General features: G+C 38.6%; 2 protein-coding genes across 2 annotated transcripts; one reads left to right on the top strand and one right to left on the bottom strand.

Annotated features, from left to right (window-relative positions):
• Positions 1-38,801: 38,801 nt before the first annotated feature.
• On the bottom strand, positions 38,802-56,092 carry DYDC1 (DPY30 domain containing 1). The gene is made up of 6 exons (XM_063083265.1): positions 55,946-56,092; positions 55,260-55,361; positions 43,988-44,080; positions 41,073-41,129; positions 40,498-40,602; positions 38,802-38,831 (listed from the first exon to the last, which is right to left on the bottom strand). The coding sequence occupies exons 1-6, from the start codon at positions 56,090-56,092 to the stop codon at positions 38,802-38,804; spliced, it is 534 nt and encodes a 177-aa protein (XP_062939335.1).
• A 7,931-nt stretch (positions 56,093-64,023) lies between these two features.
• On the top strand, positions 64,024-67,919 carry DYDC2 (DPY30 domain containing 2). Its single transcript, XM_063087777.1, has 3 exons — positions 64,024-64,170; positions 64,516-64,638; positions 67,659-67,919. Exons 1-3 carry the CDS (start codon positions 64,024-64,026, stop codon positions 67,917-67,919), a joined length of 531 nt encoding a protein of 176 aa, XP_062943847.1.
• The last annotated feature ends 4,170 nt before the right edge of the window (positions 67,920-72,089 follow it).

Genomic DNA, 72,089 nt, shown 5'->3' with positions numbered 1-72,089 from the left:
CTCAACATGATACAAGGCATTTGTGGAAAACCCTACCACTTACATTATACTCAATAGTGAAAGACTGAAAGTCTTCCCCTTAAGATCAGGAACAAGACAAGAATGCCTATTTTCATCACTCCCATTCAATATTGTTCTGGAAGTTATACCAATTGGGGAAGAAAAAGAAATAAAAAAGCATCAGAAATAAAAGAAAAGAGAAAATTTTAAAAATAGAAGGAAAAGGAGAAGTTAACCTATCTCTATCTGCAGATGACAGGACCTTGTGTACAGAAAATTGTAAGAAATACACACTCATGCACTTATTAGAGCTAATTAAGTAATGGTTACCAAGTTAGTTGCAGGATACAAGATCAACACTCAAAAATAAGTTGTATTTCTGAAAAGGAAATTTAAAAAAAACAATTCAATTTATAATAGCATTCAAAAGAATAAAATACTTAGGAATAAATTTAACCAAGAAGGTCAAGACTTGCACACTGGAAACTACAAAATGTTGCTAAATGAAATCTAGGAAAACCTAAGTAAATGGAAGAACATTCTGTGTTCATGGATTGGAAGACTTAATATTGTTAAGATGTCAGTACTACTGAAAGCAATCTACAGATTCAATGCAATCTCTAGCAAAATCCATTGGTCTCTTTTTCAGAAATGGAAATTCTATTCCTAAAAGTCATATGGAATTAATGAGACCCAAAATAGCCAAAAAAAATTTTTTTGAAGAAGAAGAAAAACAGAATTGGATGACTCACACTTCCCAATTTAAAAACTTACTACAAAGTTGCAGTAATCAAAACAGTGTGGCACTGGCATCAGGAGATATAGAGAGAGATCAATGGAATAGAATTGACAGTCCAGAAATAAACTCATACATCTGTGGTCAATTCATTTTTGACAAAAGTGCCAAGACTATTCCAACGGGGAAAAAAATAGTCTCTTCAACAAATGGTGCTGAGACAACTGGATATCCAAATGATGTTGGAACACTACCTCATACCACATACAAATATTAACTCAAAATAAATCAAAGACCTACATGTTAAAGGCCTAGAATGAACACCACACAATCTAGCAATTTGACTACCAAGGAGCAGGATTTTCAGAGGAGCAAAAGGCAGCTCTTGAACCAAATAATGCAAATCCCTAGGACGATTCCCAGCCTTCTGATCCTAACAGAAATAATTATTCTGAATTTAGGGTTACATCAGAGGGCCAGGTTGGCTGTTGGCTCTCTGCAAGCCACCTTTGTGCTGGATAGACAGATGTGTAGAGGAAGCAGCATGTCCTACTATCTCAGCAGTGGCAGTGCAGGCAGAAAAGGTAGACAGGCAGCCATGACCAGGACGGACAGCACTCCAGCTGCACAGGGATCCATGCATCCGTCCATTCTCCCATTCTTATATTCCACTCATTCATTCTCTGAACATGAATTAAACACCTACTATATGCCAGACCTAGAGTAGGCCCTTCACAATAAAAAGACCTCATGGGCAGATACATGTATGCCAAGTGACGCTAGGAAACAATACTCCAAGCAACGGGAAGAACATGTACTAAGGCCCAGAAGGTAGAGAGTGCATGAGACTTCATGACATTTCAAGTGGTTCAGTGAGGCTGGAGCATGGAGTGTGGGCTGGTGAGAATACTGAAGATGGTGGCAGAGGCCAGATCATGAAGAGCTCTGTGGGTTCTACAAGGAGTTTAGACTTCATCCCGATGACAAAGAGAAACCAGTGAGTGAATGGTTTCAAAGCAGACGATTTGCATAGTTGGGGCATATAATCAGATATAGACTTTTACAGAAACAATTTAGCTAGCTGCTGCTATTGCATGGAAACTGGCCTACACAGTGCTGCTCTGGAGACAGGGAGATTACAAGGCATAGTCAGAAAGTGGAAGGAGTGGGATTGATACCTCACTGGATGTAGGAAGTGAAGGAGTGGGAGGATTCAGGGGTGACTTCTAAGTTCCTGGCCTCAGTAAACCCACAGGATGCCAGAGCAGAGTAATAATGACCATGAACGCAAACACTGTGTGTTCCCAGGTTGCGTCAGGCACTGCCGGGAGGCCAGTGCTAATGCCCTGGGGGAAGGAGGTGCTCTCAGTGACCTAGTCTGGATTCCTACCAAGCAAATACTGATGTTCCCTTTAATGCGCATTCCCCAGGCCTTCTACTACCTCAATATCTTTCTCAACAGGTAAGGATATATTTAATGAGCATCCCCAAAATTTAAAGTAAACATTGATAGATGTAAAATATAAAAATAATCCCAAATCCTGATAAATTAAGCTATTTCTACAAGGAATTTTAAGAATATATAATTCTATATTAAATAACCAATATCCTGAAGGTTGCTGGTATCACTAAGTAAACAGTATTCAGTTTACGTAAGCAAACACACTCACCGAGACAAATACCCAGCTGAAGTAAAAATAGAACCAGTATGGGTGTGTTTAGAATTAGCCAATAATTTCCAAGGAAAAAGTAGGAAGTTGGGTGGGATAGAAGAGCAGGATATAATTGGGTAACCTCGGCAGAGGGGAGGAATGAGGAGGATTAAACAAGGCCCGTTGTTGTTAGGTACAGTGACATAAATTATGAGCGCCCCATGAATTTTCTATCAAACTAATAGCTCTGCTGTGGAATGACTTTTAATATTTTTAAAGTAGAACAATATTCAGCCAAGTCTGTGAATCGATTCATGGCGTTCGATGTATTAAATATACTGTATTAGCACATGGTTTCAGAGAATTAGCTGTCACCCCTCGACTTTAAAACTCTTCACTTAGAACACTACTAAGCTGTGTTTAGATTCCTGTTAGACGCCTTTTAACATCCATAAAGATATACATATACACATAAAGCTTCCATTTTAAAATAAAATTATAATGGCCATAGCCAGTCAGTGTAAATCAGTGTTATTTTTAAAACTGGAGATTATCTCAATGACCTTATTAAATTTACAGAAATTTAAAATAATCATGTCCTTCCCTCTAACTCAACTTACCATAAACTCAACAACACAGATGGGAAATATACAGACTGACAGAACTATGTGACCTCAGTCCACACTTTACTTAATGGGGTCAAATCATTGGCCAAAGGCTATTGCAGAGACAGAAGCAAGTCATCTTTTTCCCAGAATACTATATCTTCACTAAACAAATCCCCATCACCAATAATAAGACAGGGAGTTAAAATATTTTCGAGGCAAAAATTATAAAGAAAATTACAGCCATGAAATAATCTGTCTTTAGTTTCTCTTGATATTTTGTCTTTCCCTTACTTACTCTAGAAAATATTTTTATATAAATGAATAATATTGTTGGAGTCTAAATATTTTAAGTGAAATAAGAAACTAAAATAATAATTCAAGTAATTTAGGCCAAAATAACCCTCCTGCCCAAGCTTTCATTCAAAAAATACACAAAATTTGATCAAGTGTTTTGTGTTTGGAAATGTCCACACAAGTGTACTTCAAAAAGTTCATGGAAAAATAGAATTAAAAGATAATATGAATCTTTCCATGAACTTTTTGAAGTGCCCTCATAAAACTGTTTCACTTGTGGTTTGAGAGATTTTCAAAACATGTATGTGGAAGGCAGCCTCGCACTCCTACTCCTTTCCTGATAACAATTCTCCATATTAGTAAATATAGATAGACAGTCTTTGAGTTTACAAAGCACTCTTACAAGTGTCAGCGTCTCAGCTCTTGCAAAGACTCTGATACAGGGAACACTGCTGCATTTAATGGAGGAGGAGGTTGATGCAGAGAGAGATTAGGTTACTTATTCTGGATTGCACAACTGGTAAGTGCATAACTCTCAAACTCAGCTCTTCTAACGCCAAGTATTCTCTCCTTTCGCTACACTGTTTTGCCTACTAAACCTGCTTTAACATTTTCCCAATTCGAGATAATAAAAGGTAATTACCTACAGTTTCTGGTTGCCTATTTATCTGCAGCCAGCTACTCTAATGCTTTCTGCTACCAGAGTTTAGACAAAAGCTTTTCACATTTTCATTTGCAGAAAGTTTGACATTTAATGTTCCAGAACTATACCCAAAGAATCCTTGGACAATGAAGCAAACACATCTCTGATTCTACTGCTCACTGTGATCTGTTTCCACTGGCTGTTGATCCACAAGAATCACTTGTACTAAAATACTGTGTCCAGTCAATCATCAGACATAGTAAAGGAGAAAGGGACACTGTGCTCAGAACTGGCAGCCTGAGCTGAAGGCATTGCCAGCACTGTGCCCACCACCCACCTCCCCATCTGAAGCAGCCGCCACTGCCTTCCTTAGCACTGCTGCCCTGTTGCTCTGCCCTCAAACTCCTCCAGCAACCCCAGTGTCTATCAAATAGTTTTCTTTTTCCTCCCCAGCACACCTGCAAGCTCGTTAAAACTGCAGAATTTGGGGCTCCACCCTAAGCTCAAGAATTAGAATCCACACCTTAACACTTTAACTTTGATTATTGACTATACTTGAAGACAATTAACTTGAAAAATCTAATTTAAAATATGTGAAGATAATTTTTAAAGATTATCCTTAAAATGACCTAAGTTTTTCAGAATTAATAATAGTTCATTAATTTATTAAACAGAAGACAAAAAAAATATCCAATAATTTATAAGAAATTGAAATTTGAGAAGAACTACCCTAAGAAACAGGACAAAGGCAAGTGAAATCCCTTCTCTCTGGTTGTCACACCATCCACACCGTGAGTACCAGTTCTTCAGACTCTCAGATGATATTACGGCCAAGTTCAAACCCTCTAGCTCCAGCCCACCTGTTCATCTATTCTCCTAGTAGTATATCCAATTCAGTTAGGTTTTATGGCTTAATAAAATAATTTGGTACACGGGTATTTATATCTAACTCTGTATCTCACAGATATGTACAATCAACTGTGTTACAACAATAAATACATACATAAAATAATTTGGGCTACTTTAAAGTATGAATAACTAATAGTGCTTACAAACACAATAGGCTCTGAAGGAATGTTACTGACAGAACACAGAGGTAGCAAGAAAGTTTTAAAGTTAGAAAAATTGGGGGTTGCATCTCCATTCTCAATGATCAGCTATGAGATTCTCAAAAACTTAAATGACTCTCTGAGCTTCCATGTCTGCCTCAATAAAAAGGGGATAATATCTACCCTACAAAAGGAGTAGGGTATAGTGAGACAATGCAAACTATCCTGTGTACCATGCGTGGCACACAGTAGGTGCTCTCTTCCTTTTAAATGAATAAACCATAATGTCAGAGATAAATGAATCTCAAGATAGTACTGATGCAAATAAATATCTAGTTGGCATCCCTCCAGTGTGGCCACATGGGAGACACTCTGGAGCATGTATGCATTTCTTGTGATGCAAAATTGTATCTGCCAACCGACATCAGCCTAGCTACACTGGAAGTGACTCACTGCAAACCTCCCACCTGGTAAGTTCTACTGCACTAACTTAAACTTTGGAGTCCTCTGATTCAAAAGCTGTTTCTCTTTCTCCTTGATTAAAGTGTTTAATCAGCAAATTACAGGGCCAAAAGTAATGGCAAGGGTAGAAGTAGGTTAGTGATAGGCTCATTTTTAGTACTTAAAATAATCATTTCAGCAATATTACTAATGTACAAGTAATGAACTTATTAAATCTTATTCAGTGTAAGTAGTAAAAGTGTACTTTACCTGATTTTTAAATTGTCAGTTTGATTATTAACAGCCTACCACCTGAGAGATTTCCCAACACACATAACCAGCAAAGTCAATAAGAAAAAGACAAACAAATCAATAATGAATGTAAGCAAATAATTTGAACATGCAATTCCCTGAAGAGCAAATCCACTGTCCAATAAACATGAAAAGATGTATAACCTCACTAATAATTGGGAGGAGTGCAAATTAAACAACAAAGAAGCCAGCACATTATATTCCTGTGGTGGTCTAAAAATGTTGAAGTGTAACATCATCAAGTATCAGAAAGGACACGTCATAACAGGAACTCCTAGACCCTGCTGGTAGGAATGTAAACCCATGTGACCACTTTGGAAGCCAATCTGGCATCGTCTAGTAGCTTCAAATGAACACAGCCTGTGCCCCAGGAATTGCACAAGTGTTCCTTATATACCCTAGAGCAGTGCTTTCCAAAGCGTGATTGCTGACCAGCAGTAGCAGCAACATCTGGGAGCTGGTTAGAAATGCAGATTCTCCAGCCCCCGCTCAAATTCATTGACTTAACTGGGAGTGTGTTTTAAGAAGCCCTTTAGCAGATTCTGATCCATGCTAGTTTCAGAACCAATGGAGAAATTTTCCACATGAGTTCTCATCTGTTCCAGCTTAAGATTGTCAGGATACTAGGGGCATGGTGCTTGTGAATACTAGAAAACCTTATTTCTATGTAAGAAGAAATCTTTCAAAATGATTACCTCAAGAGGCTTTTAAAAATGGAATCTTTGTGACATCTAGTGGTAACAGCAATAGTTACAATTTAATACACAATTAGAAACAAACTTGATCTAATGCGTTATTAATATCTGAGTACTTAGTTTAATTTGATTTTCACAAAAATTTAATTTTCAAAAGCTTGTGCGTTTGTATTTTATTTGCTGTTTCTGGTGGTCTAGATCTGAATATTTTTAATGGGGATGACACTTTGGAGTAAGGTTATTATCTTATACACATGAATTATGAGGCTCAGCCACTGGCCTCCTGAAAAATTTATGAGTTATGTCAGTTCTACTGTCCTCAGAACAGGTGGCCCCTAGCTGTCCTGTTCTCTGGGTCAGTGAGAGCAACAGGAAGAAGCTCTGAGCCTCCCGCTTACGTCCTGCCACACACCTAGCTGATCAGGTGTCCCTCCAAGCCCAGACCTGCACATCTGCCTGCTGCCTGACCTCTCTAAGCTCTCGGTGCCCACTGTTGTTCGAGAACCGAGGTGCTTCCTTGTCCTTCACCTCCATCCAATCAGCCACCAACTTCACCTATGAAATGTGTCACACCTGTCACTTGTTTTCTTTACATCCCCTACAAATTGTGAATGATTTGAGAGCAGGGACCATGTCTTGCACATATGTTCCCCAAGAGAACCTAGTACAATGCTTGGCATGTAGAAGGTACACAATAAATGTTCACTGAATCAATTTCCACCACCACAATCTAGGTTCAGACCTTCATTACCTTAAGCTTAGACTATGACAGCAGCATCCTGATCCTAAACCATCCTAAATCCCACGAATGAAACATCTTAAGACGTCTCTGTGTGACATAACACCACTTTCTCATCCCCCATCCCCAATAAATGTTTTCAATGTACAGTTTTCATCTCTATTCCCATTGTCGGCAGGTACCACCTACACAGCTTAGCTTGGAATTTAATATACTTTACAATCTGGTCCAGGTAGACTTTCCTGAACTATCTCACTACCTCCCTGCACAGATAAGCTATTCTTCAGGAATCCTACAGGCATTCCCAAATCTCATTTTTCTGCTCACATTTTTCCTCCTGGCCACCCACAATCAATTTTGTGCCTGTTTTTTGTTGTGCTTTTTTGTTTCGTTTTGTTCTGTTTTGTTTAGTCTTTCACTTCCAGAAGCTCTACATGACTTCTATTCATGTAAGGTTCACCACGCTAACTCCCAAGCTGGTCACCTGAGCCTTGCATCATTATTTACCTTCTTTCATGTATCCTATTCACCATCTGGACTTGTGCTTCTCGGTGGTACTGACCACCTCTCATACCAGTTTGTGCAGTCAGAATCTAGCTAAGTCCTCAGAGAGGAGCCAATTAAGAGAGATTTGTTGAGATGAGAAAGAGTGGGTAAAGAGTGGATGGTCATTGATTGCAACTGGTATAAGCCTTTAAAGCCTTCAATCTGGAAGGTAGCTGGGAAGGCACCACATGATTCTGAATAATGCGTTAAGCTGACCTTTCTTATTTTGACAAGGGCCTGGAGACAGTGACATAAGGAAAGTGACTACCTTTTAAGAGACCTACCACCTGTGGCTCCAGAACACAAGGGGAAGAGGAGGAAGTATTAGGCTCACTGTATTGATCTAGAAAAATGGCCACCACAGAAGAATTGAGGATGACTACCACCTTATAAACTGCGCCACCTGGCTAATAATGAAGCCACCCGTGATACCAAAGAAGTAATGAAGAGAAAAAACTTTAAGGAAAATAAAGTCAACTTTGTTTTAGATATAGCTACTGTTTAACGCTCCTGGAATATCCAAATACATTCAGTAGTTACGTCAAACATAACTGGGGTGGCAAGGCCATTCTAACACTTATTAGCAGTACAAATCTGAACATAACTGAGACTTCATTTCAAACACATGGTCAGACCAACACCTCCATAAATTCCCAGTCCCCAGCATCAGTAAGTGCTCAGTGTTAGTACCCCTTTCCTCTCCTTCACCAACTTCATGCCTGACTCCTTCCCACCTAGTCACAGTCCCCCTTCTGTCCTCATTGTACACATTTAAGCTGGGCAGGGGGCATCAGCCCTACTCCTAATTTATAGGCAAGCTCCCTGGTAGGGCCACAGCTCTTCCTCAACACTGACTGCTTGACTAGGCCAAATCCTTGCAAAACCCTCTTCCATGAGCTTTACCTTTAGATATCTCTTTTGCTACCTTGACCTCCCCCTACTCCTACCATTGCTTGGTCCCTGGCCAGGAATGTGCTTTGTACAAGGCCATCTGCCTCCTTCCCTTCAGCCACAGTACTGTCACCCACCTGACAGTGCCCAAGGAGCCACACACTCCAGAGCTGCTCCCACTTGACTCTACACCCCCATAGTCTTGTGACAGTCAGTGCTCAGTTCTAGGGCAGTCCTCAGTCCTAGGGCAACTCCATTACCTGCTGACACTGTTCCACCTCTGCATGGAGTTATTGGAGAATATGATTTAAGAATTCTGATGAGGTCTCTATTTACCTACACAGTACCTAGCATATAATAGCAGTAGTAACAACTTCACTACTTGTTGAGTGCTTGCCAGACACTGTGGTAAAAGCTTTATATGAATAACTCATTTAATCCTTGCCACAACCCTAAGAGGTAGGCACTGTTACTTATTATTCAGATGAGCAAATCAAGGCAGAGAAGGCATTCATAAAATGGTTTTTGAATGAATAAACTTCAGGTGGGCTGAAAGAGTTGTCCAACAATCACTTTATTCATCCATTTCCTCAGAAGACATTTTAAAATTCATCCTCACCCAAGTACCTGACCAAGCTCTACCCTTCTCTCCTTTACCAAGAGCATCAGAGGTATAGAATGCAAACTCTGCAGTGTACCACTATCCCCTCCCAAATGTTCATCCTCTTCACCTCCCTCCTGAAATGGAAAAAAAAAAAAGTTATTTCCAGAGTACTTTCCCCCCTCTGTGGTTTTGCCGTACCCCTAGCTCTTCTGGACCCCTGCAATAATTCCCCTGAGCCACACCTTGAGTCTCTAACTCTCAACTTGCCTGCTTTCCTATTGCCAAAGCACAAGCAAAACATTTTTCCTCTCCACAAAGAGAATCTCATCTCAACCCTGCTATATCCTCAAGTCACTCTCTCCTCATCACCAGACTTCTCCAAAGAATAGCTTTACAATATTTTTCTTCTTTACCAAAATTCATGCCCTTAATCACATGATCTGAATTTCAACTCCACGTCCTTAATGAAAACAGTGAAAAGTCCTCAAAGGCCATCACGGGTCCTTCCACACATCACTCCCACTTTTCTTCCCTCCACCACATCTGCCACTCTCCTGGAAACTCATCCTTGGTGGTGACAACGGGCTTTTCCTGTCCATCTGCTCGAGCCTTTTTTGGTTCCACAAACTCCTTCTTATCCTGTTTGCTGCCCCACCCCTACCCAAACTCAAATGGGAATAATCCCCTTCAGGGACCTCTGCCAGTAACTCCCAAACCTTTAAACTCATTCTCAACTTTCCTCCTGGGTTTCACTCTGCCTTTCCAGCAGCCTGTTAAATGGTTTCACACACTTGTCAGTCTACTTCATGAAATGTGGTAAGTCTACAAATGAAACTTTAGCCCTAACACATCATCATCTGATTTCCCAGTTTTTCCTGACATTCCTAATCTAAGGTGAGCCCTCTGAACTGGTCCCTATTTTAACACACTGCTTGGCTAACCTCACTAACCATAACAATTTACTTTGTTCACTTGCCTTTCTAGGACTATATGTTCCAGACGGTAAGAAGCTATGTCTGACTTGTTCACTGTGCCAAGCACAGTGCCTGGCATAATACGACCACTCCATACTTTTTTTTTGCTCACTATATCTTTGCTGAAAGAAAATATGATCCCGATTCAAGTCAGCAGAGTTACAAGCCTGAAAGTCAGCAATGATTGCTTTCCTTGGCCCCCTTGTTGACCCACCGTATCCTGATTATTCATTTATCCTTTATAAGACCACTGGCATCTGACCCTTTCTTTTCATTTCCACTGCCACATTGAAAGTTCCTTGTTGGACAAAAAAACAAGACTCTTTATCCTATCTCTAAGTCTCTAATCCATCTAATCCACTCCCTGAGAATTTGGTCTTCCTACAAAATCAGTTTGACACCATGCTCAAAAGCCTTCGGTGTCATGACAACATGCCTGAACTCAAGTCCAGACCTTTGAAGCTGCCGTCCATGTCCTCCACAGTATGGTTCTTAATAGTCTTACTAGCCCTCTCTTCTGCCAAACCTCTTCACATCCCCATAGTTTTCACATATAAAGAACGTGAAGCCTTGTGTAAAGAACTAAAGGAAAGTACACAAATGATTTCTTGCTAAAGAGAAAATATCAATAAAGAGATATAAATCATAAAAAGGAAACAAATAGAAATTCTGGAAATGAAGAGTACAAAAATTGGAATGCAAAACTTATAAAAGGGATTCAAAAGCAGATATGATTGGGCATAAGAATGAATCCGTGACTTTTAAGATAGGTCAAATGAGATTATCCCCTCTGAAAAACAGAAAAAAAGAATAAAGATAGAAAAACCGAACCTCGCAGACCAGTGAGCACCATCGTGTGTACTAACAAATGCAAATTGAGTTACAGAAGGAGAGAAAGAAAGGAACAAAAATAATACCTGAGGAAATAACTTGAGGAAAACACCCCAAGTTTGAGGAAAAACGTTAATCTACACATCCAAAAAGCTCAATTAACTTCAAGTAGGACAAACTCAAAGAGATGCAGAATGAGACAACTCATAATCTGTCTAATGACAAGAAAAAGAGAATCTTCAGAGTAGCAAGTGAGAAGTGATTCATTACATACAAAGGATCTTTGATAAAATGAACATCTAACTCATTCAAAACCTTGGAGGACAGAAGGCAGTGGGATGACACATTCAAGGTGATGAATGAAACACTGACAATCACTAATTCCATATCAAGCAAAACTATTCCTCAAAAATGAATGAGCAAAGTCTTTGGAACACCTTACCAGCTAGCCAAAAAGAAAGTAAAAACAGAATGAGAAATTAAACCATTCCCAGATAAACAAAACTGACAGAATTCATTGCTAGCAGGCTTGCCCTATAAGAAATGCTAAAGAGAATCCCTCAGACTAAAATGAAAAGACACGAAACATTAAGTTGAATTCCAATGAAAAAATAAAAGGTATCAGTAAATGCAATGTAACTATATAGTGAATAGAATATATATAGTTTCTAACTCTTTGTTTCTCCTACCTTATTTTAAAAGACAGCTGTATAAAGTAACAATCATAAATTTGTGTTGATGGGCATATAAAGTACAAAGACGTTACTTGTATGACAATAATAGCACAAAGGAGGGGGAAGGAATGAAACTATGTATGAGCAAAGTTTTTGTAAATAATTGAACTTAAGTTGATATTAATCAGAATTAGGCTGCTACCAATTAACATGTTACTCTAATAACAAAACTATATAAAGAAAACAAAAAAAAATGATACACTAGAAAATATCTAATACAAGAGAAAGCACTACAAAGGAACAGAGGAACAAAAAGATGTAAGACATTGAAAAAATAGAAATATAGCAGATGTTAATCTTAACTTATCAGTAATTACATTAAATGTAAATGAATTAAACATTTCAACCAAAAGGCATAGCCTTTTGGACAGCCTCTTCAATAAACTATGTTGGGAAAACTGAATATCCAAATGCAGATAAATAAAATTGGACACATATCACAAATAAATATAAAAACCAATTCAAAAGGATAAAAGACATGAACATAAGACCTAAAACTCTAAAGCTACTAGAAGAATAGATAGAGAAGAAGCTCCATGACATTGATCTGGACAATAATTTTTGGATAGGATTGCAAAAGCACAGGCAACAAAGCAAAAACAGACAAATAAGATTGTGTCAAACTAAAAAGCTTCTGCACAGCAAAAAAAACAATTAACAGAGTAAAAAGACAACCCACAGATTGGGAGAAAATATTTGCAATTCATACATCTGACAAGGGGCTAATATACAAAATATAAGGAACTCAAACAACTCAATAGCAAGAAAAAAAACCCAATTTAAAAAATAGGCAAAGAATATGAACAAACATTTCTCAAAAGAAAAGATTTGAATGGCCAACACATATATGAAAAAAATGCTCAACATCTCTAATCATCAGAGAAATGCAAATTAAAACCACCATGAGATAACATCTCACTTTTTAGAATGGCTATTACAACCATAACATCCCCACTGTCAACACACACCTTCACCCAAGACCCACCAGATCTATGCCCATTGGACAGTGGCTACGTTTTCTAGAATACAAAAGCAGTGACAGTTTTCAGGAAAATATTCTTATTCCTGAACCTCTTCCGTGATATTGCTGTCATGATTGCCATGGGTGGGTGGTCTGGTGAGCTGGCCCAGGCCAGGAGGAAAATTTCATGTCGTTGGCTTTGAATCCAGTTTTTATTCCACAGCCAGAGAGTTATCTGAGTGCCACTTGGAGATATGTAAAGATTTCTAGCCCAAACTTGAAAATGGAATGTCCTTTTCCCCTCCCAGCCCTGACAAGACTTTCCTCTGCACCCCCCCACCCTCTGCTGCATATTTTGTTGGCTACATACCATTCTACAAAATGGAGATAGCATAATTTATTTAACCACTTTCCTATTGATTAAGCATGGATTTCTAAAAGAAAATACCTGAGGAAAAAATAAAGCAAATACCTTCTTTAGGTCAAAAAAAAAAAAAAAAAAAAAAGACACATGAGACCAACCAACTGCATGGGCACCCCAGTTGAGTACAGCTCACTCCTGCAACCCAAGCCCAAATTCAGATGCCAGTCCATGCTCACCCCAAACTCCAGAGAAGACATACCCACTAACCAACCACATGGGCACCCCAGGTGAACACAGCTCACTTCCATGACCAGGGCCCCAACTTCAGGAACCAGTCTGCACCTGCCCTGAGCCCCCGAGAAGACATGCCCACTGACTGAGCAGGAGCCATGGCAGCCCACCACATACTGAATTGCACTGATACAAGAAGAGTCACCAGCAGAGCCTACAAATAGAGGAGGAAGTCTTTCCCCTCATAGCCCACTCCAGAGTAATAGAAGAAACTAGTGTCCTACCAGATGACCAAACATCAACAAAAAAATACTAGAACTACAAATAAATAAGAAGATATGACACCACTGAAGGAATACGGTGATTCTCAAGTACCAGACCCCATAGAGTAGGAAACCCTTGAGATATCTGAAAAAAGAATTCCGAGCACTGATCTTAAGGAAACTCAGAGAAATAAGAATCAATTAGAGAACACAATGAAAGAAGAAAAAATATCCAGGACATGAAGGAGGAAATTTATAAAGAGATTAATACCTTAAAAAAGAATGTAAAAGAACTCCTAGAACTGAAAAATTCACTCAATGAAATAAAACACAGAACAGAAAGCTTGAGCAGCCGGCTAGAGCAAGCAGAAGAAAGAATTTCAGACCTCAAAGACGGCCTTTTTGAAATAATCCAGGAAGACAGAAAAAAGAAAAAAAGAATTTTAAAAAATGAAGAAAATCTAAGAGAGCTAGCAATCAACCTCAAGCACACAAATATCGGAATCATGGGTATTCCAGAAGGGGAGGAGAAAACCTATTCAAGGAAATAACAGCAAAGAACCTCCTGGGTATAGGGAGAGATGCAGACTTTCAGATCCTAGAAGCCCAAAGATCCCCAAACAGATTCAATCCAAAAAGATCCTCTCTAAGACACACTGTAGTCAAACTGTCAAAACTCAAAGACAAAGAGAAAATTCTAAAAGCAGCAAGAGAAAAGCATCAAGTTACTATAAGGGAGCCACCATCAGACTAACAGCAGACTTCTCAACTGAAACCTTATAAGTCAGAAAAAAAATGGGATGATATATTCAAAATACTAAAAGATAAAAATTGCCAGGCAAGAACTCTATATCCAGCAAGCTTAACCTTCAGAAATGAGGGACAAATAGAAATATTTCCCGGACAAACAAGAATTATAGGAGTTCACTACCATACAACCAGCCCTGCAAGAAACACTCGAAGGAGTCCTGCATCTGGAATCTGAAAAACAATAATCACTATCATGGATTTACAAAAAAGAGCAAACGTTAAAACAAAATGCAAATGTGAAAGAGAAAGAAGCTAAATCACATCACCTCAAAAATCCAGCTAAAATCAAAGATGAAAAATAAAAGGGGAAGAAAAGAACAAATGATATTTATTATTTAATTTATTTTATTTATTGAATCAAAATCGATTATACATATTTTGGGGGTTGAACATTGAGATATGTTGATTAAATCAATATTACTAGCATATATATTGTTACAAATCGTAATTCTTCTTTAGGCCCCTTGTCCAGTCTCTCCCCTCCCCCCTGTAATTGCCCTAGATTTCTTCTCTCCTTCTGAAAGAATAACCATTACTCTGTTAACTTGTTGCCTAGATGATCTGTCCAATGCTGAGAGATGTGATCAGGTCCCCCAATATTATCATAGAGCAGATGCTTCTGTCACTCTGAAATGGGTTTTGTGGAATGAGACATCCTCTTCTTTCCTTTGTCTCTGCTGGTGACTCTTCTTATGTGAATGCACTCCAGTGTCTGGTGGACCATCTGTGTGGTGGCTGTGGCATCTAGCCGCTTTTGCAGCAGCCATGGTTACTGTGGTGGCTGTGGTGGGCCACCCACGTGGAGGTGCTGTTTCTGGCATGCTCCTTGGCACTGGCGGTATGCCTGGTTGTAGGGTGTGTTTGGTACCCTTCTACATGCCTCTGGTCCCTGGGCAGGCCTGAAGGCACTGGCACCATGTGCCTGGTTGTGGGAGAGGGGTCCAGTCCCCTTCTCCATGTCCCGAGTCCCTGGGCGGGCCCTGAGGTACTGGCACAGTGTGCCTGGTTGTGGGAGGAGGGTCCGGTCCCCTTCTCCATGCCTCGTGTACCCAGGTGGGCCCTGAGGTGCTGGTGTTTTGTGCCTGGTGTGGGAAGAGGGTCCAGTCCCCTTCTGCATGCCTCTGGGCCAGGTGGGCCACAAGGTGCTGGCACGGTGTCCCTGGTTGTCGGAGAGAGTTCCAGTCCCTTTCTCCTCTCCTTGGGTCCCTGGGTGCGCCCTAAGGTACTGGCATGGTGTGCCTTGTTGTGGGAGGAGGGTCTGGCTCCTGGCTCCATGCCTTGGGTCACTGGGTGGGACTCAAGGTGCTGGCTTGGTGTGCCTGGTTGTGGGAGAGAGGTCCGGTCCCCTTCTTCATCCCCTGGGTCCCTGGGTGGGCCCTGAGGTACTGGCATGGTGTGACTGGTTGTCGGAGAGAGGTCCAGTCCCCTTCTCCATGCCTTGGGTCCCAGGCAGGTGCTGAGGCACTGGTGCAGTGTGCCTGGTTATGGGAGAGAGGTCCAATTCCCTTCTCTATGCCCCGGGTCCCTGGGTGGGCTCTGAGGTGCTGGCATGTTGTGCCTGGTTGTGGGAGAGAGGTCCAGTCCCTGAGTCCATACCCCGGATCCCTGGGTGGGCCCCAAGGCGCTGGCTCAGTGTGCCTGGTTGTGGGAGAGAGGTCTGTTCCCCTTCTCCTTGCTTCGGGTCCCTGGGCAGGCCCCAAGGTGCTGGCATGGTATGCCTGGTTGTGGGAGGGGGGTCCAGTCCCCTTCTCCATGCTTCAGGTCCCCAGGCTGGCCCCGAGGCACTGATGCAGTTTGCCTGGAAGTGGGAGTGGGGTCTGGTCCCCAGATCCAAGCCTCCAGTTCCCAAGCAGGCCCCAAGGTGCTGGTGGTGTGCCTGGGCCAGAACTAATTTTTTGTCCTTTGCTTCTAACACAGGGGAACTTCCTGTGGGAACCAGGACTTCAGCTGTGTGGTTGTTTAAATTGCTACTTTGCTGCTGTTTCCCTAGGGAAGGCTTTTTGTGCAGCTCAGGGTTTAATGGTTGACCTTATAGGTACTTCTGGCTCTCTGGAGACCTGGTGGATCTGTGTTCTGTAGAATCCCTGATCTGGGCCTGAGTTTTTTCATCAAACTGCACCCCATGCAATTCTGCATTCCTGACCAGTCTCCTCTGAGTGGTCCTGTGCTGATTGGAGAGCAGGTCAGCTGTCCTTGCTGTGTCCCAGTGTTCCCCCGGTGGGCCTGTCTCCCCCACCACCCGTGCTCCAAATATTTCCCATGCAACGGGCCCTGCACTGGTCCCTTGTGATGACTCACCAGCCTCTGAGTGGCTCCCTCTTTTCAGTTGTTCTGGCTCCTCACTCATGCGTGGGTCCACGTGAACCCTATTAGTGGTTTTGCTGTCCTGGGGGCCACCAGGGTCCTCTTCTCCCCTACCGCCGCCAAGTAACTCCATCTGAAGGGCACAACTGTGGCTTCTGCCGGCTCCAGCTCCATGTGCTCAGCAGCTTGAGCCTTAAAGCAGCCATGGCCCGAAATGCTCAGAGCAGCTTTTTCTTTCTCTCATCGTAGTTTCTCCCACCTTCATGAACTTGGTAGGTCTCTCCTCCTCTTCCCCTGAGCTCCAGCGGCCCCAGCTTGGTTGATGTTACATTTTTATAGCTGTAAATTTGGTTGATTTGTGGGAGAGCATGATGCTGCGGACCGTCTATTCTGCCATCTTGATTGGATCTCAGAACAAATGATATTTAAAACACCTAAATGAAAAGAAATATAATGTCAGGAGTAAAGCAATACCTGTCAATAACAACCCTATACATAAATGGATTAAACTCCCTATTCAAAAGACACAGCCTAACTGATTAGATTAAAAAGATAGGCCCAGGTTTTTCAAGATGGCGGCGGCTGCGGAGGCTGGCATGGAGTAGCTGAGGTGGAAAAGGCGGCCACTGGGCCTCAGGCAGCTGAGAAACTTGTGGACCTTCCTCTTGCCATCTCTTAAGGGAGGACCGCAGCTGCTGGCCGGTCATGGGGAGTGACCGCCACTTTGCCCCTGGCAGGAGAGGCTGCCTCACTTACAGGCAACAGCTTTGAAGTGTGGAGCAGGAAAAGAACTGTTTCTTAGCTGCAAAAGCGAGTCTCGAAACAGGGAACACGGCACCAGGGCTGCTGTGGATGCAGACAGGATCCCAGAGGCCGGGGCCGCGCTGAAGGCGGCCAGCTGCCCTATTCAGGATTCGAGGTTTCAGGCTGGCATTAAAGAATATCCCTAGGAGCGCCCGAGCTGTGCCGCGACTGAACAGCCCAAGGCGGCAGCGGCCGAGAATGGGGAAGGCGGCAAACCAGAGGCAGAGAGTGAGCGACCGACCTGGCACAGCCCTGTGAGTGACCCCTGGCCAAGCCCTGGACGGACGGCTGACGCCCACCCGGCTCCCGCCTGCATCACCGGTTCACTCACTCACCGCCCCGGGGCCGCCTCCATTTTCCCAGGTGCTGGCAGCTCCGCCCGACTCGGATGTCACTGAGCCTTCCCACTTGCTTGGCCTGGCACGGGGCTTTCCAGAGCCTGCGGGAAAGCCTCCCGTCCCACCCCCTCCGCGGTTCTCTGGCGGGGCTGGTGGCGTGGGGCGTCTTCGGCCAGTGTCGGGAGGGCAAGGAAGTACGGGCAGGACGACAGTCACTCCACCACACCCTGGACTCCGGCCTCCGGTAAACGTCCTGTTACTGGGAGGCAGATACATTCTCTGCGGCCACCAGTTCAGAAAAACACCTAACCAAATTCTGGTTGGGAATAGTGTGGTAGGAGAGTTCCCAGGTCCGCTTGAACCTGCCGGAGAGCTGGCTGCAGGTGGGCGCTAGATTCGGTCTATGCCGGGGGGATACAAAGGTGAACAAGTCCCGAGAAAGATCTACACAGTGCTACAAAGGCACCCAGAGCAACTGGTCATCTGTGCCTACCAGAAACCTGGGAGACTTCCTGAGTGAGGCAGTGCCGAGCAGGGTCTTGAAGGCCCAGCTGATAGACAAGGGTTGCAGAAGACACACCCCAGCCCAGCACAGTGCACACAGAGTGGGGAGACGTGGGGCCAGGGAGGCGGAGACTCGACAGAAACCCTGTGGGGTCGTCACTGCACGATCCAACAGCCTGGGCCAGAGCACAGGAACAGGGAGAAGTCCTGCACAGGAAGTGAAAGCTCAACAGAGATCACACACCCTGTGGTACGTGATCTACCAGCCCAGCAGAGTCCAAGCTGACCAGAAAGGTGGCTCCCCGGAGAAGCCCAAGACCCGAGACAACCACACACACAAGGCACTAGAGGCCAACTGAGCAGTCACGGAGGGAGCCATACCAAATTGGCAACCACAGCAACATCCTAGTTAGTCATTAGTCTCAAACCGGTGGACTGTGAAACCCCCTGCCACAATGAATAAACACCAAAAAAAAGATACCAGAAATACAAAAAATCAAGAAAGTAAACCACCAAAAGTTAATAAATCTCAAACTCTAGATCCTATAGAACAAGAAGCCCTTGAAATGACTGACAAGGAATTTCCAGTGATAATTCTAAGGAAACTGAATGAGATACAAGAAAACTCAGCTAGACATCATGATGAAATGAGGAAAAGTATACAGGATCTGAAAGAGGAAATGTACAAGGAAATCAATGTCCTGAAAAAAAATGTAGCAGAACTTACTGAACTGAAGAAGTTATTCAGCGAAATAAAAAACACAACGGAGAGTTTAACCAGCAGGCTTGTTGAAGTTGAAGAGAGAACCTCTGAACTTGAAGATGGGCTGTTTGAAATAACACAAGCAGACAAAAAGAAAGAAAAAAGAATCAAGGACATGGAAGAAAATCAGAGAGAGATATCAGACAACCTTAAGCGCTCAAATATCCGAGTCATGGGTATTCCAGAAGGGGAGAAAAATGGAGATTCCATTGAAAACATATTCAACAAAATAGTGATGGAAAACTTCCCAGGTATAGGAAAAATCACAGATCTTCAGATCCAGGAAGCTCAACAATCTCCAAACATATTCAACCCAAAAAGGCCTTCTCCAAGACATGTCATAGTCAAATTGGCAAAACTCAGAGACAAAGAGAGAATCTTAAAAGCTGCAAGAGAGAAGCATCAAATCACCTATAAGGGAGCCCCAATCAGGCTAACATCAGACTTTTCATCACAAACCCTAAAGGCTAGAAAGGAATGGGATGATATTTTCAAAATACTAAAAAACAAAGATTGCCAGCCAAGAATACTCTACCCTGCAATGCTATCCTTCCGAAATGAAGGGCAAATAGAATTTTTCTCAGACAAACAAAAACTACAGGAGTTCACTACCACACGACCACCCTTACAAGAAATCCTCAAGGGAGTACTGGGTTTGGTTCCTGAAAAATAACTACCACTGCCATAAAAACACAAGAAAAATCAATACACACTAGTATAATAGAAATGGCATTCATGAAGAGAAAACAAGCAAACAAAAACGCTATCTACAACCTAAGGAACCAACAAACACAGAAACCAAACAGTAAATCAGAAAGCAAGGAACAAAAGACACCTAAGACAACCAAACAACCAATAAAATGCTAGGAATAAATCAACACCTTTCAATAACAACTCAATGTAAAAGGCTTAAATTCCCCAATCAAAAGACACAGACTGGCTGACTGGATCAAAAAGGAGGACCCAACTATATGCTGCCTACAAGAGACCCACCTCACCCATAAAGATTCACACAGACTAAGAGGGAAAGGATGGAAAAAGATTTACCATGCAAACAGAAAAGAAAAACGAGCAGGAGTAGCTATTCTTATATCTGACAAAAAAGACTTTAAACTAAAAACCATAAAAAGAGACAATGAGGGACACTACGTAATGATAAAAGGACTGATCCATCAAGAAGACATAACAATCATAAATATGTACGCACCCAATGTTGGAGCAGCCAGATTTATAAAACAATCTCTATTAGACCTAAAGAAGGAAACAGACACTAATAACATAATAGCAGGGGACCTGAACACCCCACTATCAATATTAGACAGATCATCTAGGCAAAGAATCAGTAGAGAAACACAAGATCTAAACAAGACTCTAGACCAATTGGAATTGGCAGATATCTACAGAACATTCCACCCAACAACCTCAGAATATTCATTCTTCTCATCAGCACATGGATCATTCTCCAGGATAGATCACATATTAGGTCACAAATCAAGTCTCAATAAATTCAAAAAAATTGGAATTATCCCATGTATCTTCTCAGACCATAATGGATTAAAACTAGAAATTAATAACAAACAAAACTCTGGAAACTATACAAACACATGGAAATTAAACAGCATTCTACTTAATGACATATGGGTCCAAGAAGAAATCAAGCAGGAAATCAAAAAGTTTATTGAAACTAATGAAAACAATGATACATCATACCAAAACCTGTGGGATACTGCAAAAGCAGTATTGAGGGGAAAATTTATTGCATTAAACGCTCACTTCAGAAGAATGGAAAGATGGCAAGTGAACAACCTAACACATCACCTCAAAGAACTAGAAAAACAAGAATCCAAACCTAAAGTTAGCAGACGGAAAGAAATCATTAAGATCAAAGCAGAACTGAATGAAATTGAAAACCAAAAAACAATTCAAAAGATCAATGAATCAAAAAGTTGGTTTTTTGAAAAGATAAATAAAATTGACAAACCATTAGCATGGCTAACAAAAAAAAGAAGAGAGAAGACTCAAATAACAAAAATTAGAAATGAAAAAGGCGATATTACAACTGATTCATCTGAAATACAAGGAATCATTCGAGACTACTATAAACAACTATACGCCAAAAATTTGAAAATCTGGAGGCACTGGATAAATTTCTGGACACACACAAGCCCCCAAAACTGAACCGTGAAGACGTAGAAAATTTGAACAGACCAATAACAATAAAGGAGATTGAATCTGTTATCAGAAGGCTCCCAACAAAGAAAAGCCCAGGACCAGATGGATTCACAGCAGAATTTTACCAAACATTCAAAGAGGAATTGGCACCGATTCTTTACAAACTAATCCAAAAGATTGAAACGGACGCAAATCTCCCAAACTCATTCTATGAAGCAAACATCATCCTGATACCAAAACCAGGTAAAGATATAACCAAAAAAGAAAACTACAGGCCGATATCCTTGATGAATATAGATGCAAAAATCCTCACTAAAATACTAGCAAACAGAATACAGCAACACATACGAAAAATTATTCATCACGATCAAGTGGGATTCATCCCAGGGATGCAAGGTTGGTTCAACATACACAAATCAATAAATGTGATACACCATATTAATAAACTCAAACACAAGGACCATATGATCATCTCTATAGATGCTGAAAAAGCATTTGATAAAGTTCAGCACTCATTCATGACAAAGACCCTCTATAAGTTAGGTATAGAGGGAAAGTATCTCAACATAATTAAAGCCATATATGACAAACCCACTGCCAATATCATCCTGAATGGGGAAAAGCTGAAAGCTTTTCCTTTAAGAACAGGAACTAGACAAGGATGCCCACTCTCACCACTCCTATTCAACATAGTGTTGGAAGTACTAGCCAGAGCAATCAGAGAAGAGAAGGAAATAAAGGGCATCCAGATTGGAAAAGATGAAGTCAAACTGTCCCTGTTTGCAGATGACATGATCCTATATATCGAACAGCCTAAAACCTCTACAAAAAAACTCTTGGAATTGATAAATGATTTCAGCACAGTAGCAGGATACAAAATCAACACACAAAAATCAGTAGCATTTCTTTTCTCCAATAGTGAACATGCAGAAAGAGAAATCAAGAAAGCCTGCCCATTTACAATAGCCACCAAAAAAATAAAATACTTAGGAATTGAGTTAACCAAGGAGGTGAAAAATCTCTATAATGAGAACTACAAACCACTGCTGAGAGAAATTAGAGAGGATACAAGAAGATGGAAAGATATTCCATGCTCTTGGATTGGAAGAATCAACATAGTGAAAATGTCCATACTACCCAAAGTGATATACAAATTCAATGCAATCCCCATCAAAATTCCAAAGACATTTTTCTCAGAAATGGAAAAAACTATTCAGACATTTATATGGAACAATAAAAGACCACGAATAGCCAAAGCAATGCTCAGCAAAAAAAATAAAGCTGGAGGCATAACACTACCTGACGTTAAGCTATACTACAAAGCTATAATAACCAAAACAGTATGGTACTGGCATAAAAACAGACACACTGACCAATGGAATAGAATAGAGAATCCAGAAATCAACCCACACACTTACTGCCATCTGATCTTTGACAAAGGCACCAAGCCTATTCACTGGGGAAGGGACTGCCTCTTCAGCAAGTGGTGCTGGGATAACTGGATATCGATATGCAGGAGAATGAAACTAGATCCATACCTCTCACCGTATACTAAAATCAACTCAAAATGGATTAAGGATTTAAATATACACCCTGAGACAATAAAACTTCTTAAAGAAAACATAGGAGAAACACTTCAGGAAATAGGACTGGGCACAGACTTCATGAATACGACCCCAAAAGCACGGGCAACCAAAGGAAAAATAAACAAATGGGATTATATCAAACTAAAAAGCTTCTGCACAGCAAAAGAAACAATTAAAAGAGTTAAAAGACAACCAAGAGAGTGGGAGAAAATATTTGCAAAATATACATCTGACAAAGGATTAATATCCAGAATATATAAGGAACTCAAACAACTTTACAAGAAGAAAACAAGCAACCCAATTAAAAAATGGGCAAAAGAGCTAAGTAGGCATTTCTCTAAGGAAGATATACAAATGGCCAACAGACATATGAAAAAATGCTCAACATCACTCAGCATCCGGGAAATGCAAATCAAAACCACATTGAGATACCATCTAACCCCAGTTAGGATGGCTAAAATCCAAAAGACTATGAACGATAAATGCTGGCGAGGCTGCGGAGAAAAAGGAACTCTCATACATTGTTGGTGGGACTGCAAAATGGTGCAGCCTCTATGGAAAATGGTATGGAGGTTCCTTAAACAATTGCAAATAGATCTACCATACGACCCAGCCATCCCACTGTTGGGAATATACCCAGAGGAATGGAAATCATCAAGTCGAAGGTATACCTGTTCCCCAATGTTCATTGCAGCACTCTTTACAATAGCCAGGAGTTGGAACCAGCCCAAATGTCCATCATCAGATGAGTGGATACGGAAAATGTGGTACATCTACACAATGGAATACTACTCAGCTATAAAAACGAATGAAATACTGCCATTTGCAACAACATGGATGGACCTTGAGAGAATTATATTAAGTGAAACAAGTCAGGCACAGAAAGAGAAATACCACATGTTCTCACTTATTGGAGGGAGCTAAAAATAAATATATAAATTCACACACACACACACACACACACAAACCGGGGGGGGGGAGAAGATATAACAACCACAATTATTTGAAGTTGATACGACAAGCAAACAGAAAGGACATTGTTGGGGGGGAGGAGGGGAGGGAGATGGGAGGGAGGTTTTGGTGATGGGGAGCAATAATCAGCTACAATGTATATCGACAAAATAAAATTTAAAAAAAAAAAAAAAGAATATAGATGCAAAAATCCTCACTAAAATACTAGCAAACAGAATACAGCAACACATACGTAAAATTATTCACCATGATCAAGTGGGATTCATCCCAGGGATGCAAGGTTGGTTTAACATACGCAAATCAATAAATGTGATACACCATATTAATAAACTTAAACACAAGGACCATATGATCATCTCTATAGATGCTGAAAAAGCATTTGATAAAGTACACCACTCATTCTTGACAAAGACCCTCTATAAGTTAGGTATAGAGGGAAAGTATCTCAACATAATTAAAGCCATATATGCCAAACCCACTGCCAATATCATCCTGAATGGGGAAAAGCTGAAAGCTTTTCCTTTAAGAACAGGAACTAGACAAGGATGCCCACTCTCACCACTCCTATTCAACATAGTGTTGGAAGTACTAGCCAGAGCAATCAGAGAAGAGAAGGAAATAAAGGGCATCCAGATTGGAAAAGATGAAGTCAAACTGTCCCTGTTTGCAGATGACATGATCCTATATATTGAACAGCCTAAAACCTCTACAAAAAAACTCTTAGAATTGATAAATGATTTCAGCACAGTAGCAGGATACAAAATCAACACACAAAATTCAGTAGCATTTCTTTTCTCCAATAGTGAACATGCAGAACGAGAAATCAAGAAAGCCTGCCCATTTACAATAGCCACCAAAAAAATAAAATACTTAGGAACTGAGTTAACCAAGGAGGTGAAAAATCTCTATAATGAGAACTACAAACCACTGCTGAGAGAAATTAGAGAGGATACAAGAAGATGGAAAGATATCCCATGCTCTTGGATTGGAAGAATCAACATAGTGAAAATGTCCATACTACCCAAAGTGATATACAAATTCAATGCAATCCCCATCAAAATTCCAAAGACATTTTTCTCAGAAATGGAAAAAACTCTCCAGACATTGATATGGAACAATAAAAGACCACGCATAGCCAAAGCAATGCTGAGCAAAAAAAAATAAAGCTGGAGGCATAACACTACCTGACGTTAAGCTATACTACAAAGCTATAATAACCAAAACAGTATGGTACTGGCATAAAAACAGACACACTGACCAATGGAATAGAATAGAGAATCCAGAAATCAACCCACACACTTACTGCCATCTGATCTTTGACAAAAGCACCAAGCCTATTCACTGGGGAAGGGACTGCCTCTTCAGCAAATGGTGCTGGGATAACTGGATATCCATATGCAGGAGAATGAAACTAGATCCATACCTCTCACCGTATACTAAAATCAACTCAAAATGGATTAAGGATTTAAATATACACCCTGAAACAATAAAACTTCTTAAAGAAAACATAGGAGAAACACTTCAGGAAATAGGACTGGGCACAGACTTCATGAATACGACCCCAAAAGCACGGGCAACCAAAGGAAAAATAAACAAATGGGATTATATCAAACTAAAAAGCTTCTGCATAGCAAAAGAAACAATTAACAGAGTTAAAAGACAACCAAGAGAGTGGGAGAAAATATTTGCAAAATATACATCTGACAAAGGATTAATATCCAGAATATATAAGGAACTCAAACAACTTTACAAGAAGAAAACAAGCAACCCAATTAAAAAATGGGCAAAAGAGCTAAGTAGGCATTTCTCTAAGGAAGATATACAAATGGCCAACAGACATATGAAAAAATGCTCAACATCACTCAGCATTCGGGAAATGCAAAACAAAACCACATTGAGATACCATCTAACCCCAGTTAGGATGGCTAAAATCCAAAAGACTATGAACGATAAATGCTGGCGAGGTTGCGGAGAAAAAGGAACTCTCATACACTGTTGGTGGTACTGCAAAATGGTGCAGCCTCTATGGAAAATGGTATGGAGGTTCCTCAAACAATTGCAGATAGATCTACCATACGACCCAGCTATCCCACTGTTGGGAATATACCCAGAGGAATGGAAATCATCAAGTCGAAGGTATACCTGTTCCCCAATGTTCATCGCAGCACTCTTTACAATAGCCAAGAGTTGGAACCAGCCCAAATGTCCATCATCGGATGAGTGGATACGGAAAATGTGGTACATCTACACAATGGAATACTACTCAGGTATAAAAAAGAATGAAATACTGGCATTTGCAACAACATGGATGGACCTCGAGAGAATTATACTAAGTGAAACAAGTCAGGCACAGAAAGAGAAATGTTCTCACTTATTGGCGGGAGCTAAAAATTAATATATAAATTCATACACACACACACACACAAAACCGGGGGGGGGGGGGAGAAGATATAACAACCACAATTACTTGAAGTTGATATGACAAGCAAACAGAAAGGACATTGTTGGGGGGGGAGAAGGGAGGGAGGTTTTGGTGATGGGGAGCAATAATCAGCCACAATGTATATCGGCAAAATAAAATTTAAAAAAATAAAAATAAAAATAAGTAAAAAAAATAAAAAAATTTTAAAAAGATAGGTCCAACTAAATGCTGTCTTCAAGAGACCCACTGCAATTATAAAGACACATAAAAACTAAAAGTGAAGGGATGGGAAAAAATACATATCATGCAAATGGAAACCCAAAACAAGCAGGAGTAGCTATTCTTATATCAGATAAAATAGACTTCAAACCAAAAACCATAAAGAGACAAAGAAGGCCACTATATAAAGATAAAGGGATCTATCCAGTTAGAAGATATAACAATCATAAATACGTATGCACCCAACACTGGAGCACCCAGATATGTAAAGCAAAAACACTTAGACCTAAAAAAAAAAAAAGAAACACCCTAATACCATAACAGTGGATGACCTGAACACTCCCCTCTCAGCATTGGACAGATCTCCCAGGCAACAAATCAATAAAGAAACACAGGACTTAAACTACACCTTAGACCAATTGGACCTGGCAGACATCTACAGAACATTTCATCCAACAACTACAGAATACACATTCTTCTCATCAGCACATGGAACATTCTCCAGGATATACCACGTTATGTCAAAAATCAAGTCTCAGAAAATTTTTAAAAAGTGAAATCATTCCAAATATCTTTTCAGACCACAATGGATTAAAACTGGAAATCAATAACATGCAAAATTCTAGAAACTATACAAGTGCATGGAAACTAAACAACAGATTCCTCAGTGACCTATGGATCCAAGAAGAAATTAAACAGGAATTAAAGAAATTTCTTGAAACTAACAAGAATAAACATACATCATACCAAAACCTGTGAGATACTGAAAAAGCAGTACTGAGGGAATTTTATTGCAATAAACACTTATATCAAAAGAATGTAAAGACCACATAAACAACCTAATGCTACACCTCAAAGAGCTAGAGAAACAAAAACAGTCCAATCCTAAACTAGTAGATGAAAATAAATAATTAAGATCAGGGCAGAACTAAATGAAATAGAGACCCAAAAAAAGATACAAAAGATCAATGAGACAAAAAGTTTTTTTTTTTTTGAGATGATACATATACACAAACCATTAGCTAGGTTAACAAAAAAAAAGAAGAAGACCCAAATAACTAAAATCAGAAATGAAAAGGGAGACATTACAACTGACACTACAGAAATATGAAGAATTATCAGAGATTATTATAAACAACTATATGCCAATAAATATGAAAACCTGGAGGAAATGCATAAATTTCTAGACAAATACAAACTTCCAAGACTGAACCAAGAAGAAATAGAAAACCTGAACAGACCAATAACAAGCAAAGAGATTGAAGCAGCAATCAGCAATCCTCCAACAAAGAAAAGCCCAGGACTGGATGGCTTTACAGCTGAATTTTATCAAGCCTATAAAAAAGGATTAATAACACTTCTCTTCAAACTTTTCCAAAAAATTGAAACAGAAGCCATTCACCCAAACTCATTCTATGAGGCCAGCATCACCCTGATACCCAAACCAGACAAAGATACAGCAAAAAAAGAAGACTACAGACCAGTATTACTGGTGAACATAGATGCAGAAATCCTCAACAAAATATTAGCAATCAGAATACAGCAACACATCAAAAAAATTATACACACCATGATCAAGTGGGATTCATCCCAGAGATGCAAGGATGATTCAACATATGCAAGTCAATAAATGTGATACACCACATCAACAAAATCAAGGACAAAAACCATATGATTATCTCAATAGATGCAGAAAAAGCATTTGACAAAATGCAGCATCCCTTCATGATAAAGACTCTCAGCAAATTAGGTATAGAAGGAAACTATCTCAACACAATAAAAGCTATTTATGACAAACCAATTGCCAATATAATCCTAAATGGGGAAAGGTTGAAAGGTTTTCCCTTAAGAACAGGAACAAGAACAGGAACAAGACAAGGATGCCCACTCTCTCACCACCTCCTATTTAACATAGTATGGGAAGTACAAGCCAGAGCAATCAGTGAGAGAAAGAAATAAATGGCATCCAGATTGGAAAAGACAAAGTCAAACTATCCCTGTTTACAGATGACATGATCTTATGTACAGAAAAACCTATAGACTCTAAAAAACTCTTAGAGCTGATCAACAATTTCAGTAATGTTGCAGGATATAAAATTAATGCCACCAAATCAGTAGCAGTCTTATACTCCAGTAATGAACTAGAAGAAAAGGAAATCAAGAAAGAGAGCCTATTTACAATAGTAGACAAAAAAATTAAATACCTAGGAATCAATTTAACCGAGAAGTTGAAAGACCTCCTCGAGAGTACTACAAATCACTACTGAAAGAAATTAAGGAAGACACAAAAAGATGGAAAGACATACCATGCTCTTGGATGGGAAGAATTAACATTGTGAAAATGTCTGTTCTACTCAAAGCAATCTACAGATTCAATGCAATCCCCATCAAAATACAATGCCATTCTTCACAGAAATAGGAAAGCAATACTAACATTCATATGGAACTACATAAGATCCCAAATAGCCAAAGCAATGCTAAGCAAAATAAATAAATAAATAAAGCTGGAGGCATAATACTACCTGACTTCAAATTATGTTACAAAGCTATTGTAAACAAAACAGCATGGTACTAGCAAAAAACAGACACTCAGATCAATGGAACAGAATAGAAAACCTGGGAATCAACCCATATACTTACAGCCAACCAATCTTTGACAAAGGCAACAAGAACACACATTGAGGAAAAGACTGCTGCTTCGATAAATGGCACTGGGATAATTGCACTTTTATATGCAGAAGAATGAACCTGTACCTGCACCTCTCACCGTATACCAAAATCAACTTAAAATCAATTAAAGACTTGAATATAAGGCCTGAAACCATAAAATTACTAAAAGAAAACATAGGGGAAACACTCCAGGAAGTTGAACTGGGCAAAGACTTTATGAATAAGACCCCAAAAGCACAAGCAACAAAAGAAAAAATAAACAAATGGGACCATATTAGATCAAAAAGCTTCTGCACAGCAAAGGAAACAATCAACAGAGCAGAAAGACAACCTATGGAATGGGAGAAAATATTTGGAAACTATACATCCAACAAGGGATTAATATCCTGAATATATAAAGAACCCAAACAACCATAGAATAAAAATCAAATAACCCAATTAAAAAAATGGGCAAAGGAAATGAATAGACATTTTTCAAAGGAAGACATACAAATGGTCTACTGGTATATGAAGAAATGTTCAACATCACTAGTCATCAGAGAAATACAAATCAAAGCCACATTGAGATATAATCTCACCCCATTAGACTGTCCATTATTAAAAAGACCTAGAACAACAAATGCTGGTGAGGATGCAGAGAAAGGGAAACTCTTCTACACTGTTGGTGGGACTGTAAATTAGTACAGCCATTATGGAAAACAGTATGGAGGTTCCTCAAACAACTACAGATAGAACTACCATATGATGCAGCAATCCCACTACTGGGCATATATCCAAAGGAATGAAAATCATCATGTCAAAGGGATGCCTGCATGCCCATATTCACTGTAGCTCTATTTACAATAGTCAAAATATGGAACCAACCTAAGTGTCCATCAACAGACAACTGGATAAGGAAAATATGGTGTATATACACAATGGAATTCTACTCAGCCATATAAAAGAATGAAATTCTGCCATTTGCAGCAATGTGGATGAGTCTGGAGAAAATTACGTTAAATAAAATAAGCCAGACAAAGAGAAATACCATGTGTTCTCACTTATAACTCAGAAGGAGGGAAGGAGGGAGGGAGGGAGGAAGGGAGGGAGGGAAGGAAGGAAAGAAAGAAGGAAGGAAGGAAGGAAGGAAGGAAGGAAGGAAGGAAGGAAGGAAGGAAGGAAGGAAGGAAGGAAGGAAGGAAGGAAGGAAGGAAGGAAGGACCAAAACAATACTTTGAACTTTCAGAAGGGGAAAACAAACCTAAGGATACTAGGAGATGGGGGCAGGTGAGGGGTGTTTGGGGAGGGGTAGGTTGGGTAAAGGGTATAAAGAAAAATCATGATTTATAATAATAATATGCTTATAATAAATAATAAAAAAGAATCTAAAAAAAGACAAATGATAACAAGTGTTGGTGAGGAGGCAGAGAAAAAGATATTCTTATACATTGTTGGTGGGATTGGAATTAGTACAGCCATTTTGGAAAATAGTAAAAATGTCCCTCAAAAAACTAAAAATAGAACTAACCTATGACCCAGTAGTCCCACTTCTGGGTATATATCCAAAGGAATTGATATTGGTATATCAGAGAGATAGCTGCACTCCCATGTTCATTTCAGCATTATTCACAATAGCCAAAAAATGGAAGCAACCTAAGTGTTCATCAACAGATGAATGGATAAAGAAAACATGGTAGATGTACAAAATGGAATACTATACAGCCTTTAAAAAGAAGGAAATTCTGTCACTCTTGACAACATGGATGGAACTGGAGGACACTATGCTAAGTGAAATAAGGCAGACACAGAAACACAAATACTATATGATCTCACTTGTATGTAAAATATTTTAAAAAGCAGATCTCATAAAAACAGAGAGGAGAAAGGTGGTTACCAGAAGCTGGGGGCAGGGGGGAGCGGGAGGAGGAGGAATAGAGAAAGAGAAGATGTTGATCAAAGTATGCAAAGTTTCAATTAGACTGCAGGAATGAGTTTTAGTGATCCATTGCACTGCATGGTGATTACAATTAATAATAATGTATTGTATATTTTTAAACTGCCAAAAGAATAGATTTTTAATGTTTTTACCACAAAAAAAAAAAATAACGGTGAGGTGACAAATATGTCAGTTAGCTTGATTTAATCTTTCTAAAATGTATACTTAGATCAAAACATCCCATTGTACCCCATAATTATACACAATTATTGTCAATTAAAAACAAATAGAAATTTTTTTTTAAAGGAAGGAGAAAAGGCATATATTGGCAGAATGAATGCCCACACACATATACACTTTTATTTAAAAACACAAACAGGTTGAAAGTGAAAGGATGGAGAAAGATATATCATGCAAAGAGCAACCAAAATGGAGATGGAGAAGTTATACTAAAATAAAAGAAAACAGATTTTAAGATGAAAAAATATTACTAGAGACAAAGAATAACATAAAAAGATCAATCCATCAAGAAGAATAACAATTATAAACATATGTGTACCTAGTAATAGAGGCCTAAAAACATATGGAGCAACAACCAGAATGTAAGGGAGTGATAGATAATAAAACAAGTGTTGAAGACTTCAATTCTCTATTTTTAATAATATACAGAACAACTAGACAGAGGACAAAGAAAAAAATAGAGGACTTAAATAATATTATTAAAACACTAGACCTACAAATCTATAGAATACTCCACCCAAAAGCAGCAGAATAGAGACTTTTCTTAAGTACACATAGAACATTCTCCAGAATAGATCATATGCTAAGCTATACAACAACCTTTGATAAATTTCAAATTATTAAAATTAAGTAACATAAAGTATGTTGTCCAACCACAATAGAATGAATGTAGAAATCAATAGCAGAAGGAAATTTTGAAAATTTACAAATAAATAGAATTAAACAACACACTCATAAATAACCAACAGGTTAAAGAAGAAATCATAAGGAAAATTAGAAAAATATTGTCAGATAAATGAAAATAAAAACACAATACACCCAAACTAATAAAATGCCATGAAATCAGTGCACAGAGGCAAATTCACAGCTGTAAAGGCCTTCATTAAAAAATATCTCAAATCAATAATCTAACCTTCAGCTCATAAACAAGAAAAAGAAAACTAAACCCAAAGCAAACACAAGGAAGGGAATAACTGAGATTATAGAATAAACAAAATAGAGAATAGAAAAAAGTAAGCAAAAATCAACAAAACTAAAAAAGCTATTACTTAGGAATAAGTGAACAAAACTAACAAAGCTTTAGCTAGACAGATCAAGAAAAGAAGAGTAAAGACTCAAATTATTCACACCAGGAATGAAGAAGGGACATTACTACTGACCTTACAGAAATATAGAGGCTTGTACCGGAATACCAACAAATTACATACCCTAAATGAAATGGACAAACTACTAGAAAGACACAAACTACAAAAATTGATTCAAGAAAAAAAAAACCTGAAAGTAAAGAGAATGAATCAATAATCATAAAGCTTCCAGCAAAGAAAAGTCTAGGGCAAGATGGCTTTACAGGTGAATTCTACCTAACATTTAAAGAATAATTAACATCAATTCTTCATAAACTGTCCCAAAAATAAAAGAGGAGAGAAACACCTCCCAACTTATTTTATGAAACTAATATTACCTTGACACCAAAGCAAGAAAAAAAAATCACAAGAAAAACATAGACACAAAAATATAATATAGACACAAAAATCGTCAAAAAATTACTAGCACACTAACTCCAACAATATATAAAAGGAATCATACATCATGAACAAGTGGAATTTACACCAAGAAAGTAAGTTTGGTTCAAATAATAAAAATCAATCCGTGTAATACGCCATATCAACAGAATGAAGGACAAAAATTGATCTTCTCAACAGACACAGAAAAGGATTTTGTCAAAATTCAACACCCTTCCCTAATAAAAACACTCTATACACCATGAATAGAAAGGAACTTTCTGAACTGGCTAAAAATCATCCATGAAAAACCCACAGTATATCATACTAAATGGTGAAAATCTAAAAGATTTTCCCCTTAAGATCAGGAACAAGAAAAGAATGTCCACTTCTAACACTTCTGCTCAACATTGTGCTGGAAGTTTTAGCCAAAACAATTAGGCAAAAAGTAAATAAATAAATTTTAAAAAGGAAGGAGGGAAGGAAGGGAGGGGGATCTAAAATGAAAAGGAAGAAGTAAAATTATCTCTATTTAAAGATGACATGATCTTGAATATAGAAAATCCTAAATAATCCATCCACACAGCTCCCCCAAAAACCTATTAGACCTAATAAATTAATTCAGCAAAGTTTCAGGATAAAGATCAAACACAAAATCAGTTGTATTTCAATATACTAACAATGAACAATCTGAAAAAGAAATTAAGAAAACAATTCCATTTATAACAGCATCAAAAAATACCAAATACTTAGGACCAAACTTAACCAGAGGTGCCAATACTTGTAACTGAAAACTACAAACATTGCTGTCAGAAATAAATAAGACCTAAATAAATGAAAAATATCCCATATCATGGATTAGAAAATGCAGTATTGTTAAAATGTCCATACTACTCAAAGTAATCTACAGATTAAATGCAATCTTTATCAAAATCCCAATGGCTTTTTTCACAGAAATAAAAAAGTTAATTCTAAAATTCATATGTAATTATAAGGGTGTCCTGATAGCCAAAATTATATTAACAAAGAACAAAGTTGGAGAACTCATATTTCCCAACTTCAAAACTTACTACAAAGCCACAGTAGTCAAAACAGCGTGGTACTGGCATAGGGACAGACACACAATCAGTAGAATAGAATTAAAGTTGAGAAATAAACCCATACATCTATAGTCAATTGATTTTTATCAGGGGTGCCAAGACCAATGAATGGATAAAGAATAGTCTGTTCAACAAATGGTGCTGGGATAATTGGATAGTCATATTCTTACCTCACACCATATATAAAAATTACTTTCTACCGTATATAGAAAATCAACTAAAAATAGATCAAAGACCTAAATAAAAGAGCTAAAACTATAAAACTCTTAAAAGGAAGTATAGGTATAAATCTTCATGACCTTAGATCTGGCAATAATTTCTTAGAGATAACACCAAAAGTGCAAGAAACAAAAAGAAAAAAATATATAAATTGGACTTTATCAGAATGAAAAAAACATTTGGACACTGAAGGACATTATCAAGAGAGTGAAATGACAGATCATAGAATGGGAGAAAATATGTGCAAATCATGTAACTGACAAGGGTCTAGTATCCAGAAAGAACTCTTACAATTTAACAACAAAAAGACAAACAACTAAATTTTTTAAAAAAATAGACTACGGACTTAAATGGACATTTCTCCAAATAAGATGTACAATTGGCCAAGAAACACATGAAAAGATGCTTAAAGTCATGAGTCTTTAGGGAAATGCAAATCAAAACCACAATGAGATACCACTTCACACCCATTAGGATGGCCACAATTTTTTAAAAAGAAGAAGAAAATAACTGAGTGAGGATGCGGAGATACTGGAACACTGACACATCATTGATGGGAATGTAAAATGACAGCTGCTGTGGAAAACAGTTTGGTAGTTCCTCAATAAGTGCCATTCTACTCATAGCCAAAGTAGCCGAAAACATATGTCCACACAATAGCTTGCACACAAATGTCCATAGCAGCATATTGTATGAGTCCATTTGTATGAAATTTTCAGAACAGACAAATCCATAGAAACAAAAATCTGATTAGTGGTTGCCAGGGTCTGGGAGGAAGGGAAAATGAGAGTGACGCTGAATGAGTGTAGAGTTTCCACTTGGGATGATAAAGTTCTGCAACAGGTAGTGATGATGGTTGCACAACATCGTAAGGGCACTGAATGCCACTTTAAAAACGGTTAAAATGTCAAGTTTTACTTTACATGTATTTTACCACAATTTTATGTGTATGTAATGATGAAGTAAAAAAATTAAAATATACAAATTATAAAAACTTTAAAAGTCTATTTGCTCTGAGCATTTATCTATAAAAATATAATTATTTCCAATCTTTTTCTTAATTTTTATTTTAAATTTTCTTGTCCCTATCCAGAATCAGTAGTGAAGTGAAGGAAAACACTGACTTTGAGTCCAACAAAGGTTAGGTCCAAATTAGTTCTGTCACAGACCATTTAAAATCAGGAAAATTTCCTTTCTTTGAGCCTCGGATTCTTCACCTGTACAATAGGAAATATCAGTTATTCAGGGTAATGAGAACTGACAATAATGTCCATAAGAAACACAGGAGAGTTCCCACTTGCCAAGGTAGTGACAATTTTTAAAATAATCATAATTGTATGGATTGAAAAACACTAAACCAATAAAACACAATGAGTTCATAATGACAAGCAAATTTTTTTAAATCCAGAAAAAAAATACCACTCTTCATAGCTACTTTAAAAACTCCTTCCTTTTAACATTGGTAATTAAAGAATTAAACATTTGTCTTGTTTTTCCAGGAGGAATTATATTTAAGAATAATCTAACAGTTCCAATTGATGATGATGGTTCAGAGATTGCTAGACATAAAAATATTAGAAATATAGAATTAACAAAATTTATTTCACAAACCCCAGTGAAATTTTTTTTGATTTGGGTAAGAATTAGAAACTGCTATTAAAGCCATTAAAACCGCACAGTCGTACTGTAACACCACACAAATGACTCCGGAGTTGCAGAGGCACCCACAAGAAGATAGGAAGGCATAGACCGTCATCACTATAACCCAATGGTTAGTCTTAGCTTTACTGATAGTGGGTCAGATATTGTACCTTCTGATGTAATACCAAAAACATATATCAGTGGTTGCCTAGGGCTTCAGGGGATGAGGGGGAGGGGTGCAGGGAAGGGATGACATCTAAAGGGTACAGAGTTTCTTCTTGACGTGATGAAAATGTTCTAAAGTTGATTTGATGATGGTTGTGCAACTCTGTGAATATACTAAAAACAACAAATTGTAGACTTTAAACGGGTGGATTATTGGATACGTAAACTATATCTCAATAAAGCTGTTGCCCTCCTCCCCCCCCCCAAATTATATACAACTTTATCCAGCATGAAGCACCTTCAACTCAAATATAATAAAGAACCTAGCACCTACAGAAAAGGGGATTAGAGAAAATTGGGTACTCAAAAATATCAAATAAAAATTTAAGAATATAGTGTGAAGAAAAAAGTATTAAAGAAAAATAAAGTATCCAAAAATACCTTCTTTCTCCATCTATCTTGGCTGAAAACAAGATTTGCATAGTATGACAGATATGTTGCATGTTAACCACCAAAGAGACATGGCAGTTAAAAATGCTGAGAAATTACTGCTCCAGCACTATAATATCAAAATTGAAGTACTGAAATTTTTACAAAAGTGTAGTATTTTTTATTGGGTTATCTTAGAAGTTGATATACAGCTTCATTTTTTACTTTGGCTGAATATTAAGACTAATACTCTTGTCATTTAAAATTCAGCAAAAATGTATATTTGGTGTACCTGTATTTTAATGGTACCATCTTTTGCAGTGAGAAAAATTAGTTTAATCGCCTATGCCTACATCTTTCATATTTCCCCTTTTTTCATCCATTTTCTCCTTTTTTGGAATCCTTGCCTTCCTTGAGACCAGTTCTGCAGAAAAACCTACAATCCTTCAACCAAGCCCAGGATGTCATCCAGCTACAGAGAGTCTGCTAGAACAGGAGTCATCTCCACCCCTGTCATTGGGTGGGTCTAAAATGAGTCTTGCTGCCCTGAGATACAGCCCAAGGTAGCTGCTCTACTTGTGAGTCATCTCCCAGCCTCTGCCACAACTTCTCTCTTGTTCCCAGCTCTGGGCTGGGAGCACTTTTAACAAGACTATCCCCTACAACAGAAACACAATGCTTCACCCTGTGACTAGCCAACCCCTAGTTCCAGACTGTACCCCTTGGGAGACTGTCATGGGCTGTGCTGAGCCCAAGAACCCCCTGAGCTTGTCTTCCACCCCAAGTCCTCCATGATGGTGCCCTCCTAGACTGGGCTCCCTGTCTTCCTGAGACACTCCTGCCTGGGTATGAATACAGATCAGCCATGCTGGGGGCACCATGCCTGGCAGCCGGACTGACACAGAAGTTATCTCTCCAGGGCACATGGGACTTTTCTCTCAAAAATGTACAGAACTCATATGACAGAATAACAATTCTTTTCAATGAAACATATTTTTTCTATTATTTTTTTTTTCCTTTTTTTGTCTTCCCATTTGTCTTAGTCCCTTGTGTTGCTATAACAGAATACCACAGACTGGGTAATTTATGAAGAAAAACAATTTATTTCTTACAGTTCTGGAGGCTGGGAAGTCCAAGGTTGAGGGGCCCACATCTGGTGAAGGCCTTCTTGCTGTGTCATCCCATGGCAAAAGGCGGAAAGCAAGAAAGCGCAAGAGCAGGAGAGCAAGAGAGAACCAAACTGGCTTCTATAACAAGTCCACTCTCTCAATACCTAACTCACTCCCATGACAATGACATTAACCCACTCATGAAAGAAGAGACCTCATGACCTCATCACCTCTTAAAGGTCCCACCTCTCAACACTGCTGCATTAAGGATTAGGTTTCCAACACGTGAACTTTGGGGAACACAGTCAAACCACAGCACCACTTAAGCAACTGGGCTGTTCTATTCTCACCGCCTCAGGAAAAGGATATTGTAAGCACAAACAGAATTTCTTTTTCAAAAAGGGAGTCTCTTTCTGGCATTTGTGTTTTCTTATTTGTGCCCTTAAGAACAGAAAGAACTCACACCACAGTCTTAGATTTGAAAGAATTTTGTAAAGGAAATAAGGTTCTCCCCAAAGTCCAAGGCTAGACCTAAAAATTCAAAGGGGCCGAGTGTGTAGCCTGTATCCAGTGAGACCTTCCCTTCAACAGCTGCCCCAGTATTTGAGCCCGTTGATTAACCCAGAAGTGACGATGCTTCTTTGCACCCCAGACTTTGTTTGGTCCCCATTCAACTCACTCTGTGTGGACACTCCCTACAACATCCCTGGACTTCATAAAGTCCAAAGAAGAAGACAGAACCCTGGACACCAAGCTGGGCAGAGAGGAGAGGAAGGGACAGTCCCCACATCTTTCCTTGGGTGGAGATGAACAGCTAAGCTTGAGAAAACTCCCTCACTGGGACAGTGGTGAAATACCCCTTCACCACACCAGCGCCACCATATAAATGTGGATTAAGTCCACCTACAAAGCATCACTTCCCAGAAAACTGCAGAAAGCTTAATATTCGCTCCCAGGAGGAAACGCCATATGTAAAGCTAGATGAAGGCTCCTGAGCCCTAAAGAGGGGCAGCCTCGTTCACTTCTCACAGGCCAGTAGCTTTCCTCCCAGGCAATCTTGTTCTCACATCGATGCACACATTCTTTCAGCTCTTCTCCCATTTGCCTCTCTTGGTTGCATCAGCAAATTCTCTCCTGTTCTCCCAGTGAAGTCATATGAATAGCCAGTTGCGCTGGGGGATCCAAAACAACATTCCAAGGATACCCTTGGAGCCCATTTACAGAATTGTCTTTAGAGGAAAGAAAAGTAGCATTCAAGTTTGGAGGGAAAAAATACTAATTGAGAACCTCATGATTTGAAACTTGAAACAAGCAGAAAAGTTTATTTATTGCCCTTAGGTTGGTTGATCCTACAAATCTTGATCAATGTTTAATGCAACCTAAAAGTAAAATAAAAAGTAAATATGCTTTAATACAATTAGAACTGTGAAAGGGTGCAAGCCAAAGAAAATAGAGTTTAGGTAATTTCTATGAGACTATGTAAATGAAGTTTTTTGAGGGTTTCGGATAATTTCAAACAATATCCAAATAGAATACAATCATAAGTTATGTTCTTAAAGAGTTATTAACATCATTTCTTCTGCTTTTCTTGGTATCCTTTCTCATTCTTCTTGAGGTCCTTTTCCTGTGGCCACCCCTTAAGTGCTGGAATTTCTAAGAGTCTCACACACTGCACTGTCCCCGAGGTACATTACTCACTCCCCTAGAGTATCGTTCCCACTAGCCCATGGCCCCAAAGGGAAAGTGTTTGTTCACTGCTGTTTTCTAGCCTCCTGCATAGTGCCAAATCAGAGCAGACATTTAATAAAAACTTACCCGCTGACAGACTAGCACCAAGTCCTTCCAGCCCTGCTTTCTAAACAGTTATTGAAGACACCATGTCTTGTCACTCTAGATCACTGTCACAGCTTCTAACTGGTCTCCTCACACTTACTTCTCCATCCCTTCTCCACACTGCAGCCAGATGGTCTTTCTACAATGCAGTTCTGATCATTTCGGCCTCCACTGCCTTTAGGATAAAATCTAAACTCCAAGCAGGAATTACGTGTCTTTTCATTGTCTGGCCCTGACTTTCTCTCCTGCCTCATGTCATCTCTCCTAGTCTCACTCTCTCTATACTCTCTCCTAACTGGGTCTTCACACTTTCTGTGCCCTTTGCCTGGAACACTCTCCTCAGCCCTCCACCCCACCACTGAGTAACAAACAGTTAACCTCCTTCCAGAAGCCTTCTATGACCAAGATTCCTCAACTGTGCTGACTGTCCCACTTTGTCAGTGCCCGCTGATTAAAGTGGCCAGTTGTACCCTTCTGTAAACCTCCTGGTTTACACCTAATGATGTGACTCAATTATTAATAGCTCCTCCTTTCATTATCAAATGCATACTGGTTTATACAACAGGTTACCTAGTCATTATAACAATGACTACTAAATGCTTGTCTAATCATGTTTCCCTCACTAGACAGGAAACTCCACAAGGTCAGAACCACCTGTCTTATTCATAAGAGCATCTGGCACACAGAAGACATGATATGTTTGTTAAATAAACAAATGTACCTATATACTCTAAGAGCATGCACTCAGGATATTTACTGAGAATCAAAATGGTGCTCCCCCACATTTAAAGATCATGTATTTCACGAAATGATTTTAAATACACATTTTGAAGAGGTTTTGAGATTTTCAAAGTCTAACTCCAAAGTACACAGATATAGATGGATGGATAGAGATATTGATATAGATATGGGGCTGGACAGTTAGCTCCGTTTGTTAGAGCGTGGTGTTATAACATCAAGGTCAAGGGTTTGGATCTCTATGCTGCCACTACGTACTGATATAGATGTAGATATGTCAATGACACACTTTGCAAAAGGGCAGAATGCCAGTGACGAACGTGGTCAGCAACCAGGGAACAGATTGTCTTTCTGTGAAGCAAAAGGCCCATTTGCCAACCAACCCTGGCCTCATCTGCGCTAGGCTCTACCAACGTAAAAAAAAAAAAAAAAAAAAAAAAAAAATCTGCTTTTACAAAACATTTTGATACTTACATCAGATAACATTGGTTCATCAAGTTCTTCCACTCTGCTCAAGTTAGGCGCTCCATACCTATCACTAATTTCAGCTAGTGTTTTGCCTGAATCTACTGATGATTCCTACAATCATAGAATTCATTTTTACTTTTAAATAACCTTGAAATTAATACATTACTTTTTTCAATTTTGAGAAGAAATTTCTGAATTACAGCATTAAAATTCAACATTGTTAATTGAATTAACCAATACTTGTTAATGACAAGAGAATTCTAGTAATAAATGGTGTAATTTATAAAAAATACATTCGGAAATTTAAAATATATAATTGTAAGTAATTCTGTGTGTAATGTTTCAGTATATTCTAGGTTCTAAAAATACAAACACAAACTGAATATCCAATTTTTATCCACTTTGAGATTTTGCTTCAAAGCATATCATATTTGTGACTTTTTATTAGTAAAATATATATTTGGACTATCAGTTTTGATAACATATTTATTAAAAATTAGGTACTAATGCATCAAAATGAAGTTTTACATTCCAGGAAACTCATTCATTTTACATATCATAGAGTAACTTTTTCTTCTCACCTCTGAATGTAAAGTATCTTCACTCTTAGCTATATTTTCTATATTCATTCTCATCTGCTATAATATATAAAAATAAAGAAAATACTCTAAATGTACTTCATTTTGATCACATTATATTTTCAAGCATTTTTATTTTTACATAATGCTATGGTAAGTTTAACAGCAAAAATTCTTTTTTTAAAAAAATTTTCTTCCAGAAATAGTTTAACAGAAATTGGCCATTTCCAAAAAACACCCACTGCATGCCCATCAATAAAAGAGAAACATAACAAAATACAAAACCATATGGCTATGATTTAAAGAAAAAAAAATTGTAGATACTCAAGCATATCAGCAAAGTCCAATATTAAACACATTTGTATGAGTTATGATTAGGAATCTGATGAGATCTCAAAATAAAACTTAATACAAATGCTGAACTATTAGGTCAACGGAGCTCTATAAAAACATCTGCCCTCAAAGGCATTGCAGTTTGAGAGTCAATTTTAAAATAAGGCATAAGAAATGTTAACAAAAAACATACAAGGTGATGAAAGTAACAGCAAAAATTGTCATTTTTTAAGGAGTGATCTGAATACACTTAATACAAAACTGCAGATCACAGTCTCATTTACTACTCTATACTAACAGAAGACAACCATGTTTTACATATAATAAAAGCCCTGAACATAGTTTTAAAAAATACAAATGCTGATGTTCCCTCTTTTTAAAAAATTAAATGGGCTGAAACATTCAAACTGAAGCCAAATTATTAGTAAATGTAAAAAGTGACAATATAAACATTCTAATAAAACCTTAGAACAAAAGACTGTAAAGAGAACTTGCAGTTAGGTAGAGTTGTGCACATAGTGAGAAAGAAGTAAATATTTCTGAAAGAATTAATCTGGCCCCAGCCACTACCCAATGCATGAATCCTCACTTTGGTACTTGAGTGGCGCCCTGTACAATACCATGAACACTGCAGTAGGAATGTACTGCCCAACATGGGAGGCCTCTTTCTGAATGTGGAAAACGTTCTAGCCAAGCCAAACCTTGCTATGGTGTCTATCTTTTCATTCTAAGGCAACAAAATGGCCTAACTGATCCTGAGTTGATTCATTTTGGCTATTGGAAGACTAGTGATTTCATGACCTTACATATGGTCACCATAATTATAGGGACATACATGGTGCTGTTTTCCCAAGACCACCCCATTCTTCTGGTAACTTATCTTGCATCCACATGGCTATACTGGGAATGTTATTATAGGACCACATCCCCAGCCATGGGGATTCATATTTGACACAAATTAAGACAGGCAGAATCCTCCCCCAAGATTCTTTTCTTAACTGAAACCAGAAAATGAATCCAATCCTCTCAGATGCAAAGAGCCACAGATTATGAGGCTTGGGAGTCACTAAGGACCATGTTCCTCACCCACGTGCAGCCACCCAGGCCACAGTGAGAGAGACTGAAACTAACAGCCAGAGAGCAGCAGAGGTGAGAGCCCTGGCAGCATTCGATTCTCTTACTCCCAAAGGTCTAGAACGCCTAGTTGTACCAGAGCCCTTCATGATTTAGGTGTTAAACCCGTTCTTCAACACAGTATCCTCCCAATAAATTTTCTTTGGCAAATGATAGTTTCAGTTGTGTGTCTGTAGCCACAAGAAGGCCAGAGCAAAGGACGTGAACGGAATCATCTCTGAGCAATGGGCGAGAGAGAAGTAATTTGTAGGTGGGGGGAGGTGAGGGATGATGAGTCAGTAGGAATATGAATTATTAAAGTTATTACAACTCCGGTTACACAAGCTGATGATGCCTGGAGATAGTAAAATAACATGGGTGTGACCCTCTGGAGCCACAGACTTTCAAGCACTCAAACATAGCTATCAGGTCACCTTGAAAGAAAATACTTTAAATTTCCTCATTTTGATCGTCTTCCTTGATATGTTCCTATTTTTCCTCTTTCATTTTATATCACTGAATAATGGCTAAGTAGAAAGACGATGCTTCTGTGTTGTGTGCATATGTGTATACCCATGTTACTACTACACTCAGACTGAGAAAACTGCAGCATCTGTATTTTTTAAAACTATGTATAGGGCTTTGAATTTATCTTTTAAAATCTCATTTTTTTTGTTTCAATTCACTCTTCACGCTTTTAAAAAATTGCTTTATACAATGATGCCTTCATTTAACCCATTAATAAACATATTACACGTATTCTCTAAAACTTGTTTCTATTTTTAATTTTAACTATGGAATAAATAAGTGGAATAACACCTGAGTAAGAGATAGTAGCTATAAACTCAGTCATTCTGAAGTTTGGTCTAGATGACACATACTTTTTGGACACCAGGAAATGTTGGTCAAACTGGAGGCCTGACATTACACAGATACAATTAATAAATATGGACTTTGTTGAAATAAGTTACTGCATAGTTTATTTAAATAAAATACATGAAAATCCAAATAAAAACATATTTTTAAAATGTAAGTTATTGTTGTTAATACATCTAACATGAAGAGACATACTACTGCCTCAGAGATCAGAATATCAACATTACGAAGAATTTAAACTTCAATATCAGCTAGCATAATTAGGAACAGCTAGTTCTTGACTAAAATGTTGATGATAACACTATTAGAGAACTCTACTGCTCACAAAGTCATTTCATATATGTGATCATATTTGATCATCAAAACAATCCAGTGAGGTATCACTAATAATTTTATACATACTGCTATCCCTATTTTTGAAACAAGTAAACTGAGACTGAAAAAGGTTATAAGACTAGTTGAAGTCACACAGCTAATGTGTGGCACGTATTTAGATTATGAATCCCATGGTCTTTCTGCTATAACAGTTGGAAGAAACAGTTTGAGGATTCTGAAAGGTTTTAAATAAAACAAACATTTATAAAACTTCAAATTACCTTCTTTAATTGTTCTTGAGCTCTTTGTAATTCTTCTATTCTCTGTTTCTCTTTTTCTTGCATTTCCGCCTCCAGCTGGAGCGCCAGCTGTTCCTAAACATTCAGAAACATATTAGCCATATTACAGTCAGATCAATTGCAAGATAATTAAGCATATACCCACCTAAATTTCAGAAACTTACAAAAATAAATGGCCACAGCCACCTAATACTGTAGCTTTTACAGATATTTCCTGAAGTATAAATAAAAATAGGAGCTTTCTTAACTGCTAATTGTGGAAAGCACAAATTGTACCAAATCAAGTAATTTTCTCTGTTCTTCTTGAAGCTGAAAATGAGACTGAAGTAATTTTTTTCAAATAAAATCTCTTTAAGCATAGATGAGTCTACCAACTTCTCTCTAGTGGGTGAGAAAATTTTAAGAATACTATTTGAAACCATGGATAATCAACAATATATTTGGTCCCAACTGAACATATACATCACACTGGAATAGGCATCAGCAGTAAAGCTTGCAGGCCAAATCTGACCCAACTCCTGTTTTTGTACAGCCCACAAGCTAAAAATAGTTTTTACACCTTGAAACAATTGCAAAAAATCAAAATAATAATATTTCATGGCACTTTAAAATTGTATGAAATTCAAATTTCAGCATCCATAAATAAAGTTTTATTGAAACACAGCCATGCTCCTTTGCTTATGTATGGTCTATGACTGTTTTTGTGCTACAACAGCAAAGTGGAGTAGTTGTAACAGAGACTGTATGTGGCACTCTCATGGCTTTGCACTGCTGCTCAGGACACTACAAATCACAGTGACATCTTTATATCTCAACAGTGTTTGGAGAGCCACAGTATCACTATACCATAATTATTTTTTATTGTATCCATCATGTCAAAACGAGAAAAAAAGTGAACTCTGAATGCCACACTTCTAAGGCCGAATGGAGTGTAGACTATTGTTATCAAATTAAATGGCAAAATATGGTTTTTATTATACATTGACACTGTGCTAAAAGAATACAATAAGCATCAACATTACAGAAGAAGCACTCACAATATTCCCAACTCACATGAAAGTAAAGTCAGAAAAATTGGAAAATTTAAAACAATCATTTCATTAAAGCACAATTTCTTCACAAATATTAAAAATGAAAATATGGCTGTAGCAAAAGTAAGTTTCCAAGTAGTCCATTGGTTATCCAAGCAAGGAAAGACATTTATCAATGGTAAGTTCATTAAAACATGTTTGATTTCAATGGCTGAAGAAATGAGTCCAGAAAAAAACAAGCGTGTTTAAGATCTCAGCCTCTTGCTGAGGATGGCTGGGGAGAGAGGTGACATTGGGTGCAACATCAATAGTATATAAAACAAGGCAAATGATTTTGAGTGGTTTTCCTTGGCTCTTAACGAGTAGACAGATGTTCCCAGCACTGCTCAGCTGCTGTTTATTTAGAGTCAATGCTGAGTTTGAAGTGATAGAAGAATCAGCCTTTATGAATAGTCTTTATGGAAAAATTACAGGCAAGAATATTTTCAAAGTTGAGAAACACTAATGCAATACAACCTGAAGTGAGATCCGCTAAGATGTGTTACAACTGATAGTGATAGAAATGTATGTGGTATGCAATAAGGCTTAGTTGAAAAAATTTACAAACTGTGAGAAAATATAAAGTGTTTAAAGGTTGGAAGTATTCAACAGCAGCTACTTTGCAGAAAATATTTGAAAATCTATCATGTTATTGAGCCAGTAGTGTCAACGTGACTATCATTCGCTCTTTAGTGTGTGTGTGCGCGCGCGCGTGCGTGCGTGCGCGCGTGCGTGCGTGCGCGTGTGCGTGCGCGCGTGAGTGCGTGTGTGCGTGCGTGCATGCGTGTGTGCGTGTGTGTGTGCGCGTGCGTGCGTGCGTGCGCGTGTGCGTGAGTGCGTGTGTGTGCGTGTGTGTGTGCGTGCGTGTGTGAGCGTGCGTGTGCGTGTGCATGCGTGCGCGTGCGTGCGTGCGTGCGCGCGCGTGCGTGTAACACAATTGCTTCATCCAGTCATCTGTCAACAGGCATTTATGTTTTCCTATCTTGGTTATTGTGACTAATGCTGCAATGAACATGAATGTGAAAATATGCTTTCAAGATCCTATTTTCAGTTCTTTTGGATATACACCCAGAAATGGGATTGCTGGACATGGTAAATCCTATTTTTAATTTTTGGGGGAACCTCCATACTTCTTTCCATATGGACTGTACCAATTTACATTCCCACCAACAGTGTACAAACATTTCCTTTTCTCCACACCTTCATCAACGCTTGTTATCTTTTCCCTTTTTGATAATAGCCATCCTAACAGGTGTGAGGTGATATTTTATAGTGGTTTCACTTGCATTTCCCTGATGATTAATGATGTTGAGCACCTTATCATATACCTGTTGGCTATTTTTATGTCTTCTTTGAAGAAAAGTCTATTCAGGTCCTTTGCCCATATTTTAACTGAGTTACTCATTTTTTTGCTAATGAGTTGTTTGAGTTCCTTATACATTATGAATATTAACCCCTTATCAGATACATGGTTTGCAGGTATTTTCTAGCAATTTGTAGGCTGCCTTTTTATTTTGTTGACTGTTTCCTTTGCTGTGCAGAATGTTTGCATTTGGGCTAGTCCCACTTGTTTATTTTTGCTTTTGTTGCCTGTACTTTGGGTGTTGTATCCAAAAACTCACTGCCAAGTCCAATGTCAAGGAGTTTTCCCATACTATGTTTTCTTCTATCAGTTTTATGGTTTCTGGTCTTATGTTCAGGTCTTTAATCCTTGTTGAAAATTAGTTGACCATATATGCTTGGTTTTACTTTGGGGCTCTCTATTCTGTTCCAATGGTCTATGTGCCTGTTTTTATGCCAGTACCAATGACTATAGCTATGTAATATAATTTGGAAACAGGTAATGTGCTGCCTCCAACTTTGTTTTCCTTTCTCAGGATTGCTTTTGCTATTCAGGGTCTTCTGTAGTTCCATATGAATTTTAGAATTTTTTTTATGTTTCTGTGAAGAACGCCATTGGAATTTTAATAGAGATTAAGTTGAATATGTAGATTGCTTCAGGTATTTTGGACATTTTAACAATATTAATTCTTCCAATCCATGAACACAGCATTTCTTTCCATTTATTTATAACTTCTTCAATTTTTTATTAGTGTTTTATAGTTTTCTGTTTTACCTCCTTAGTTAAATTTATTCATAAGTTTTATTCTTTTTAATGCTATTGTAAATAGAATTGTTTTCTTGATTTTTTTTTCAGATAGGTTATTTGTGTACAAGATTTTAATTTTACTGAATGAGAAGAACCATTTCCAACCACTATTATCAAACGTTACGTGGCCTTAGAAATTAGCTTTTGCTGCAGACTTGATAATGTTCCTTAATTAAACCTAAAATTATAAGGCAAAACAGCACTGATATGTAAAACTTACAATGCAGTAAAGTCACTTCAACAACAACTCATGTTGTTTGAATCGCAAATAATGTCAAGCTGCTTCACATTCTTCCAGTGCTGTCAAAAACTAAAACAACACCTCCATTCCCACACATATTGGCAGTGGATATATTTTCCAACCTCAAACTACAGTTCCAGAGTATTTTTTAGGCCTCAGTGTAAATGCAAAGGAAATTTTCAATTTCAAAATCTATTTAACTGAGCAATTAAGAAGCTTCTACCAACCTTCAACTGGAAGTGATTAATCTACAAGGTAATGACACACTAAAAGGCAGATATCAAGAGAAAAAGCTAATGAGTTCTACAAATGCCTTCTTAGAGATTAATATGCTTAATTTAAATTATATACACATGGATTGATATCAATATTTGACAGTACCTATCCGGGTGAAAAGATATTTTCAAAGATGAAATACATAAAAACTTATTACAGATCAGCATTAATACATAAGCATTTCTAATGTTTATATAAAAATTTCAATGATAAGGAACACTAACTTTGAACTCCAATTAAGTGAAATGTTATTTTCTAAAAAAAATTCTCATTAGTAAACCTGTAATACAACAAAAAAATTATATTCTATTTTTATTATTATCACCATTATTTGAATTTCATTAATGCAACATTTTGTAGGAATTTGTTCTCTCTCTTGATATACCTACATAATACCATAATACCTACAAAATATTCATAATTTTGCCTCTTGGCCTGCAAAGCATAAAATATCTTCTACCTGACCCTTTACAGAAAGTTTGCCAATTCCTAAGCTAGAAAATAATTTCTCATTATCAGTCCAGCACCATCCCATAAGCAAGCTAAGCTCATCCCATTAAGAGCATTTTACAACATTTTCTAAATAATACTTTTAAATAATACATTCTTACAAATAAAGGTATAATAAACAGTGATGAATATTTTATTAACAAAAGGTTTTTGGTATTCCTATGTTATTTCCACTAAGACAAAAGTGATGGGGTATTTGAAATACAGAAATAGTATCACTTAATTAACATTGGTAGAGGAAGTGAAATAACTCCAATCTCTCACCGTAATGCAAAGTGCAGTTGTTAAATATCAAGTGGATTGGTCAGTGTAACCAGCCTCTCCATGCTTCAGCTCCCGTGGTTCAGAAGGCACCGAGAGGCCTCTATGTTTCTCTCCATCTTAGCCTTTCTCTCATCTATTTCTGCCCATCAATCCACTTCTTTAACTGGCCACAAAATCTTCTACAGAATATTATTTTATCTTCAACCTACCAATGTTGCTTTGTGTTGCTTTGCCCCCCACGGATTTGTCACCCACTTCCCCTGGGTGATGGAGACGCAAAGCATTACTCAAAGCCCATCTCTTCTGAACAGTGAGAAGTCCCCAAAAGGGGTTAACTTCCCTGGGACCCTCCAGCAAGAAGCAACCCTTCCTCAGGGAATTAACCCCGAATTGGGGTTCTCTTCCTGCATTTATTTTCCAGACCAGGAAGTTACAGGAAGAGAAATAGGTGGGGTTATAGTTTAACAATATCAGCTGGTAACTTTCAGTGAAACAAGCCAGATGACATTCCAGTAGACAATTAAGTGATCTTATCAACAAAAGCTTGATCTTAGCAAACATTCCTTCTTACAGTAATTTCTCAGTATCTTTACATAACAATCAGTAACTAGTCTGTCCTTGAGCCAGCAACCAGCTGTACCACAATTCTTATCTTGCAACAAAGACTCACTAGCCAGAGGAAAATTTCCAGTCCTCTGCAAGGTCAATATTTGAAACTGCAAGGCTTTGGAAAACCAGGCCCTGTGAAGTACATTTGCTTTTTAGTATATTCCACATACCAATACAATGCTGAGGGTGCAATGCAGAGCAGATTAGTTCGTACTGGTCAACATGATATGGCTAGAGAACTGTTTTAATTTCCACTATTGCCAAATTTTATGTAACTAAGATAAAGTAGGTGAGTCAAAGAAAGTTGAGTATCTCCCTTTTGTAATGGAATTGCCTTGGGGAAGGAGAACTGCTGAGAATTCTTTTGAAACAAATAGAGGACAGATACTAGCCATAAGAGCTGTAAGAGGAAGGACAGATCCTCATTCATAGTTGCAGTTACTACAGTACACATCATGCCTATATGGGGATTTACTGGGTTTTTTTGTTTGTTTGTTTTTTAAATTTAACTTCTCAGTATAAATCGTAGTTGATTTACCTGTTCCTCTTTCTCCCCCGCTCCTTCTGCTCCCCACAACCCACTACATCATATCTGTTCACTTAACAAGTTCAAGGAATTGCAGTGATTGTTGTGTCTATTTCCCCCCTGCCACCCTTTGTTTGTATATTTATTTATTTTAGTTCCCACAAATAAGTGAGAACTTGGTATTTCTTTCTGTTTCATTTAATATAATTTTCTTGAAGTCCATTCATTTTGTTACAAATGGCAGTATTTCATTCTTTTTTATAGCACAGTAGAAATCCATTGTGAAGATACACCACATTTTCTGTATCCACTCATCTGATGATGGACACTACTACAGTTCTTTTTGTAGAGAATTGTCACATCCTTGGTTAACTTTATTCCTAAGTACTTTATTTTTTTGGTGGCAATTGTAAATGGGGTAGCTTTCTTGATTTCTCTTTCTGCATGTTCACTATTGGAGTATAGAAATGCTACTGATTTTTGTGTGTTGATTTTGTATCCTGCTACTGTGCTGAAATCATTCATCAACTCTAAGAGGTTTTTTGTAGAGGCTTTAGGCTGTTTGATATACAGGATCACGTCATCCACAAACAGGGACAGTTTGACTTCTTTTCCAGTCTGGATGCCGTTTATTTCCTTCTCTTCTCTGATTGCTCTGGTTAGTACTTCCAACACTACATTGAATAGGAGTGGCGAGAGTGGGGATGCTTGTCTAGTTCCCATTCCAAATGATATTGGCAGTGGGCTTATCATATATGGCTTTAATTATGTTGAGATACTTTCCATCGATACCTAACTTGTAGAGACTCTGTCGTGAACGAATGTCAAATGCTTTTTTGGCATCTATAGAGATGATCATATAGTCCTTGTGTTTGATTTTATTGATATGGTGTATCACATTTATTGATTTGCGTATATTGAACCAACCTTGCATCCCTGGGATGAATCCCACTTGATCGTGGTGTACAATTTTGTGTATGTGTTGCCATATTCTGTTAGCTAGTATTTTATTGAGGATTTTTGCGCCTATATTCATCAAATATCTTGGCCTATAGTTTTCTTTTTTGTTGTATCTTTGTCTGGTTTTGGTACCAAGGTGATGTTTGTTTCATAGAATGAGTTTGGGAGAATGGCCTCTGTTTCAATCTTTTGGAACAGTTTGTACAGAAGTGGTATCAATTCCTCTTTGAAGGTTTGGTAGTATTCTGAAGCAAACCCATCCGGTCCTGGGCTTTTCTTTGTTTGGAGCCTTCTGATAACAGCCTCAATCTCTTTTATTGTTATTGGTGTGTTCAGATTTTCTATATCTTCTTGGCTCGGTTTTGGCAGTTTGTATGTGCCCAGAAATTTATCCATTTCCTCCAGATTTTCAAATTTGTTAGCATACACTTTGCTGTTGTCTCTAAGTATTTCTTGTATTTCTGAAGTATCAGTTGTAATATCACCTGTTTCATTTCTAATTTTTGTTATTTGAGTCTTCTTTTTTTTAGTTAGCTTTGCTAATGGTTTGTTAATTTTATTAATCTTTTCAAAAACCAACTTTTGTTTCACTAATCTTTTGTATCATTTTTCAGGTTTCTATTTCATTTAGCTCTGCTCTGATCTTATTTCTTTCTGTCTGCTAATTTGGGATTTGGATTGTTCTTGTTTTTCTAGTTCTTTAAGGTGAAGTGTTAGGTTGTTTACTTGCCATCTTTCCATTCTTCTGAAGTAAGCATTTAATGCGATAAATTTCCCACTTAGTACTGCGTTTGCAGTATCCCACAGGTTTTGGTATGATGTATCATTGTTTTCATTAGTTTCAATAATTTTTTTGAGTTTCTGTTTAATTTCTTCTTTGACTCATATGTCATTAAGAAGAATGTTGTTTAATTCCCATGTGTTTGTACAGTTTCCACAGTTTCGTTATTGATTTCTAATCATAATCCATTGTGATCTGAAAAAATACATGGAATAATTCCAATTTTTTTGAATATCTTAAGACTTGCTTTGTAACCTAACACATGGTCTATTCTGGAAAAATGTTCCATGTACTGATGAGAAGAATGAGTATTGTGAGGTTGTTGGATGGAATGTTCCATAAATGTTCTGCCAAGTTCAATTGGTCTAAAGTGTTGTTTAGATCTTGTGTTTCTCTATTAAATTTTGCCTATATGATCTGTCCAATATTGAGAGTGGGGTGTTCAGGTCCCCCACTATTATGGTGTTAGTGTCTATCTCATTCTTAGATCTAATAATGTTTGCTTTATAAATCTGGCTGCTCTGATATTGGGTGCATATGTATTTATGATTGTTATGTCTTCTTGATGGATAGATCCTTTTATTATTACATAGTTGCCTTCTTTATCTCTTTTAATGGTTTCTGCTTTAAAGTCTATTTTATCTGATATAAGAATAGCTATTCCAGCTCATTTTTCACTTCTGTTTGCATGGTATGTCTTTCTCCATCCTTTCGTTCTTAGTCTCTGTGTGTCTTTACGGGTGAGGTGAGTCTCTTGAAGGCAGCATATTGTTGAGTCCATCTTTTTAATCCAGTCAGTCTCTGTTTTTGGAGTGGGGAATTTAATCCTTCTACATTTAGAGTTATTACTGAAAGATGTTGATTTACTTCTAGCATTTTATTGATTTTTGTTTAGATGTCTTAAGTACTTTTTGTTCCTTTCTTTCTGATTTTCCGTTTGTCTTCTGTGTTTTTTTGGTTTCTTGGGATGGTAAACTATTTTTTCTCTTTATTGCTAGCATTTTTGTTTTACTGCTTGGTTTTGTTCTTTCTTGAGTATTCATGGAAGTGATGGTTGTTTTCAGGTATCAAACCCAGTACTCCCTTGGGAATTTCTTGTAAGGCTGGTCATGTGGTAGTGAACTCCCACAGTTTTCGCCTCAGAAATATACTATTTGTCCTTCATTTTGGAAGGACAGCTTTGCTGGGTTAAATATTCTTGGCTGGCAATTTTTATCTTTTAGTGTTATGAATATATCATCCCATTCTTTTCAGGCTTTTAGGGTTTCTGATGAAAAGTCTGAGGTTAGTCTGATTAGGGCTCCCTTATAGGTGACGTGCTGCTTCTCTCTTGCAGCTTTTAATATTTTCTGTTTTTGAGTTTTGCCAGTTTGAGTTTAACATGCCTTGGAGATGACTTTTTTGGGTTGAATATGTTTGGGGATCTTTTGGCCTCCTGAATCTGAAGATCTGTGACTTACCCTATACCCAAGAAGTTTTCTGTTATTATTTCATTGAATATGTTTTCAATGGCATTTCCTTTTTCCTCCCCTTCTGGAATGCCCATAATTTGGATATTAAAGCGCTTAAGGTTGTCTGTTATCTCACTTAGATTTTCTTCAATTTTGTAAATTCTTTTTTCTGGTCCACCTGTGTTAATTCAAACAGCCTGTCTTCAAGCTCAGAAATTCTCTCTTCTGCTTGTTCTAGCCTGCTGGTTAGACTCTCTGTTGTGTTTTTTATTTTGTTGAATGAATCCTTCAGCTCCACAAGCTCTGCCACATTCTTTCTCAGGACATTGATTTCTTTGTGTATTTCTTCTTTCAGGTCCTGTATATTTTTTCTCATTTCACTGTGTTGTCTAACTGAGTTTTATTGTATCTCATTTAGTTTCTTTAAAATTGTTGCTCAAAATTCCTTGTCAGTCATTTCAAGGACTTCCTGTTCTATAGGATCTAGAGCTTGAGAGTTATTATTTTCCTTTAGTGGTTATGTACTTTCTTGATTTTTCATATTCCTGGTATCTTTCCTTTGGTGTTTAGTCATTGTGGCAGGGGGTATCATGGTCTCCTCATTCCACCCTGATGTTGGCCTGGATCCTGAAGGCACTGCCAATTCTGGGCAGTGGGGACTAGCTTGGGCTGAGGGTCCCACAGTGCCTTCCTGTTCCAGCACTGCTGACTCAGGGTGTGTGGGCCCGGTGGCTCTTGGGCCTCTCTAAGTGGTGGGAAATGGCCTGGGCTGGGGGTCCTTCAGCCCCTCCATCTTGCCTATTTGGATGATAGTTTGACACCCAACTCAACACTTTGCAACTTCCCCTCAAGAATAAGCAAATGACTGAAAATGAAGACTCAGAAGCCGCAGAGTTTTCAATCATTCTATCTATCTGAGGTGTCTAGAATTTCCTACCTTAATATCAAGGATGAGAGATTAGTCAGAGAAACTATTTGCCAGTTCTACATTTTTCTTTTTATCTATGCATCCAAACAACAGGCTTCCTTCCCTTTTTAAAATGTGTGGACTTAAGTCGAGACTATAAAATTAAATACTATATGATAAAATTATAGATGTGGCTTAAATTTAGACTAGAAGCTCTCCATAAATTTAGTTGAGAAGCCACTCCATAAGTTTCCCCATCCAGCCTATACTCCATGACCCATCCCTTCAATCATTCCCTTACCAACATCTTCAGCTCCCAATCCTGCTACCCCAAATCTATTTCTATCAAACAGTATGCCTTCTCTGCATCTTTACTCAGATATCTAGGCATAAGTGAAGAAAGTCACATAATTACATGACAAAATCAAATGGCACCATTATGAATACTTGGTCTCCAACTGCTACTAAGTAATGCCATGTTTTCTTGGTCCACTCTCTCTTCCCTTCTCCAAACCCACCATTTCAAACCTTCACCACTCTCCCTATGCCTCCTACCTTATCACCTAATTCTTGGCAGATGGTCATGGTCCCTACCTCACAAAAAAGATAGAAATAGTTGCACAGAAGCTACTTCCAACTTTGTGCCATGAAACCTACATACCCACATGTACCTATGCCATCCTCTCCTCTCTCCCTCTGTGTATTAGTCCCTTTCTGTTGCTTATAACGAAATACCTGGAACTGGGTGACTTATAAAGAAAACAAAATTTATTGCCTACAGTTTTGGAGGCTAGGAAGTCCAAAGTCAAGGAACACATCTGGTGAGGATCTTGGTGGTGGCCCAGGGTCTCACATGGCAGAAAATAGTGGAGCAGAGAGAGAGACTAACCTTCTCATCCACTGTCCTTTCAAAGCCCTACAAACCATGCCCATCACCACCATTTTTAATCCATTCATTATGGCCTGGTGCCACAATCTATCAAAGAAGTGCCCTTCTACCTGCCTAACTACATTCTAGATCCCATTTCCTCTTGTCCATGGAAAGCTGACTCAATGAATCATCCCCTGCACTTCCTAATGTCCCACTCCTGCCTACATGTTCCTAAATCAAAAAACATCTCTTCTTCCTTCAAAACTTCCTTGAAAATGTTACCTACACTTTCCATTTCCCCTGCTTAACCCATCCCATCCCCACCATTCCACCCTCACTGCTCCCATCAAATTGCCAGTGACTTGAAGGAACACTTTTCAGTTCAGCAATAAATATGGTTGACCACTGAGGTCTACAAATGCTCTTTCACCTCAGCTTCCATGACAGGACACACTCTGAGTTGTCCTCTTACCTCATCGCTGCTGCTTCTCCAGCAAAGAAAACATATACATAAAGATGAAGATGATAGAGAGCCATATCTAAGTAACAAGAGCTGGAGTTTTTCAGCATTTGGGTAGTTCCACATCAAGGTTGACACCACTGACTTCAGTCACCTCTGAACTCTCCAATTTGTCTCACCTGCTGGAACAAGATCTCCTTTTCTCTGGGCCTCTCCATCATTTCTTGCTCCATCAGAGCTAATTCTCTTTCACGCTCCAACTCGGCCATTTCCTTTTGTTGCTAGCATTGTTTAAAAGAATAGTACATTACTTGTAAGAGACCAAACAATTTGTAAAAACAATCCTGAAAGCATCTTAATCACCAACAATAGGAAAAGGGTTAAGTAAATTATAGTCTATCCATTTGGAAACTATATAATAATTTGGGGATATGTGTGTTTTATTTGAACAAAGAGCACAAAATTAAAATTATACATTGAATATAATTACAAGTACATAAAAAATAATAATAATCTACAGGGCTGGCCAGTTAGCTCAGTTGGTTAGAGTGCGATGTTGGTAACACCAAGGTCAAGGGTTCAGATCCCCATGCCAGCCAGCCGCCAAAAATTAAATACGTAAAAAATAATCTACAGACTAAAGTGAAGAAAAAAGATTACACATAGAAGAAAATACCTAAAAATGTAAATAGAAGTCTTCTTGAGTATTGTTTTCTCCTTTCTGCTTTTTCATGCTGTCCAAGTGTTTGTATAATAAACATTTTTATAACAGAAAGAAATAACAATATTGAACTTTTTAAAAAATCAGACTTGTTGAACTAATTATTTTACTCTCCTAATTTCCTTAAAGTAGATCCATACTTACCAGTTCTTGCACGGTCACATTTTCCTTATACTTGTAAATCCACAATGCTAAATATTCTATTGGATCCACTGGGCGAACTCTTGCCACCTCTGCAAGTCCTTGAGTTAGACACGTCCCAAGGCACTTTCGAAGATATGTTGACTCCATTTCTAACTCCTAAATAAAAACTTCTAAAAAATAAATGTTTTGCATTAGTGCGGAAAATTTTCAATTAAGTCACAGTAAGAGTGAAGTCCAGTGAGGCCAACAAAGCATTATACCCTATCACCAGTCACGGGCACTTCCCGTTAGGTATAACACAAGCAAGCCAGCCCAAGAAAACTTCTACGTTTTCAAAAGGGCTCCACAGGAGTCACTACAACTAAAATAGTTTCAAAAATCCTAAAGGGCTCTCAAGTCCAAGACTCAGAAAAGGGATACTATCATTACTGATTGCAAGATGACTTTATGACAAGCAATGTGTGTCTCATTTAATCCTCACAACATACCTGAAAATTTGGTCTCGTGATCACCATTGTGCAGATGAGCAAGCCCAGACACAAAAAGTATAGGTGCACAGTTCAGGATCACACAGCTAAGAGTTTGTACACACCTCTTGATTCCATAGCATCAATCCTAATGACTGCACTGAGATGCTCCTCCTAAGCCATAAGAGCCATTTTACAAAACATCACGATAGTCCACCTTTAGGGAAAAAAATCCATGAATCTTCCAAGGCCAAAGAATAAAAATTCAGCCTCCAAAGAATAGCACATGAGGCTCCTCACAATCTACCCCAATTTTCTTTCCAGGCTCATCTCTAGATATCTCTCCTGCCCCAACACACCCTGGGTTCTAACTCCACTGCATGTCCTGCCATTCTGCTGATCATGCCTGGCACTTTTCCATCTCCATGACTCTTGCACGTGGTGACCCCACACAGTCTCTTACCTTGGAAAATATCTCCTCACCTACAAGCCATAGACCATTTCTCATTCCTTGAACATTCTCACAGGCAAACCAGAGAAGTTCCTCCTTCTCTAAGCAGCTCACACAGCACTTGACACACTACCCGAGAATTGTGTGTGTGTGTCTGTCTGTCTGTCTGTCCTTCCGCTACAAGACAAGCTCCTCTATCTCCTTGAGGAGTGTTTTAATCACAGGACTGACACAATTGTCTCTCTGTGGTGGCAAGTGAATGAGTTTCTCCACTCTCCCAGTTAAGTCCCAGTCTTTCCAGTTTTGACAATATACCGGAATCTTAGAGCAGATTGTTTTGAAAAAAGAAAAGAAAAAAATGCAGTAACCATTGTGTATTTCAAGTGCTTTGGAAAAACTGATCACCCTCAAATCACCCTGAATATTTTATGAAATCCAGGCTCTTCTGAAAATCTGATGAAATGTACTCAATTATTCAACAATCTATACTAGTCTATTTTATATGTCAGGCATCATGGTAGGTATTGGGAATACAAAACTGTTATAAACTGAATGCTTGTGTCCCCCCAAAATCCATATGTCAAAATCCTGACCACCAATGTGATAGTATGAGGAGGTGTGTCCTTTGGGAGGCAATTAGGTCAACAGGGTGGCTCCCTCATGAAGGAGATTAGGGCCATTAGGGGAAGACACAGGGGAGCTTGCTCCCTTCTCTACTCTCTGCCATGTGAAAACACAACTAGAAGACAGCCATCTGCAAACCAGCAAGAGGGCTCTCACCACACACCACACGTGCCAATGCCTTGGTCTGAGACTTTCCAGCCTGCAGAACTGTGAGAAACAAATGGTATTGTTTAAGTCCCCCAATCTATGATAGTCTGTTATAGCAGCCTGCACTAAAATAAAAACAGTCTCTGCCTTCACGGAGCTTACAGATGAATAGGGAAGACAAATATCAACCACATATCCAACTCAATAAATGTAAATAAATGAAATAAGTGCTATGAACAACAGACAACAGGAGAATCTAACCAAGTTAGGGAAGTCAAGGAAAGCTTCTCTGAAGGGTGACATCTGAACCAAGCTCAAACTTACTGAAGGAGCAGTAAAATTAACAAGACATAGAATAGAAAGCAGAACCTTCCAAGTATATGAAAAGGCCCTGATATAGGAATGAGCATGGCAATGACAGGGAATAAAATGCCAATGTGTCTAGACCTGTCCCTGGACAAAATGACCTAACATTTTGCATAAAATTTCAGAAACATTTACATCCTGGGGCCCATCCTTAGGCCCCAATATTGCTCTCTGTCATATGATGGTGGTGGGAGAGCAAAATGATATAATCCCTATGGAGGAGAATTGGCAAATTCTAGAAAATCACCTGTGTTTACCCTCTGACCTACCAATCTCACTTCTTGAGTCCTATCTCAACACACATGCAAGGATATGAAATGGTATATGCACACAGTTATGTGCACCATTATTTACAACAGTCAAAACTGGAACAAATAGGGGACTGATGAGATATAGCAACACAGTGGATTATCATGTAGATAAAGAATAAGAAAGTGCTCTAAAATACAGAGTGCTCTCTCGGTGTTGGTACTCTAACTACACTGAGAAAAGAATTATTATTCCAACTGACTTGGGGGCACAGGATCTACACTGTACTTCCTCAGTGGGATATACTCCAAAGACAAAAATACTACTTGGATATCTGTATTAGTCCATTTCTATTGCTTAACAAAATACCTAGAACTGGGCAATTTATAAAAGAAACAAATTTGTTGCTTAAAGTTACTGAGGCCATGAAGTCCAAAGTCCAGGGAACACATCTGGTGAGGGTCCTTTTTGCGGGTGGCTTTACAGCCACACAGGGTATCACATTGCAAGATGGCAGAAGCAGAGGGAGAGACTTTCATGTGCTCTCCTTTTAAAGCTCTCAGACACACACCCCTGATCATCATTATTAATCCATTTGCTAAGGCATGGTCCTACAATCTAATCACCTCTTCAGGCCCCACCTTTCAATTACCGTTATAGGATTTCCCACCCTCACCAGTTACAGAGGGAATTAAGCTTCTAAGATATGAACTTTGGCAAATACAATTCAATTAACCCACAGCAACATCTCGATGTTATCTGAAGTGAAGTAACATAAAAAGGGGAACAGACTGCTGCTGCTGCATCAGAAAGATAAACTATGGAAAGGGGACAGTTGTCCCCTGGCCTAAGAGTCGGGCCAAGTTGAAGATCGGTCTCGGATTTCTGGGCCCATCGTTGGGACCCAGGTGAAGCTCGTCAAATCGCTTAGCATGTTTCCTGACCATAAAATGACGACAATGCCTCTCTCTCCTGTTGTAAGTTATCTCTCATATAATAAGCACTAGGCTCAACATAAGAAAGCCTTTTCCCACAGAAAAAGCTGCCCCCAGCCTGAAGATGTGGCTGCAAAAGACAGAAGGAGGCCTCCTGCCCACGCCCGGGAGGGAGCCGGCGGGCAACTGGGAAAGGAGCGGAGCCGGGCCGGGCAGGGGTGCCGGGTTGAGCAAACAACAGGGCACCACACAGGGTTTAATTTCAATTTCAGATAAACAACAAATAACCTAGTCGTATGCTGTAGTCCTACTAGAAAGTAACTCGCTTATCTGAAATTCACATTAAGCGGGGCATGCAGTATTTACCCGCCACCCGCCGCCCTGGGCACTCGGGTTTGCTTTCCCACCGGCGTCCGCGGAGAGGCCGACGCGGAGCCCGCAGGTTGCCGCCGCTCACCAACCGCCCGCTGCCGCCGGGTCCAACGCCACTCGCAGGGTCCAACCGTCAGAACCGTCTCTGCCCGCCCGAGCCCAACGACACGGAGACGAACAGCTCTCGAAGAGGCTCCCGCCTTCTCGGAGCGCGCGCGTCCGGCGCGCCTGCGCTGCATCCGGGAGTCGCGTCCCGTTGCTCGGCAACGAGCGCCCGCGCGGCAGGCGCCACAGCAGACGCGCGGTGAAGAACACGCGGCGCGGAAGGGTGAGCGGGGGGCGCGCGGGGCCTGGAGGGTGCACGAGCGACAGAGAGGAGGGGCCGGCGGCAAAGGGCCATGGAACCCGGCTGGCAGGCCGGCGTGTTGTGGGAGGAATGAGGGGGCAGCGGACTTCAGGGGAGGACGGGAAAGGCCCCGAGTCCCTGCGAGACCGTCGTCGCAGGCTCCCTGGCTCGGCGGTGTCACGATTCCGCGCCGTTGCACTTGCTGAGGACTTCTGCTCGGTTCCTTTCAGAGCCATCTCAGGCGCCCCCGCCTCCAGGAAGCCGTCCGACCTCGTCCAGGCCCCAGCGGTCGCAGTCTTCCCCCGCCTAGCGGTCTGTGCCCAATTCTCTGCTCTCATTTCCCGTGTTCTAACTTACGGGCTGGTCAGTGCCGGGCAGGAGAGGACTCAGCAAAGGTTGATTGAGGGAATTAGTGCCAGAGTGAGCACTGATGGATCCGAGGGAGCAGGAGCCCTTTTCTGGGCCCTCACTGATTAAGTCAAGAAATGTTTACTGCGCAGCCAGTGTGTGCAAGCACTGGGGATACAGTGTGAACAAAGACAACCCCTATCCTCAGTGCCCTGCTACTGAGTGCAAGGCCGTGAACAAGGAAGGCCAGTGTAAGCAGACCCTCAGGAAACCCCAAAAAGTAGCCCCGCTTGGTGAGTGTGCCCTGAGTGGGTGGGGAGCAGACTATAAAAGGCATCCCTTTGATCTTTCCCTCTCCAGGCCTCACGTGGTGACTCTACTCTGGCTCTACTGTCTTTGCACCAAATCTTAGCAACTGTCAGGTCAACGTATTTCATTGAGATCATTTGCAAAATTGTGCAATTTAGAGAAGGTGTTTTCTCCTAAGCAGCGTGGTGGCCACCCAACGACCAGGGAATGGAGAGGCATCCCGAGAATGCAGCGTTGGTGATCCTGCCCTCTGGGAGGAGGGTTCTACAGCTGTGAAGGCAAAGCAGATCTGTAACTTCGAATCACTTGAGGATTTGTTGAAATGCAAATTCGGAATCTCTACATCTGGGGGGAGACCTGAGAATCTGCATTTCAACAGGCCCCAAGGTGATAGAATGCTACATTATTGGACCACACTTTGAGTACAGGAGGTATAGAAGATTGTTTGTCCAGATGCATTGGTTCAGATGGACCACAGATTGGCAGAAGGAAAAACCACCCGCACCTACACCAACCCCTCTACTGCTACTCTAAACTTAGTGGCTTTAAAAAAAAAATTATTCTCTTGAAGAAAGAAAGGAGAGAAGGAAGGAAATAATATGTGGAACTTTCAGAAGGAGAGAACAGACCATTGTTTACCAGAGGCGAGGGAGGAGTCGGGGAAGGGTTACACAGTAATCCGGTAAGGGACACAAAGAATAATTACGATTTGTAATGAACATGCTAATAATACGGATTCGATCATCACATTGTACATAAATACTCATAGTCAACTCTGTATCCCATAAATATTTGTAATCAATTACGTTTCAATTGACAAATGAATTTTTAAAAAGGAAGTTGAAAATGAGTCTTACAGGGCTAAAGCCACAGCGGTGGCAGCGCTAGTTCTTTCTGGAGGCTCTAGGGAGTTTCCAACTCCTGGAGACTACCCTTGGCTCATGACCCTGAATGACATTGCCTTTTCTCCCTCTGCTCTGTCATCACAAAGTCTTTCCTGTCTGACCTTACTGTTTCCATCTTATAAAGGCCCTTATGATTACATTGTACATACTCGGCTAATCCAGGATAATCTCCTCATCTCAAGATCCTTAATTTAATCACATCTGCAAAGTCCCTTTTGCCATATAAAGTAACATATCCATAGGTTCCAGGTATTAGGACATAGACTACTTTGGGAACCATTGTTCAGCCCTAGAACAAGGACATTCTCTTACTTACTCATATTTCAATTATTCAAAATAAAGAAATTTAACCTTGATAAATTCTATTACATAATCTACAATTCACGTTCAGTTTATACAATTTTTTCAACAATGTTCTTTATAGAATTCTTTTTCTGGCCCAGATCCCATCTACGATTAGGTACATATAATTATTATGACTGTTTAGTCTCCTTTGATCTATAACAGTTCCTCATCTTTTTTTTTTTTAAGAGTATACCTTGACATTTTTAAGAGTATAGGCCAGTTGCATACTGTCTGTTAATTTGGCTTTGTTTGATGTTTCCTCAGTTAGATTCAAATTTTGTATTTGGGGTGGGAATCCACAGGACTGTACTGTGCTGTGTAAGAAGCACATCATATGAGGAGGCCTGTGATGTCACTTTGTCCCCGTATTGGTGACATTTATTTTGGTCATTTGGTTAAGGTTGTGTCGGCTAGGTTTCACCAGTGTAACGTTTCTGTATTTCCCTTTGGAATTAATACTAATCTGTGGGAAGAAACTTTGAGACTGTGTATGTAAGGAATATCCATTTCTCCTGAAATATTCACCCAGTTTTAGCAGTCGATGATTCTGGCTCGATTCAGTTGTACTGTGATGGCAAGTTTTAAACTCCATTATTCTTTCCATATGTATAAATTGGAACTTTGCCTTCTCCCCTATTCATATGCTTATTCATTCTCATAAAGACTTATGGATTCTTATTTTATTCTATGGATGCTATAATTCTTTACAGTCGGTATTTATTTTAATGGTCAAATTGCCCCAGATTTGGCTAGTGAGAGCCGCTTCAAGCTGGCTTTTGTGTCCCCAATCATTTTATTTTTTATAATTTTCTTACTTACTTTGGCAAAATAAAATGTTCTAGGCTCACTAGACTTCCTGCCCCTGATTTGGAATCAGCCATTTATTTCTCCAAGGAGCCCTGATTCCTTTTAAGTGATGAAGACTATTTAAACACAAGTTCTGAATGCTTATGTGCTCCTTACTACTGAAGTGTTTTGGCTTCTCGGCCCTTGCGTGGAGAGAGGAGAGAGCTAGGAAATATATTTTTTTCTATATCCTTATCTATTTATCTGTCTACCTTTCCTTCCTTAAACTGAAAAATGGTGGCGGGGGGCGGGGTATTGGTATGGGAAAGGAACAAACTGAAAAATATCTCCAGAAAATGTTAAGGCTGGATCTGAGCCCTTATTATTCACTGGGCTCTTTTGCAGTTAAAATGTGTAAACGTCAGGAATATGGAGTTGGTCAGGAGTAGGCTGGTGCTAGACCATTTCATGGCATAATCTACCACTGTAATAGCTAATATTTATTAAACACTTACTATCTGTCAGACTAAGTGCCTTTCACGTGTTTGTTATCTCTCCCAATCTTCTAATTACTGTGAGGTACATACTTTTGTTATTTCTGTTCTACAGATGAGGAAACTGAGGCTCAGAGAGACTGAGTGACTTGCTGAAGATCACACAGCATATAAGTAGCAGAACCAGGACTGGAACTTGGTCTGTCTGATCCAAGAATCTGCATTTCTATTGCTACGCGTCACGGCTGCTCCTGACTTACGTTCTAACTCAGGCTACGTTGCCTCCAGTGCTTGAAATCTAATAGTAAATCCGAGGGCATCAACCTAACCTAAAATTGTTTCTTGCATAAGCAATAGAGAGTGGAATATTGTGTTAGGTGCTGGCAGAACCCCTGACCAGCAGTAGCTACAGTACCTAGCATTTTCCCTTCTTTTTCCCAGGGCTTTTCTGTCGTCCCTTGTGAAATAAATGAGCCTGTCTTATCTACATATGTCATACATGACTGTAGCTTCCAACATCACAATAGCACAGCTTGCTGGGTGCTCAGAGCCCCTCTTGGGGATTTCCTGCCTTGCTCAGGAAATTATTAAATAAGGGAGTTATTTCCTCCCTACTCAAGGATAGAAATGTGTGGGTAAGTGGAGGCCTTGGCCAACTTTAACCACCTATGTATCAAGCTCCTCTCAGGCCTGATGACCCCCAGGACCTATTGTCTGACCTAGTACAGCTAGAAAGCTTTAGGAAAAAGTCTATTTTAATATGAGAGCTATTGGCAAGTATGTATTTGTTGGTTCTTTTGGAATGGGTGGGGTCCAAAAATATCTTATTTATCTTGAAATAAATCTGAATTGATTAGAATGTGTCTATTTTTAAAATCAGATTAAATTTTTAAAATAGTGTGACTCTGCTTTAATGTTGCCCAGGCCCCCCAGGATGGAAACTGACTACCTGAAGAGGTGCTTTGGAAACTGCCTGACCCAGGCACTGGCAGAGGTGGCAAAGGTTCGGCCGAGTGACCCAATAGAGTACCTGGCTCACAGGCTTTATCAGTATAAAAAAACAGCTAATGCAAAAGAAGAGGTGTGTATGTATACTGGGCCTTCTTACGGAGGGCTCAGCTTTCCCAGAGTAATTTGAAATCCAAGGCAGGATTCTGGAGCTGGCCTGGGGAGTTTCTTGGTTTATTCAACTTGCCAGGACCCCTTAGGCCCAGATATCCCTGAAGTGTGAGGAGCTAAGAGGGACTCCAACTCAGAGGGGTTGTGGAGTTGGAGAGTTTGGAGCTATCAGCAGGCTAAAGCTGGTTGCAGGAGGAAACTCAGCAAACCTGAGGGCCCAGGGCGTATGTCTGTCCCCAGTGAGTGAGGGCCTGTTTATAAGGCTTCCTATGTGCTGACCTGATGCCACTTTGTCATATAATCCCAGAATGGGCAAGATAAGATCCAGCTGGAGGAGGAATATGACAGTAGCCTCAAGGAAGTGGAAATAACAAAAATGCTGAAGCAAGTAGAGGGTCAGATTCAACAGAAGTGTGAACAGTGTCACAAGGTAGGGATGAGAAACTCAGCATGATAATCCTTGATTATTATTATTGATAATCCTTGTCAATTAAAAAAGGAAATTTTAAAAGGCAAATTCATTTTAGATTTTAAAATATATCACTAGTGTTACTGGTTTTAAAAAGATCAAATTTGGGGCTGGCCAGTTTGCTTAGTTTATTTAGAGCACAGCCTTATAACACCAAGGTCATGGGTTTGGATGCCTTTACCAGCCAGCTACCCAAAAAAAAGAAAAATCAAATTTTTAAAAAATCTATTCACCCAGGAATAAATGTTTTTTTATACAAGATTCTTTGAGCCCTTTTCAAAAATTATTCAGTAATTTTCAGAAACCAAATATGGTTGTTATCAGTACATACTTTAGATATTTTGTTTAGTACTTCTTTGCGTCAAGCCTCAGATGCCTCCTTTATGATACTGTAATAGTGGACATAAATTATTAACTTGGAATAGTTGGAAACAGCTCTGCATTCATCAGTCTAACAAGCATATCTTTTATCTCCCACAATTTTTTTTCACAATTGCCTGAAAAATGTCTTGTGCCATTTTATGCTTTCTACAAAGTACATGATACCTGGATAGGGAATTGATATAATTGTAATGTTGGGCTTGATATCCATCCTCTTCCTAGATATCACTACATCCTGTACCTTAAAATCTTTATGCAGTTCTGTACAAGTCACTAGTTTTTGCTAGTTTCCAAAGCCAACTTTGAAGATATGAAAATATTAAGCTTATTTACATTTATACTAATATCCCTAGCATCCTCATAAACAATTAATAGATTTATTTGTTTAAAGCTGGATGTTTTGTAAATAAGTTAAATCAAAAGAAAGATGGTTTCATACAATTGCTTGGCAATAGTCTAGGGGAACTCTCCCTCACAAAAGATTTATTCTTTGAGAAATTATTTGGGGATGAGAGAGGTGATGACCATTAAGCAAAAGTTGTCATCCTCTTGCTGTTCACTCTAATCTTTTTCCAACACCATGCTTCACTGTTAATAGAAATAGAAACGTATAAAATAAATAAATAAATAGAAACATATAAGCAGGAAAAGATTCCCAAAAGTCTACCCTAGTTTTATGGTACCTTTATTAAAGAAAATTTTGCTCACACCAATATTTTGAACTGTCCCTTAGTGTTGCACTCAGATTTTGCATCCTGTGGCTATATTCCCTAGCATGATTTAGATAAATAATAGGTATGCCATTCTTTGGCCAAGTGTGAGACAAAGGCAATTGTAAGGGAAGATGGGAAATGAGAGCCAGCATGATGCCTAGACTATGTGCACGTTCTCGGTTTTAGGAAAGAGTTCATATGCAAGTTGTGATTATGGAAATTGATTCCCTGTTTTAGAAGGAAATAAACAGAGAAGCCAACAGTGATCTAAAACAAAGCTGAATTGATTGCTTACCTGGCAGGGAGAGCCACGCACTGACGCATGAGTTACTCTCCGAGTAAGATTTGAGAGGACTAGATGAAGGGCAAGGAGATGGAGGTATATTAAATAAAACAAGATTCCAAATTCTGGATTCGGATTGATTTAAGGTGAATTACAAACTGTTCCTTGCTATTGGTCACCTTTAAATTTTGGGTCATGAGTGCTGGGAAACCTGGTTTAAAATCTGCCCAGGATGGGTTGCATAAAATTTCATCAGGCCTGCTGGTTTATCTGATGGGTTTATATACACATACTCAACACTTTGCAAGATTTTTTCTTAATCTCTTAAAACTACCTTTGCTTTTATACACCTTAGCAAGTCTTTGAGTACCCCAGATTGAACACTACTAGTCTAGGGAATGTGTCAAAAAAAGAATAGAAACAGAGTGTTATGTGTGGTAGAGATCACATTCAATCATAGGAATAAAGAAGCACTTCATAGAAGAGGTAGCATTTGAGCCAGGTGTAGAAAAAAGCAAACGTTGCCCTTGTATTGGTTTCTCTTTATTAGGGAGAGGCAGCTTCAAGTAAGTAAACCACAATTTTGTTTCTAAGTTAGAAAGTAATTCCTATTGATATAAACCACACAAATGTTTTAGAAATACATTTTTATAGAATCAATAGATATTTGCTGAGCAGACTCTTTGAAGTTAGAAGGGTCTTACAGATCATGTGGACCCTTCACAAATACTTCACAGACCTCTCTGCAGTGCCCGTGGGGTTCATTGCAGAATGGACCTCTGTCTGGGACTTCCAGGCAAAGATGGTATGGAAGTGGTCAATAGAGCTTAAGTTGCAAAGATTCATACCTCAGCCAGGGACTACAGATACTGTACAGAGATGTTAGACTGCTTGACATTGTCTCATAGATCACTGAGGCTCTGTTCATTTTTTTAAATCTTTTTTTTCTCTGTGCTTCAGTTTGGATAAATCCAATTGATCTGCCTTCAGGTTACTTTCTGACCCTTTCTTCTGCAATGGCCAATGTTTTATTAGGAGTTCAGTAAATTTTTTCAAAAAAGTACAGATATTGTACTTTTCACTTCTAGAATTTCTATCTTGTTCTTTTTTTATATTTTCCATTTTCTCTGCCAATATACCCTAACTTTCGCTTATTATGTCCATTTTTCTCCCTTAAATTTTTGAAAATATTTATATAGCTGTTTTAAGTTCCTGTCTGCTAATTCCATCATATGTTATTTTGGGATATCTTTCTAGTGAATATTTTTTATCTAGATTATAGTTCACACTTCCCTACTTCTTCATACGTCTAGTAAATATTTTCCTACTTCTTCACATGTCTAGTAAACATCGTAGATGACGTTTTAGAGGGAGTCTAGAGTGTGTTGTTTCTCTTTAAAAAGTGTTGAGTTTTGTTCTGACAAGCAGTTAAATTATTTGTAAATTACCTTGATCCTATCAGGTTTGATTTTATGCTTTGTTAGAAAGGGTCTGTTTCAGTTTTATTCTTGGTCTTAAGCATGAAAACAGCAATATAGTGTTCTTGCCATACTTGATTGTGTTTTAGTTTTTGCCAATAACTTGCTTTTTTATTTTCTGTTTAGGATTTGATTTCCAAAGCTATTTCCACAAAGACCATACTTATGAAGGAAGACATGAAACCACTTGAGAAGGAGGCCTCGAAGCAGGAATTCCTGCCAGGTACTTCCAATATGATTACAGGAATGTCTCAACAGGTTGCTCCTTTGGAGTCAGCTGGCCAGACTGACCCGGACTTTGAAACTCCACAAGAAGTAAATTACCAGGAGGCTTTTCAGCATGAAGTTATTCACGAAATACCTCCTGGTTCCACATCTTCTTCTTAGATTATGAGAAGGTGGATGATTCTAACGACTCATCCTCAAAGCTGCAAGCCAATACAACAGCCAGCTAGAAGAGCTCTTACTTAAACCAATATTTAGGAGGGGCTGAAAAAGGAAGTGTCTCCAGAGACTCTCCAGCCCAAGTCCTATTCTGATAGCCATGAAAATCCCTCAGTCATGTGAGGATTTGAACTAGTTATAGGACAAAATAAAATCAGAATAAGGATTTAAAATAAGCAACTCAACTGATGAGATTTTTTCCTTTTGTTTTATCGTTTTTTTGGAGACTACACCATGAAAACCCATTCATCTCATGTGTTCATATCTTAGCTTTAGCTGCACTTTGCAGTCAGTCCCCTCAGAGTGTTTACACATGTCCTGGAGTCAACCAGTGTCACTGATAACAGGTATTTTTCTTCAATATATGTTACCAATTTTTTTTATTGTGGTAAAATACATATAACATAAAATTTACTATCTTCCCCATTCTTAAATGTAAAGTTCAGTCATATTAAGTATATTCACACTGTTGTGCAACCATCACTGCCATCCAGATCTAAAACTATTTTTGTTGTGCAAAGCTGAAACTCTGTACCCCATAAATATGTACAATTATTGTGTCAATTTTAAAAAAAATAAAGTGCATAAAAACAATAACAACAGTGCATTCAATTATGTATGCTTATGTTTATAAGGATACTTCAAAAAGTTCATTAAAAGATTTGTATTATCTTTTAATTCTATTTTTCCATGAACTTTTAAAAATACCCTCATATATCATATATACACACACACACACACACACACACACACACACGCTTTGTATGCTTATATAAAATTGAAGTGAACAATAGCAATGATATATGGTATGGAAGGCAGGAGTTAGGATTATTTTGTGAGTATAAGGTACTCACATTGCCCATGAAAAGGTATGGTATTATTTGAAAGAGGACTTGGATTACTTGTAAATATATATTGCAAACCCTAGGGCAACCACTTAAAAAAGGGGGGGGGGGAAGTATAACATATGCAAATAAAAGAGAGAAAATAGAATTACATAAGATGTTCCATTAAAACCAGAAAGGCAGAAAAAGTGGAATACAAAAATAGGAACAGAGAGCAAAGGCAACGAATAGAAAACAGTGATAAATATGGTACACATTTGGTAGCTATTCATCCAACAACAGTAGCACGGTTATCCACAGTTTGCCTTTCCATGGTTTCAGTTACCCATGGTCAACTGTAGTTTGAAAATATTAAATGGAAAATTCCAGAAAGAAACAATTCATAAGTTTTAAATTATGCATCATTCTGAGTAGCATGATGAAATCTCACACTCTCCCACTCCATCCTACCTGGGACATGAATCATCCCTTTGTCCAGTATATCCACTCTATATATACTACCCATCCATTAGTCACTTAGTAGCCATGTCAGCTAGATCAACTCACAGTATCACAATCCTTATGCAAGTAACATTTATTTTACTTATAGTATAATGTTATAATTTTTGTATATTATTATTGGCTAATCTCTTACTGTGCCTAATTTATAAACCCAACTTTATCATAGGTATGTATGTATGGGAAAATCATAGTATATATAGGGTTTGGTGCTATCCATGGTTTCAGGCATCTACTGGGGATCTTGAAATGTATTCTCATTTCAGGTGGATAAGGGGAGGACTACTGTATATTAGCAATTACAATAGTCTAAATGCACCAATTAAAAGAGACTGTCAGAGTGGATCCAAAAACAGACCTAACCATGTTATCTGTAAGAAACCCACTTTAAATATAAAGACACATATAGATTAAAAGTAACGATGGAGAAAAATATACTATGCTAACACTAATCAAAAGAAAGCAGAGGAAGCTATATTAATTTGAGACAGCGAAGACTTCAGATGAAAGAAATTTATCAGGAATAAAAAGGGGGCACTACATAATAATAAAGGGGTCAGTTATCCAAGAAGACAAAACAGTCCTTAATGTGTATGCACCTAACAAGGAAGCATCACACTGAAAAAAAAGAACTGCAAAAAGATGAATTCACCATCATAGTTGGAAACTTCAACACCCTTTTACCAGAAATGGACAGAGAGACATAAAATCAGTGAGGACATAGTTGAACTCAACAACACCATTAATCAACTGTATATAATTGAAATTTATAGACTTTTTTCATCCAACAACAGCAGAATACATACTCTTCTCAAGCTGATATTGAACATTCACCAACGACAGACCACAGACTGAGCATAAAACATTAAAACATTAAATTTAACAATTTAAAAGAGTAAAAATCATGTACATCTTCTCTCAGACCACAGTGGAATTAAACTAGGAGTCAATAACAGAAATATACCTGGAAAATTCCAAAATTAATGGAGATTAAACAACACTTTTTAAGTAACACATGGGTCAAGTAAGAAATCTTAAGAGAAATTTATAAATATTTTAAACTAAATGAAAAAGAAAACAAACCAAAGTCTGCAGGATGCAGCAAAAGCAGTGCTTAGAGGGAAATTTATAGCATTAAATGTATGTATTAGAAATAAGAATGACCTAAAATCTGTGCTCTGAGTTTCAACCTTAGAAAACTAGATAGAGAATAATAAATTCAGGTAAATGGAAAAATAATTAATAAAAATTAGAGTAGAAATCTATGAACTTGAAAATAGGAAATCTACAGAGGCAAGTGATAAAACCAAAAGATGATTATTTGAAAAGATCAATAAAGTTGATAGGCCTCCTGCCAGGCAAACTAAGAAAAAAAGAGAGGACATAAATTACTAATATAAGAAATAAAAGAGTGGACATCACTACAGAGCCCATGGACATTAAAAGCATAATCAAGGAATGCTATGAACAACTCTTTACCCACAAATTTGATAAGCTGGATGAAATGGACCAATTCCTTGAAAGATGTAATCTGCCCAAACTCACATAAGAAGAAATAGACAAACAGAATAGGCCTATATTTATTTAAAAAATTGAATCAATAATTAATAACCTTTCAAAAAAGAAAACACCAGAGACATTGCTGACTAACACTGGTGAATTCCTCTAAACATTTAAGGATGAAATTATACCAATTCTCTACAATTTCTTTCAGAGTATAGAAGCAGAGGAATACTTTCTAACTCTTTCCATGAGGCCAAAATCACCCTAATATCAAAACCAGAAAAAGTCATTACAAGAAAAAGAAAATTATATATCAATGTCTCATGAACGCAGATGTAAGAATGCTCAACAAAATATTACCAAATTGAATCCAACAATGTATAAGAAGAATTATACACAAAGTGAGATTTATCACAGGTATGCAGGGTTGGTGTAACATTTGAAAATCAACTAATGCAATTCATTGCATCAACAGGTTAAAAAAATCACATGATCGTATCAATAAATATAGAAAGAGCATTTGACAAAATCCAATGCCAATTCATGATAAAAACTCTCCATAAACTAGGAATAGAGGAGAATTTCCTCAACTTGATAAAGAATATCTACAAAAAACCTACAGTTAACATCATACTTAATGGTGAGAAACCGGATGATTTCCCACTAAGATATGGAACAAGACAAGGATGTCCCCTCTTTCTACTATTTTTCAATATCGTAGTGGAAATCATGGCTAATACAATAAGAAAAAAGAAAACAAAATGCATACAGATTGTGAAGGAAGAAATAAACCATGCCATGTTCAAAATGGCATGATTGTCTATATAGGAAATCTAAACAAATCAAACTCCTGAAACTAATAAGCAATTATAGCAGGGTGGCAAGATACAAAGTCAATACATAAAAGTCAATCATTTTCCTATATACCAGCAATTAACAAGTGGAATTTTAAATTAAAAACAACACCATTGCATTAGCACCCCCAGGAAAGAATTACTTAGGCATAAATCTAACTACATATATAAAAAGATTTATATGAGGAAAAGTATAAGACTAATACATGAAATCAGAGAACTAAATAAACAAGACATTTTATGTTCACGGATAGTTATTTCCAGCTTGATCTACAGATTTAATTCAATCCTAATCAAAATAACAGCAAGTTATTTTGTGGATATCAACAAACTGATTCTTAAGTTTATTTGAAGGTGCAAAAACCCTCTCTAACTGCACTTTTGTATTCCTTGATTGACATTTCCCCAATCCG

The sequence above is a fragment of the Cynocephalus volans genome, chromosome 2 (genome assembly GCF_027409185.1).
Source record: "Cynocephalus volans isolate mCynVol1 chromosome 2, mCynVol1.pri, whole genome shotgun sequence".
Taxonomy (NCBI): Eukaryota; Metazoa; Chordata; class Mammalia; order Dermoptera; family Cynocephalidae; genus Cynocephalus; species Cynocephalus volans.
This window is presented reverse-complemented; position numbering and strand designations above follow the sequence as displayed.

What these genes read in the sequence shown, in the direction of transcription:
- DYDC2 (XM_063087777.1), top strand. Translation starts at nt 64,024, where the DNA reads ATGGAAACTGACTACCTGAAGAGGTGCTTTGGAAACTGCCTGACCCAG. An exon ending in CAGCTAATGCAAAAGAAGAG is followed by an intron (nt 64,171 to 64,515) that starts GTGTGTATGTAT and finishes ATATAATCCCAG; the next exon opens with AATGGGCAAGATAAGATCCA. An exon ending in AGTGTGAACAGTGTCACAAG is followed by an intron (nt 64,639 to 67,658) that starts GTAGGGATGAGA and finishes TTTTCTGTTTAG; the next exon opens with GATTTGATTTCCAAAGCTAT.
- DYDC1 (XM_063083265.1), bottom strand. Translation starts at nt 56,092, where the DNA reads ATGGAGTCAACATATCTTCGAAAGTGCCTTGGGACGTGTCTAACTCAA. An exon ending in ATGTGACCGTGCAAGAACTG is followed by an intron (nt 55,362 to 55,945) that starts GTAAGTATGGAT and finishes AAACAATGCTAG; the next exon opens with CAACAAAAGGAAATGGCCGA. An exon ending in AGGAGATCTTGTTCCAGCAG is followed by an intron (nt 44,081 to 55,259) that starts GTGAGACAAATT and finishes CTGAATGTTTAG; the next exon opens with GAACAGCTGGCGCTCCAGCT.